The sequence below is a fragment of the Lygodium microphyllum genome, chromosome 11 (genome assembly GCF_053477565.2).
Source record: "Lygodium microphyllum isolate KBCC chromosome 11, Lygodium_microphyllum_v1.1.10, whole genome shotgun sequence".
In the NCBI taxonomy this organism is placed as follows: domain Eukaryota; kingdom Viridiplantae; phylum Streptophyta; class Polypodiopsida; order Schizaeales; family Lygodiaceae; genus Lygodium; species Lygodium microphyllum.
This window is the reverse complement of record NC_141145.1, coordinates 117,794,678-117,866,766: the sequence shown is the minus strand read 5'-3', so window position 1 is coordinate 117,866,766 and position 72,089 is coordinate 117,794,678. Positions and strand designations below refer to the sequence as shown.

General features: G+C 41.4%; 1 protein-coding gene, 1 long non-coding RNA gene and 1 pseudogene across 2 annotated transcripts; 2 read left to right on the top strand and 1 right to left on the bottom strand.

The window, feature by feature from the left end:
- The first annotated feature begins 12,127 nt into the window (after positions 1-12,127).
- On the top strand, positions 12,128-54,166 carry LOC148029281 (uncharacterized). The gene is made up of 3 exons (XR_015692401.1): positions 12,128-13,097; positions 52,128-52,222; positions 54,054-54,166. It is a non-coding gene; the product is annotated as an uncharacterized LOC148029281 (long non-coding RNA).
- Positions 42,893-44,824, top strand: LOC148029282 (uncharacterized; annotated as a pseudogene).
- Positions 53,172-56,967, bottom strand: LOC148029280 (2-oxoisovalerate dehydrogenase subunit alpha 2, mitochondrial-like). Its single transcript, XM_087688043.1, has 10 exons — positions 56,618-56,967; positions 56,200-56,533; positions 55,558-55,695; positions 55,250-55,432; positions 54,992-55,149; positions 54,796-54,895; positions 54,582-54,693; positions 54,371-54,510; positions 54,096-54,281; positions 53,172-53,589 (listed from the first exon to the last, which is right to left on the bottom strand). Exons 2-10 carry the CDS (start codon positions 56,458-56,460, stop codon positions 53,419-53,421), a joined length of 1,449 nt encoding a protein of 482 aa, XP_087544169.1. The 5' UTR covers positions 56,461-56,533; positions 56,618-56,967; the 3' UTR covers positions 53,172-53,418.
- Between the last annotated feature and the right edge of the window lie 15,122 nt (positions 56,968-72,089).

The following is a 72,089-nucleotide window of genomic DNA, read 5'->3' as shown; positions in this document are numbered from 1 at the left end:
TCCCAAGCATCTCCACCTGCAATGTCCAAACCACCACAAGGGTTTTCTTTAGGGACAAATACAAAGTTATTGCTCATGTCCTCTCCCTTGCCTCCTTCAATGCTCTCTTCAGCCCATGTGCACCTACAAATGTGCCTCATAAGGAAGTCATCAAATCAATAACCACCATGGCTATCCATTGCCTAAGTAATAGTTTCAACATTTGTTCTATGTAGCGAGGAGCCAATACATGTTTCCACTCTCATGGATACCTTCCCTTCTTTTTGATACCTATGGGATGTTTTATTTTATCACTTGCAAGAAGGAGGTGAAGCAAGGAGAGAGGACTAAGATAGAAATGAAGTTTTTAATATTAGATATAATATTGTCATCCTTACACAAGTTGTGTACCACGTTGTCGGAGCATTTGGGGTTGAAAATCTACCATGGGGATAAGATTTAAGGAGAGTAGTAGATGAAAGAGAAGGGGTTTGAGGAAATAGAAGATGTAGAAGAAAACTGATAGAGGTGAAACCTGTCAATTTATTTCATCATCCTATCATACATGGAAGACATCAACTCATAACCAAATACATCCAAATAAGGGTGGTGGGCCGAAGCCCAAGACACATTGAGACAATAGCTCAGCACATACACAAATACATAACATAATCCATGATCATAATCCATGTTCCATGTTGTTGCCATCCATGGACTATTAGAGGTATTCACTTCAAAATTACATGTAAACTTCAATCTAGTAGTGGTAGAAGCCTTTACAATTAAGACGTATATCAAATACTCCTGTCAAAGCTAAAGAAGCACTTCAGCCTTGTCAATAACAGTGTATTCCATCCCTCAATCAAAGCTCCAAAATGGATACAAATCCAAGCATAAACCTCTTTAATGAATGCCCAAGGTTGCCCTGCTGTTTAGGGACCGTATTCAATACATACATTCACTTAGATCACTTGGGCAAGCTCTCCCAAATTGAGTGGACTATGGGCTGCCCTGTTTATGACAATTTCTAACAGTCCAAAATAGCCCATAGACCAATAAAAATCATAACTTTGGATGTCCCAAGTGGTACACTAGATCCCAGGAGCAAGAATCAAGCTCTTAGCATCTAGAAAAGCTCTGAGAATGAAGATGAAGCAAGAAGAGACCTTGTTGGTCATGGATTCCATGTTCTTCCTTGTTTAGGACAACACCATAGCTCTCTTCCTCTCTCCCAAAAGTTCATGGCAAAGACATACTTTACCTTCTTCTCATTAATCTTTACCATTCCCTTGAGTTTAGCTTCAATTGCATGCCCTTGGAAGCTCCTCCTATGGTCCACCAGCACTCTCCCTATGGCCCACACTCATGATTTGCAACACATTTCACACTGAAGGCCCTGTTCTCTCCCACTTAACTCCTAAGTTTCATAAGGCATACTCAAGTTTCCTAAGTCACTAACAAAGGCATATACCATGTCTCATGCTCAAACCAAGTGGACTTGTTGAACTTAGTGACATCCAAGAAAAAATTAACTTAAAGTGTCACTGCATTATGTCTTGTAACCTATCATGAAGCTCCTGTTGACCACGTATGTAGATCTACATGATCCACAACATCTCCATTTTCCACACTGTAAACATAAAATCCCATGATATCCACCCCCTCCTAACCTGCACATCCTCTGGCATGTGCCAAAGTCTTATGGATTTGTAGTGTCAGAAGAAGTATCCTATGCCATGTCAATGTCTTCATCTTCTACCTCTTCTTCTTTCATATTCTCATGTTCATGGTTAGTATCCAACTCTTAAAACCCATATGTTGAAGACTCCCTACATTTAAAGAGCTTAATACATTGTCCATCCACTTGAATCCTTGGAGTTGTCCTATCCATCTCATTTAATGCATAGGTAGCATTGTCAAAAACAAACCTTACCACATATGGACCAATAAACCATTGCTTTGCCATCTTCCAACTGGCACTATGTTGATTCTCCAAGCTATTGTCATAAACTAGCACCCAATCCTCTTCTTGTATAGCTCGTGGTCGAAGTATGTGTCATTTGTCAAATATCTTCTTATTCTTGATCCTTGCAATCTTCAGCTTTTTCATGGCTATCTCAATATCTTCAGGCCTTCTTTCTAACTATCTAATGCATAGGACCAACAACTCCTCTCTATTCAAACCCTCTTCCCATGGTAGAACACTTCAAGTAGAAATAGTCTCCTAGGCATGATTCATTGTTGTCCATACATTAATTTGGCAGGCACATACCATGTAACTGCACACTGAGTGGTCCTATCAGCCCATAAAGCAAAGGGTAACATTCTTGGCCACTCTTTCATCCTGCCCTTGCATGACTTTGCTAATGCCTTAATGATAGACTGATGACCTCTTTCACTTTTGCCATTTGCTTCAGGATTGTAGGCGGAAGTTAAAGCTAGCTTGATACCCAATGGTGAAAAGAAGTCATGAGCCTCATATGCATCCAATTCTCCTCTATCTGCAACCACTTTACCAACACAATCATACCTGCAAAAGTCTTCTTCTAATAAGAACTTGCAAACTGCTTGAGTAGTCTTTGTACTAAGAGCTCAACCTTCCACTTGATTTGTCAAGTCTTCTCATGCAAGCACAAGATATCTCATATTCCATAAACCTGTAGGCATGGTAACCAAATCAATTACCCATTTGTAATGCATAGACAATGGATGCTTTACCATGGAATACTTGTGATAGACACTGCATGATTCCACATAATGCTCCACATCTTTGTCCATGTTTTACCACCAATACTTCTCTTTGATCTTGGCAAATGTGCCCCAAACTCCTTTATGTCTAGCCCATAAACTCTCATGAAACTCTTGCATTACCTATTTGTTGAGAAGCCGTATCTCCCAATACACGTACTGGAGCTCCTCTCTTTTTCTTTGCATGCTTCCATAAATATTTGTCTTTCAAGAAAAACCCATAAGCTTTCCTTTTAATCCTTTTGAAATCAGCTTCAGACCACTTAGCCGTCTTTGTCATGAGACTAAGATATTGGTCTATTTTTAGCCAATCATCCTCATACAACTCTTCCAAAAATAGTGTTCTCACTGAAGCATAACATTGATGGTGCTTTCTCTTTGTTACCCATCTCTTCTCCATGGTTGTAAGCTCTTTTCTTATTGTTGAAATCCCTGTTACAACAATTGTACCTGTTGTATTTGTTGTTATGACAGTTGTGCTTGCATTAATGACTATTGTATTTGCATTTTTGATAGCTATACTTGATGTTTTCAGATTTGTACTTGAAATAACAGCAGCTGCATACTCATTCCCTATTGTCATAAAGTCATTTTTAGCACCTATCATGTCATCCTCTTCATCTTCCATCAGCTTCTCTTCATCTTCAAACCTTGCTCGTGAAAGCATGTCAGCCAATAAGGGATAGTCCTTAACGAGGTTTTCTCTACTTGCAATATGCTGGAAATAAGGGTTAAGTGACTTTATATATGCAATCCAATGTAACATGGCAATATTAGGAGTTGAGCAATTTACTATCATGCCAAATAGAGGTAGAGAATCAGTCTCTACCACTACATGAGCTCCCATAAAATACTCCCTATCACACTTAAGGACTATCACTATACCCCAAAGCTCTCTTTTGACTTGAGAATACAACCATTGCCATTCATTGAGGACCTTTGCTCCAAATCAAATGGCATACCTATTCCCATCAGCATCATCTTGACCTACTGCCTAACCAATTGCAATTGGACTTGTATCCACGGTGAGAATAATAGGCTATCCATTCTCATAATTTGCCCTCTTTAGTGTTGGGGCTGAAATCAATAAGCTCTTTAACTTCTGAACTGCCTTCATATGTTGTTTACTCCACCAAAATTTTTGCCCTTTTCTCAAGATCTGATATAAACTCTTAGCCACATGAGCAAAATGCGGAATCCATATCAAGTAAAAACACATCCATCCAAAAATCTTCTCAACTCGAATACATTCGAATATGTCTCCCGCGTCCTGCTTATGGCATCAATCTTCACTACCGAGGGCTTTCTTCCATATGGTCCACACATGTGCCCAACAATCAATACGTCCTCCACTCCAAAAACTGACTTTTCTCCTGACAAAGTCAAATGCACTTCTTTAAGACAGCTCAAAATCCTATCACAATCAACAATACGATCAACCACAAATCTTCTACGTCCATGATCATTCAACTCTTCATTCTTCTCATGGATATCACACCCTTTGGTCAACACATCATCAAGAAAGGGTAAGGTCAATTGAGGAATATACTCCCTCAAAACTTTATGCATAGCATTCATCATATTCACCACTAAATTGGTTGCTCCCTGTGGAAGTATACACATCCTAACCAATCCAAGCGGTGCCTTCATGGTAGTGATATCTTGGCTTTCCAATGCAATCTTGAACCGATCATATACTGAATATAAATCACTCTTGAATGACTTCATACATCTCTAACATATCAAATAAATAACATCTTTGTTAGCCCTATTTTCAACATTAAACTTTGTAGAAATTTCAACCATTGTATCAACATCAAGTAGCCTTGAAAACAACCATGAAATACCTTCATTTGTAGCCATCAAACCATATCTCTTTAGCTCTTTTTCAGCCCAACCTATATATTTCTTTTCAGCCATGCACATGATTGAAATATTCTTAAAACTGCCAAGACTACATGCAGTCCATTCGTGTAATCCAGACACAAACACAACTTCTCCCTTTCTTGGAGGCATAATTATCTTCCTAGAGGCATTGCCATAGCCTCCACTTATATCAGTGCTATCTAAAAACCCTTAAACTCTCGTGCATTAGGTGGCATGAGATTATCCCACAGCCTAACCCGATTGCGGGGATGATTCACACAAACAATGAGAAACTATACGACCTTTGTATTGTCTTTACTTCGTACCCGAGCATATGAAGAATTATCATCCAAGGCTTTTGTTTCCAGTCTTGATTCTGAAATATAGGGTTACCCCAAAATCACAAGATAACTATATGAATCCTGCACAAAAAAATGACATTAATCCCTAACATCTCCAATAGTCATGGGTACATTCGGGCAAGCTGCATAAAGATCCTTTGATGAATTATTTGATGCCTGCATGTGCCATCTGAGTGGATCTACATCAATAGGCTAACCTCCATTCTTATACAAGCTACGTGCCATAACATTGATTTCAGAACCATGATCCAAGAGAGCTATGCAAGGTGTCTCTCTTTCTCCCACTTTAACAATTGTCTCTGCTGTAGCATGAGCGCAATGCGTTCATAAATAATGACTTGGAATAAAATGAGCATCTTCTTCTTCATGTACTTGTTGATGAACATCCCCATTGTACATAGCCTTCTCTCTATGCTTACTACTACCTGCAATACCATTTTCAACCACAAGCTTGCTATTTACACTATCATTCAGTCCATTTTCAACATCAGCCTGTTCCAAAAGAACATTGCATGCATCATCATACTCCCTCTAAAGTTGTTTCTCTATGTCTTTGTCAACCTGTAGCAATGCTTGCAAAACTTCACCATCAAACTGCCTTCTTCATTTCAGCATATCAATGATTGCATTATGAAATTCACACTTCACGATTCCAATAACTTCACCAAGTGTGAATTTCACTCTACTGCCAAGTATGCGTTCTTCCAAGACTTTTTTAAGGTTTGTAGCAGACTCAAGATCCAATTGTAGCTTGTAACCAGGCTGCTTGCCCCTTTTCTTCCCTTCTTGTTTCTTCTCTTGAGATGCATCCTCCATAACATGTTTTGGTATGACTTTTTCAGCCTCTTTCTATTGCTCCATTTTACTTCATGCTATGCATTTAGATGGACCTGAAGAGGAAGGACTAGCAATGTCCTCTTCTCTTCTTCTCTTTTATTCCATGAGAGCTTCTTGATTATGAATTTTAGCCAAATAAGCATAGGCTAAAAATGAATCCATTGGTGCACTCCATCATGTTCTCCATCGTATACTTTGACTTGCATCAACCAATTCAGCCTTTGCTATTTTGCCCTTTTCCATGCAATCCAATGCTTGCATCCAAATGCTAGATTTTGCTTTAGCCATGCATCCGTTACGAGCTTCATCAACCCTTTCAATTCTCAAACCATATGTGGCTACATCTATGGCTACAAATGTTGTCATTGCATCTATCTCTTCCAACCTCTTCTGCATACCACAATTTCCAAAATTTGGCTCTATTGAAAGGCCAGTTTATGTTGCATGTATTTTGCCATCTTTCCAAAAGACTAACATTTTAGTTGCCGCTTCACGGTAGGATGTACAATCTCGCTTTTCATGCTGTAAACTGTCGCACAAAATGCATCCCCTCTTGTATCCCTCTCTATATGGCCTTTGGGCTATTGCTCGACCCTTCTCTTCTACCTTGACATCCAAAATTTTGACCTTTGCATTGATTTCAGTCAAATTCAGCCTCAGATCATGCATGCCCTTGATTAATTCATCCACAACATCACCTTTAAGAGCTACGCCAACAAAAATAGCCAGCTGTTCCACCATAGCTATAGGTGCTTTGGCTACAATTTTATCCCCCTTCTGAGCACTGGCAGGTGTGGTGCTTGTACCCATCTTAATTTCATGCGCTCTCTCTTTACACACATATGCACTACCTTAATTACATTGGCCCACCAATCTGATTTCAGCCTTGTTAGGCATCTTCTAAATGATCAGTCAGCTTCTCTTGCAATATAGGATCTACAACCTTCAAGAACAAATCAATTTTTTGGCTCTCCAATGATTGTTGCTCATTGGCATCCAACTGTGCATATCGACTTTCAAATTCATGGAGCAAAGTTGTAGCAACCAACCCTTTATTGGGCTTTTCAATCCAGTCTATACATGTCTTTTTTGTTACCAATCATGAATCTTCCAAGAAAAACTCTTCTCTCAAAGCTTTTTTAAAAGCTACCCAATCAACATCTCTTCTATATAACTCATTAATTCGATCATGCAATGCATGCATGGCCAAATGGGAGAAATATCGACTCCATGCATACTGCGGTATCCCATGAAACAACATCTTTTCTCATACAACCAGATGAAGGCTAAAACATTTTGACCCTTAAACTACTTTAATTCTTGTCCAACTGGCTACAATGCATTCAAACTAAGGAATCAATTCTTTCCGCTTCTTGTTGAGTTTGCATCTACTATTGAAACAACAGCTGTTGTTATTGTTGCTACTGCAACAAAGCAATCATCTATTGTAAATCATCACCACCACTTGAACCTACATAATCCCCCATCTTTACACACCTGCTGTCGACTTTCATGTCGGGTTCACCACTGTCATAGCATTTGGGGTCGAAAGTCTACCATGTGGATAAGAGACAATAGGGTGAAGGGAGATTCAGGAGAGTAGTAGATGAAAGAGAAGGGGTTTGAGGGAATAGAAGATGTAGAAGAAAACAGACAGAGGTGAAACCTGTCAATTTATTTCATCATCCTATCATACATGGAAGACATCAACTCATAACCAAATACATCCAAATAAGCCAAGACACACTAAGACAATAGCTTAGCTCATACACAAATACATAACATAATCCATGTTCCACGTTGCTGCCATCCATTGACTACTAGAGGTATTCACCTCAAAATTATATATAAACTTTATTCTAGTAGTGGTAGAAGCCTTTACAATTAAGACATATATCAAATACTCCTGTCAAAACTAAATAAGCACTTTAGCCTTGTCAATAACAGTGTATTCCAGCCCTTAATCAAAGCTCCAAAATGCATAAAAATCCAAGAATAAACCTCTCTAATGAATGCCCAAGGTTGCTCTGCTGTTTAGGGACCATATTCAATACATACATTCACTTAGTCACGTGGGCAAGCTCTCCCAAATTGACTGGACTGTGGGCTGCCCTGTTTATGACAATTTTTAACAGTCCAAAATATTCCATAAACAAAGAAAAACCATAGCTTTGGCTGTCCCAAGTGGTACACTAGATCCCGAGAGCAAGAATCAAGCTCTTAGCATCCAAAAAAGCTCTGAGAATGAAGATGAAGCAAGAAGATGTAAAAATTACATGGCACAGCAAACAGAATCTGAGAAAGAGATAGAGAGTACACAACAGATAAGAGGAGAATCAGTAAATTCTTTAGCTCCAAACAACTGATACAAAGATGGCTCTGTCCACCCGTGTGCTTCCACTGTGTGAAGCTTAGATGGCGATCTAGACAGAAGATAGGTGAAGAGCTTAAGGCTACCTGGAACAACAACTCTGACTGGGTGAGAGATGAATGATCAATGGCTGTGAAGGGGTTTAGCTTTTATAGCCCGCGAAGGTCGTTAGATCGGCCTGACCGACCTACCATATGAGCCTCCACTAGTCGGCCAAGGAATATTCCCTTTACCATCAAGCCGAGGGCACTGCCCCCAGACCCCCGCCAAGGGGGCCGCTGGCCCCCCTGGGACCCCCTAGCCAGGGGCCGCTTTCACAGCCCCCAGACCCCAAAATAGGGGCCCCTTTTAACTCCCTTATCCCGAAACTCGATGAAATGTGCCTCGAGTTGCTACCAGCTTAACCACTCCATCTAACCCAAAGATTAGACCCACAACGGTCACCTTTTTGCCATCCGATCACATAGACCTCATCTGATATACAAGTCAGGACTCAACCAATGTCCGGGCTCACATTTGGCTTCTCCTCATAATGGGGGCCTTACAACTTTGAGCACCATGGATCATTGGTGGCACCTAATGAGGGTGGGGCATTGATCATATCTAACAGAAGAGACCTTGATGGTCATGGATTCCCTGTTCTTCCTTGTTCATGACAACACCATAGCTCTCTTCCTCTCTCCCAAAAGTGCACAACAAAGACACACTTTACCTTCTTCTCATTAATCTTGATCGTTCCCCTTGAGTTTAGCTTCAATTGCATGCCCTCGAAAGCTCCCCCCCTATGGTCCATCACTCTCCTTGTAGCTCACGCCCGTGATTCGCGGCACATTTCACGCGAAAGGCCCTGTTCTCTCTCACCTAACTCCTAAGTTTCATAAGGCATACTCAAGTTGCCTAAGTCACTAACAAAGGCATATACCATGTATTGGGCTCAAACCAAGTGGACTTATTGAACTTAGTGACACCCAAGCAAAAATGAACTTAAAGAGTCACTGCGTTATGTCCTATAACCTATCATGAAGCTCCTGTAGATCAAGTATGTAGATCTACATGATTCACAACATCTCCATTTTTCACACTGTAAACATAAAATCCCATGATAACGTGGATATGTGAAGTGTAGGACTGCAATTGCGAGCATTTTACACATGTGCTAAGCCTAATTGTGTTAAACCTTTTGTAACACTTCTATCCAAAGAAATGGGTTGCAAGAGTCATTAGTCAATGAAATAAGGATTTGTTGGGGCATGTTGAATAAAGATGGAAGATTGATATTTATATTGAGTTTATAACAAACATAAGCATAGAGAAGTAATTATTCGCAATGGTTGTCTTATGATGAGAATCTTCAATAGATGATTGATCTAGGAATATCATGGTAAGGTTGTTGATCAGTTATCCAGTGATGTAGCTTGAGTGTTGATTGTTACTTGAAATTGCTTAGGTCATCCTTAATAATTGAGTTAAAAAATTCATGACCTTATTTTTATATTCAAAGATCTTTCCAAACATGGATTCATGGCTTGGATACAATTTAACGCTAGGGTTTGAGATTATGATGCATCTTTTTCTTGAGTGAGTGTCAACGTGTGCACATGGATGCATTTGTGCATGCATCTTTGTGTATATGCATCCATGTATGCACGTGTGTGTGAATAAGTGAGGAATATTTGTATGTGAGGAAAAATAAGAAAACAAAACTTTAGATGAATTCGTTTACAACCAAGAATTTTTTTGTAGAAAGGTAGGGTTGTAATGTCGAGTGTAATTCTCTCTCTCTCTTTCTCTCTCTCTCTCATTGTGCAAGGCTTTTTTGAATACCTTTGTCTAGGCTCAAAGAATCTAATTTGTGTGTGCACGCGTATGTGTGTGCACTATGCTTTGTTGTTGAATACATTTGTCTAGGCTATGAGAATCTAACACAGGCTTGAGCCTCACCATTTTCCAAGTCCTTTGTAATGATGTATTTATTTGTTACAGTTTCTTCTACCCATCTTTGATGACTTGGTTAGATTGTGTTTGTTGGCACTCAAGAGATTTTTTGATGACCCATCATGGTGCACATGGTTTCATCACAAAATTGTGATATTTCTTAAATGGTTTCTACCTTTATTTTGTAAGTTGATGACAAACAAGTTTGTTAAATATCAAAACATTTTGAAGCTTAAAAGTCAATTTAAAGTGTTAATTTGTATTATAGAAAATGTTAAGATTTTTAGTTCATATACTTAAGTATTTTAGTAAATACTCTCTTTAAATAGAGCGATACTTTGGGAAGTTATACTAAAAGATTCAATTTGAAGTTACTAGAGGAAGGCATGTTATAACCTAGATTTAAAAAACATTAAATTTTGACTAAAGTTATAGGCCTAATATACTTTTAATGTGTCAATGCATGTTTCTCTAGAAAAGATGGAAGTATGGAAAGGTACATCCCATGATCTAGCTATATATGAGTGTATATAATTAGTAAACATGTTTTTTTAGCTAGGTACATGAGATTATGATTAGATTATAGTTGCACAAGACTTTATGTGTCACATCTACGGAGACACTCTTAGTTGACTAGAGACACAATACCTCTTCCAAGATATGGCAAAGCCATGGTGAAAGAAACATTTTTTGAGCAAATATTTGGAAAATATTTATCAATATTGGGCACGTGTGCATTAGAATTAGTAGATGTTTATGATAAATACTTTAGGCAAAACAAGGAATGTGTTCATTGCAAGCCTTTATTTTGGCAGTGTTTTTAAAAAGTCCTGTTTACAAGAGTAGAACATAAAGGGAATGAAATCCTTATTTGCTATAAGACTTATGAAGAACAATAGTGACGATATTTTCCAAAAATGGTAGATAAAGAATTTCAATGGCAAACAATGAGAAGAGATTGCCCTAATTTGACAAGAGAGTCACTAATTAGTACTCCATTGCTCACTCAAATATTTGCTCAACAATATCGAATAATTTATAAGGATTAGGAAGGCATATAGTGTGATTTTGTATGTGAGGCATAGAATCAAAATACAAAACCTTTGTTTGAACCCTCTTGCAACAAAGCGTGCCTTAGGATGTGAAGTATTCTAACTATTACTAAAGACCAAAGCGAAGCACTAGTTGAACAATAGTGCGAAGTGCCAAACCTAGGCGTTTGAAAAAACCCTTGTTCCCTTAAAAGAGGGGTCTCACTCCACGTAATGGGAAGAAGGACTCCTTTGCCACTTTTCCTTAAAAGAAAAGTGGGTTTTTGTTGTAAAATGGCTTTATCTAGAAAACCGGTAGACTTAGTTCTCGTGAAGATTTCTCCCTCAAACCTACACCTATATTAAGAGAAAGCTTTTTGCTTCAAACATTGGGTTGATTGGAAAAAATTGGGGGGTTTTTTGTTGAAATCCCAAAACTAATCCACTCGATGGTTTTCACAAAAAGCTCCTTGAAAAACTCCTTAGGGATATTTTATTTTGAAAAAACTAAAAACTTCATGTGACATGGATTGGTTTCCAATTTTCAAAGAAAACCATTAGAAAACCCCTTGGAGCAGTCCGTTTCCAATTGGAAACAATTTTCTAGAAGGTTTTTGGTTTTTCAAATCGTATTATTATTATTTTCCGACATTGTTAACACTTTTATTATGTGGAAGGTGGTCTTAGGGAGCATCATGAGGACATTATTACTCAAAAGTAAGGCTAAGGATAAAGTGCAATAGATATGAAGCTATGTTTAGTCAAAGGTTTTGCTTTGGAAAACAAGAGTAAGGGGTTTTCAAAGTGGCCCATGTGGGGTTTCTTGCTTTCTTGGAAACCTCCCCACGAGAACAGTCCCTTGAATAAACCATGGAAAACCCCTTAATAAACCAAACAACAGGTATTTTCTTAAAAAAAAACCATTTTTTTAATGTTTTAAAATCAAGGGTTTGCAAATTGTCACCGGGGACAAAGGTTGCCCCGCAGACAAAGGTGGCGTTATCTCTCCACTGTCTGGGGCGAGGGGAACACAATGGAGGGGCGCTGTATATCTATGGAAGATCTGCCATCAATACGCCATCATTCAGACGTGCAGGTTTTTGCGAGGAGCTACGAATGGATTTGCAAGAGCTTGAAAGGGGCACCACTTCATGCCTTGCTCAATCACTCTGCAGACTACGCCAGTGACCCTGGCACTTTCTCTGTACCAAAGAGAGCACATATTTCGGAGACATTGGTTTCTAAGGCATTTCCTCTGATCCGAATAGAGCATTGGTAAGGCAATTTCATAAGAAACCAATTTCTTGACGACAATGAAATCGCATTAGGAAGGCAGTATGAAGCCTTGGTGAAGCAAGAGTCACAAAAGACAGACAAGTCGCGAGCATGCGGAAGTAAGTCATCACAAGAGAGGACATTCAATCAAGGAAACAGGTTTCTCCTGAGAAGATTGTTCCGTGCATTCTATCAGAGTTGAAGTTTATGGGAAAGAAGGCAAGAGAGATGTAATGCAGGAAGTGCTGAAGGACAATCGTGTTTATAGTGCACACAAGATAAATTCTATGATAAGGCCCTTTGTATCACTACCTCTCTAGAGGCGCCAAAAGAATCCGAAATCTAAGGATGAGGTTTGTTTTGAAAGGCACAATGGTTTAATGGAAGTAGCGGCCACTGGAAATAGAGGTATTGGTCTTCTTGAAGTATCTGAACCTACTTGATATCTATTCAAGGAATCTGTCTGCGGCAATGCATAGACTGATACTGATGCTAGAGCTTCAGGCATTCTACCATTGGACTTGTGTAAGAGATGATCTGTAAATGGCAAATTATCTCAGGAAGTCGAGGAGATAGTTTTTAAGTTTTGGACAGATCCAACCAGGGTGTCCCCAAACAAGAAAGATGTATGTTGAAGGCATTGGCTGTAAGGAATACCAAGAGCATGCAGTGCACTTGCTAGATGAATCTGAGGTAATAAGTTTCTCATTTTGTAATTTCAGCATTATGCCACTGATGAGCAGTTATTGATGGCAAGCACATTTTCTTGGCCAATGCTTTATATTTGAGAATGGCTATCCTGCACACATATTAGGGAATTCATATATACATCTCGTTTTCGAGTTCTATAACAGACAGAGCTGGCTATGTAGGTTTCTTTTCCATTATTTCTGTACAATACCATAGTATATAGCATCTTTTCTAAGTGTCTCAATCAATAGAGATGTACAGGCATGCAAACATGGGTTATATAGCTTTAATAGTCTGCCAACATGGGCTATATAGTTTCTCTAGTCTTCTATATGCATTTTAAATTCTGCAATCATGGGCGATATAGCTTTCAGTCTGCTATATACATTTTTTAAGTCTGCAAACATGGGCTATATAACTTTTATAAACTGTTATGTACTTCATATAGTCTGCAAACATGCACTGTATGGGCATGTACTCTTAACGGTATCAAGCTATATAGCTGAAAAGGCCTGCAAACATGGGCTATGTATTTTTTATAGCCTGATATGTATCAGTTTACAGTCTGCTGTATAGCTCTTGCAGTCTGCAACTATGGGCTATATAAATTTTCTAGTCTGCCATATGGCTGCACATACGTGCAGGCTTTGTCCTAGGTCTTAGGTATATAGTTATTTGTGTGAGCTATATAGCTAAACTGGTTGCTGGTGAGAGCTATATAGTGGCATATATCTGCAAAGGTCATGCTTTTTGCTTGTTGCTTGTGAGAGCTATGTAGTGGCACATAACTGCAAAGGTCATGCTTTTTGCTTTAGTTATCTTTGTGAATTATATAGCTACACATATCTGCAAGCTTTGTATTAAGCAATATAGCTGCTCATGCCTGCAAACTTTGTGCTTACAGAGTATTTTTCTCTGTGAGCTATATAGCTGCACAACTATGCAAGCTTGGTCAGAGGTATGTAGTTAGTTGTCTGAGATATATAGCTGCAAATACCTGCAAGCATTGTCTGGGGTACATAGTTGTACAACCTGCAAGATTGGTGGTGTATAGCATATATTCTTAGGGCCTATTGAGATACACACGTCTTCCTAAATCCTTGTGCAATGTTTATTAGTTTCTGCTATATAGCTATGACAGTCTTCTTCTGTAAGGACACTAAGCTATGTAGTGCTCTATTTTGTGTGGTGTTTAGACACATTATTTTTTGATGTTCCGAGAGATGTACTCAACACTGCAAATTGGGCAGAGAACCTTTGAGAGACTGAAACCCTGGTTTGTAAGAAAGTTGAAAAATTGAACCTTGTGTTGTTGCATGTAGAAAATTTTGGCTGGCAAATGTTTGAGATGTAGACAGGTCCAAAGCTTGGGGGTGTGTGACAATACAGGGGTCTTGATCCCTGCATAGCATTTGTGGGTTTTCTTGTCAAGGTGTAATGCAACTGAAGACCAGGGTGCTGTCATGTTTTTGCAACGCGTGCATCTAAAGGCATTGGAGGTCTTGCCATAATAAGGTGTTTGTTAAACATTGGGAACGTGTCACAATTAAACCAAAGTCCCTTTATGATACATAGAAGATGAGGTTCAAGCCAATTTTGCTGTGTGATGGTGCTGAAATGTGCCGAGTAAACTAGTTGTTGAGGGTGTCAATTATGCCATAAAATGTGGAGGAATGCAATGAAAAGGCTGTTTACTTCTACCTGTTGAAATGCGCCAAGCCAATGTATGTGACTGAGAACATACTTACAGATATAAGGGGAAACATGGCTGTGGTGCACACTATATGACAATCCCCAACACTACTACCTTGCTTGTTAACATGGGTGTAAGCTGCATGTACTCTTATCTACTTAGGGCAATCAAATTTGAAATGCCCCTGGTCGAGGATCTCTCCAAAACCTATTAGTATTTGTTGGTGCTGAGTAAAACCTTTAGCAACAAGGCAAGCCTTGTGCTTGTCCAAAGAGCCATCCCTATGGTACTTGGTCTTGAAGACCCATTTGACACCAATCACCTTCTTATGAGAGGGACAAGGCACAAGGTACCAAGTGCCATTCCACTCAATAGCCTCCAACTCGGCCTCCATTGCTTTCCACCAATGATCAGACTGGAAAGCCTCCTTCATGGAGGTAGGCTCTCTATCGTGCATAACACGGGACATCAAACAGTAGTTAGAGCAAACAAGCTCCATAGAATGTGCTTGGTGCCTTTGTGACCTCTGCGCTCCATCCTGTGGTTGCCACTCCTTAGGAAATCCCCTCGATCTTTGAATCTCGGAGCGTGTCATGGGCCCAACAAGGAGGATGCCGGATCTCGCCTCGGTGCTCTCCATCTGCTGAAGTTTCTAGAAGGTCCACAGACAATGTAGGAGCAATCAGTGAATCTAGTGGCTAGGAACTAGGCTCCTCATCCGAAGAAGAGTCCTCAAGAGACACAATCTTGAGAGGAACAATCATTGGGGTGGCCCAGCTATCATCAAGATCTCCAAGAACAGGGTGGTCCTCACCCTGCCTCTGGAGTTGGAATCTCCACGAACTGAACATCATGGCTTGTGTAGACATTTCGCTTAACAGGATCATATTTGTGTAGACATTCTGCTTAAAAGGATCATACAATCGATAGCCTTGAGATTGCGAGCTATAGCCCACATATACTTGCCTTTTGGAAGCTGCTTCAAATTTGTCACGCTATGTCTTTAGGATATGAACATAGGCATCACACCCAAAGACCCTGAAATAAGAAACATTTGGATTTGACCCAAAGTACGCCTCATAAGGAGTCATGCCAACAATAGCGGAAGTAGGGGAACGATTAAGGATGTGAACTGCAGTAGCCACAATCTCATAGACACCGAGGTGTTTGATGATGCTCTATCATAGTACGGGCCATCTCGATCACACTGTGATTCTTATGCTTCAAGATGCTATTTTTTTGAGGGGTGTTTGTATTGGCATTGGTTCTTTTCAGTTGCTTCTCTTGGTCCAAGACCATAGGAACCAACTCTTCCCACCGAAGAGTCTCAAATCGCCCTGAAGCAATCAAGGTGGAATAAAAACCACTGAAGTGAGGCGGTAATTGGGAAAGGAGAGTTATCGCCATGTCTTCAGAAGTGGCCACATTGTGTTTTGAACTTACATTTGAAGCCGCCTTAACTTGTTGATATGCTCCCGCATGGATGATGACTTGTTGACACTCATGGTTTGCATCTGCGCTTCCAAAGAGACTCGCTTCATGACGGTCATCCAATTATACATCTGATCCAACTCCAACCATATCTCCCGAGCCACCGTCAAATGCTCGATATGAGAGTTAATATCTTTAGTACATGAGAGAAATAAAAACGAACGAATGCGAGCATTGAGTTTATCTCAATGTGCCTGAGCCTTTGCCAACTCCACCTTCTCACTAGAAGAGAGTTTGGACTCGTCACGCGAAGAAGGATGATGGATAGCCTGTGTAACAAGCTATGCCAAATCATAGGACTCCAATATGGCAAGCATCATGACCTGCCAAATGCGGTAGTTCCCGCCATTGAGCTTTTGATCTGATGGAAGAGCTGGTAGGATAGGCACTTTCCAGTCCAAGATCGCCTAAAACTGTCTCGGTCTCAGAAGACATCTTCACCTACAATGCCTGCTCAAAACACAAAAACAGCCCCCTCTGACTGTGAAAATACAGCCTGCTAGGACTATGGTTCACTCCTCCCACTCCTTCACCCGCCGGAGGCAATGAAAAGGTAAAATCTGCACTTGAAGGCCAAAAACTCAGCCTTCCTCCTCTTGGAACAGCAGTAACTTCACCAACTTTGATCCTTTCCTGCACGCCCACACTCGCTTCAGCCTTGTTCCGATGCTCGCCCTCCCACTCGCCCTCGAATGCTGGAAACACAACCTTGTGTCGCATTGAAATCTCCTCTTCAAATGGGTTCTACACTTAGTCAGTCTGTCTTCGTTGCTTTGATACCATGTCAGAGTGCAGCGGTGTGGAAGCGTGGGACCAAGACTCAGAGAGTAGAGTGAACACGGAGAGGGGAGAGAGAGAGAGAGAGACAAAAGAACATGAAGATCTGCTGTATAAAGTATGCTGAATACCAAGGAATGCAGATATGTACACGGGTGCAGTCCGTATGTCAGCGTATCTCGACCTCGACAATGCCTCCCTACTGGACACCTCAAAGTTTGCTGCAATCTGCCTGATCTCAGCCCTGAAATCTGCAACTACAAGAATGAAAGAGTGCGCTGGTGGTAGGCTATTTATAGCCTGAATAAAATGCCAAGAAATAATCAGGTCGACTGAATAAAATGCAGTCGACTGTGCAGAAAAAACTGGCTGACTGTACAGCAGTCCGACTGGATTGCCATGTGGCAGTCCGACTGCATCCTATGTGGCTTGTGCTGACATGGCACTGCCGATGTGGCAAACCTGCCTCACACACCGTAACTCTCTCAGATGACTGCCCGGCTGGAAAACTGCATATGTACACACCTTAACTGAGAAAAATGCCTGTCTAGGGGATGACAATCTATAACAGTTCTCACCACCATGATCCATCCTTTCACCCACCTCATCATCGACACCCTTGAGTGGGGTTAGCTTGTTTGTTTTGTGATGTGTTGGATCTAACCATCCCTTTTCATTCTCCCCACAAGGCACATTTGCTTGAAAGGCCACATACCATATCTACTTGAAAAACCCTAATTTGGAAGGATCCTTTCATGTCTATAAGTAGACAAGTTGCCTACTATGCAACCCAAGATTGTTTTTGTAGGTTTCAGGTGCTAGAACTTCCTTATCCATATCCCATTTGCGAAGGACATCTTAGCCAAAGCCTCGCCACACTTTCTTCATCCATTTGGTGTCTGTTTCTAGCCTTTACCTCATAGTATGTGCCACTTCTTGCTGTTTTACTATGGTATTTTATTATGGTATTTTAGTGCTCCGTTTGTCACAGATCCAACATCTACTACTGTGTTTGCTATTGCCAGACATCTTTGGAGGCTTCCTTGCTACATTTTGGGATTTGTCTTCGGTGGACGTCATACTCCAACACTCATTGCTTTGCCCTTGAGCATTTTGTACACTCTTACATTCACTTATTGCATTGATCCATTCACTTCGGAGTTCTCTTCTTTCTCTGTCTGTGTTCCCTCAATACAAATCCTAGCATATCTTCACAACCTTCTCCTTGAAATCCTCGCAATCGTCCTAGATTGCATTGTAATGTGCCAAAGCAAAACATACCACACTGGAATTTTCCAAAAAGCATCATAGTTTAAACAACATTGGTTATTGTTGCTTACCTATGCTAATGCTTAACACTTATTGAAAATTTCTGGGTAGTATAAATATAATGTAAGACTCATATAGAATCCAAAATTGTTGCAAAAAATTCATAGAATGCATTTCCCATGAGTATATCTCAAATTTTCTAGCCAAACAACCATAACAACAAAGCATAAACCATGCTGAACTATCAATGGCATTCATAAAACATGTTGCTGTCCACAATATCAGCCGAGTACCATTGAGAACTGATGATTATCCACCCATTGAAAACTAGCAATTAATAATCAATCTTTGATAATTATACATTGATGGAAACCGAGGCAAATGTATAGTTTTAGAGGTACAGGCGGAAAATCATAACATAAGCATACTAATTGTAGTGAACTATACATCATAATATCGAATGCAAATACCACCAAAGGCAAATATTACTCCCATTGTGACTTATGCTTAGGCACATTGCATCTCCCTTAATCAAGCATTGTAGAATTTGCTTCTTCTGAGTAACCATTTGTTTGCAAATGGAAGGATGAAGAAAATTTCAAGGTGTTACACATATTTTCAAATAGTCCCTTCCAAAGCAAACCGGTCATCTGAGGGTCTCAATCATTGATGATCGATCGTGGCAATGCCATGATGCTTGAACACGATAAAAATTTCAGACGTTTGTAGATGTTTGAAAAATAGATGTCTGAAAAACACATTTCAAACTTGATGTTTTTTTTTTCCACTCACTCACTCACTCTCTTTCAATCTTCAAAGATTGCTATGTGCAATGTAATCATTCTGCACAATTAAACCTGGACTCTCTCTCTCTCTCTCTCTCTCTCTCAAGAAGTTTTGCATTTGGAAATTGGGGCTTTGCTATAATCAAAAGGTAGCAAGCTTTTATTGACACAACTTAGTTTGAGTGAAGAAATAGCGCAATGTTTGATAGTCCGTGTGCACTCTGAAATCAACCCCTAAAAGATAGTGTTCCATGTCGGAAGTGCATGAATTAGAGCAAGCAAAAATTTTCAGACTTGCGAATTCCTTTTTGCACCATAGAGAACACGACTCTGATATGCCACGACTTGGCCATCTTGCATTAAAACAACCCCTATACTGTTTCCACATGCATCACATTGAATGACAAATGACTTCCTTAGATCAAGCAAAGTCATATTTTCCTTCTCAAATGTGGAAATTCCCATAGTTGTCCACTTAAAAGATACACCCTTCTTCTGCAAAGCATGCAATGGGGATGCGATTTCAACAAAACTACACATATACTTCCTATAATAGGAACATAGACCCAAGATATTGTGAATTCTTCAAAAGTGGCCATGTGCGTATTGCCTTAACCTTTGTAGGGTTGATATGAATGCCATTAGTTGATACAATATGCTCCAAAAAGTGGATCTCATGCACATTCTCCAAAGATGGCCGTGTGCATATTGCCTCAACCTTTGTAGGGTCCATATGAATGCCATTAGCTGATATAGCGTGCCCCAAAATGTGGATCTCATGCAAGAAAAACTCATTCTTTTTGTCATTTACAACCAACCCATGCATATGCAACTCATTGAATACAATGTCCAAAAAATTTCTATACTTTGTCTCATTCTTTGAGTAGACAATCATGTTATCAAAGAATGTGTCCATAAATCCCCTATGTGGCCTAAAGATGCGATCCATCATCCAATTAAATGTAGAAGGAGCATTCATAAGCCCAAAAGGCATAACAAGAACTCATACGACCCAAAAGATGTTTTGAAAGCTATCTTAGGCACATCCTTTGGTCTAATGCGAATTTGATAATACTTACTTTTCAAATCAATATGGCTGAATATGGTTGCCCCTTGAAATCTATCCATAACATTTTTAATCCAAGGGATTGGGAATTGAATCGTTTTCATGATTTTACTTAGAGTATGATAGTGAATGCACATATGCTATCAACCATCGTTTTTTTGCATTAAGAGCATTGGAGAACAAAAGGGAAATCGGTTGGGCTGAATCAGCCCTTTTCTCAACAGCTCATTTGCTTGCCTCGTTATCTTCTATTGGGCTACACTTACCTTGCAAGGTGGCTTATTAAGAGGGCTACTCCTAGGGATAAGAGCTATGCCATGATCTTCCAGCCTTTCAATGGTAGTTACCTCAGAAGTGACTGAGAGAAGCAATCAGCATACACTTTCAAAACTGAAATGCGATCCTTCTCTAACTTAGACATATTTTTGACGTTTTCATTATCAACCTTATCCTTAGTGAAAACCAAGTATGTTGAAAGGTGACTTTTCATTACTTTAGAAATGGTAGTAACCAATACAATAGGGATAATTCCCCTTTCAACATTACATCCAAAGTATGGGCCTTGCTCTTATATTGAATAGTGATCACTTAAGCATGCGAATCAATTACTGCGTGCATACGATGGCACCAAGGCATACCAAGCAAAGCATCATAACCTCACTACATATCCCTAAATGTGCAAGCAAGGCTTCCTAATGAGCGGTGTGATAGGCTCTACATGGCCCTTGTATAACATATCAACTTCTCCCATGGGTCCCATCTCATTCTCTTTGATGCCTAGACGGGCTGCCATGTTTGTGGAGATAAAGTTGGCTTGTGCCCCATTATCAAAGAAGATTAATTCATGCTGATCTCTGATTTTGCCCCATGCTTTGTGAAGAAAACTGTAGAGTAGCTGCTAGGTTTTGCACTGAGGAAACATAGAGTATACGACCACGACATAGATAGAACGATATAGACACAGACGTACAAAACTCAAATCCTAAAAGTAAAACTCAAAACACAAATATAGAAACAAACACAACAAGAGGAAGAAAGAAGGCAACTCTTAAGTGAATGAAAATTGTAAATGAATGAAGAGTGTACAGAGTACCCAAGGGTAGAGTGGTAGAGCGTTGGAGAGTGATGTCCACTGGGGACAGATTTGAAGTACTATGACCACCAATCGGAGTGTTGAAGTGAAGAAACTGTCAAATGCAAATTCTAGTGGAGGTTGGAGAATCTGGCGATAGTAGAGAAGATGCTGGAGAACAAGCAATAGAAGGGGTGATGATGTCAAGCGGCAGCCAGAAGCTGCAAACGCAGCAGTGGAGTAGTCGCTTGATGATATACACTTGTTACCTGGGCAGGTGGAGTGCAAATGCATGTAGCAACAGGTTGTCGGACATCTAGTGATGGCAGTGGAGGTCCAAACATAGTAGTGGATGGTCACTAGGCAGTAGGTGGTAGAATTGAAGAAGTTGCTAGCTAGCTGGAGGGGTGGACGGAGTAATGGTAGGAGTTGCAAAGACTAGACACCACGCGGTAGAAGATTGAAGGCCGAAATCTGCACGCAAGGGTGAGAGACTTGCACAAAAGGGATAAGACTTGAACAAGGACAGCATGTCTATTTATAGATATGGATGGTGTTGAGCTAAAAATGTATTAGCTTGACTTAAGCAACCCCAAAACACACTTAATCAATGAATAAACCTTATTATTTTAAAAAGAAATGCAATCCTAGAGAGTTACTATGTCCCGCATGTAAAACCCTAATTTGGGTGCCCCAAACTTTTTATAAGTAGGCATGCAGCCCACCACTCTCCCTAATCTTACTTTTGCAGGTTTCAAGCCCTCTAGCTTCTTTGCCCACACGTCGTCCGTGGAGGACATCTCATCTGAAGTTGCCCATTGCTGTCTACATCAGTTTGGTGCCTGTTTCTAGCCTCCATCGCGTAGTCTATGTTGATTTATGCTGCATTTATTGATTAACCTCATTGTCTATAACCAGTGAACTCTTAAACTACTACATTTATGACCTACAGCTGCTGTACAGACTACCTCGTAATCATACTTGCGTTTTTGCTACCATCAGCTTGCCACATCCTCATGCCTGCGTTTTTGCTGCGGTCAACTTGCCATGTCATCATTAGCTTGCTGTAGTTTTTCTCTTTTCTCAATTACCTACGTTTTTATTCTCTCTCCTCATTGCCTGTTTGCATTAGATCTAGCCTCTCTAGCTGCGTTTGCTACTTGCTGTTTGACACACGGAGGTTGCCTTGCTACGTTTCGGAATCCATTCAGAGTACAACACACTCTCCAACTCATAACCTCCGCCTTGATCCCAGAGATACGAGAGTTTAAGGTTTAATATTCACTGCATAGTGTGTTTACTGTACAAGCATTGTATATTCAATAGTCATTCAATTCATTATTCATTGGGTTCATTATCTTTGAGTTACCCTAACCCTAATTGTGTTCTGTGTTTATCATTTTGTCTCTGTCGTATAATTTTATTCACATGCTATCAAAGCCAAGTTCTCTTTGAGATACCTAGGACTTCGATTGGAAAGCTCATCTGCAAAAGCAAGAACAACAGAAGGGTCAAATGACTTTGAACACTTTCACACCGCTTTAGTCTCCACAACCAAACATGTCGAGAAACAATTAGTCGTGGATCTCCCAGCTTGCCTCTGATAGATTTGGCATGGTTGGAGAAACTTCAGACTATTGCAGAGTCCACCAGCCATACCAGATTTCAGCTATGGAGTACGACCTTATTCTTATGCGTAGGGCTCAATAAAAGATTGAAGGTAAGACTGATTTTTCTCCTTCAAATTCGATGGATAGGACTTATGACCATGTAGGAAAGACGGAATCTCCACTACGCACTAGCCATCCACAAGTGGAAATTGGCATGAACTATATACCACTTCCATCATCAATCTTTGCTCCACTGTCAGGAATGAACACATCTATTCATACTAATTCCTCTTTTCTCAAATGTTGGAAGATCCTCTTAATGAAGAGACTATCCATAATAATTTTTGGTTTATGAGCAATGAAGAAGTCATATATTTCTTTTTGAAGTCAAAAGAAGGTATCCAATTGAAAGTAGAAGCTATAAGTATCCCTTCACCTCTTTTTTCTTCAAATGATTTTGTTTCTCATGGTCAAACTGAAGTAGATGCATCCACATCCTCATCACAACCATCTTTTCAATTTCATGCATTTAATGGACAAAAGGAACCCACTTTATTTCCCATTTCCACGCCCATCACAAATCTTTTTGGGCTCCCACCCATCCCACCCTCGCATTCCTTTGCATCTTCCTTTTAGCCTCCATTTAGTGCACCACATGTTCCACTTGTTAGCAGTCCTGTTTGTCATGCCTTGTCATATCTTGCCTATGAGTCTCAGTTTGAGTTAGACGAGGACTTTTGGAGCTCTGACAGGTCTATCGTGTGTTTTGATGGGGGAGGCTACTCATTTCAGAGTGGCCTTTTGTGTGCATTTCTATGCATTTCCTTCAGTTGTCGAGTTCAAGTGTGCTTTTGTTGTGTAGTTTTTGCATTTCTTGGGCTGTCCTTGCTGGTCATACATTGTCCATGCCTTCTGGGATTTTTTGTGTGCCACTTGCATTTTTCTAGCATTTTTTATGAGTCCTATCACAAATCTTTTTGGGCTCCCACCCTCGCATTCCGTTGCATCTTCCTTTTTAGCCTCCATTTAGTGCACCACATGTTCCACTTGTTAGCAGTCCTGTTTGTCATGCCTTGTCATATCTTGCCTATGAGTCTCAGTTTGAGTTAGACGAGGACTTCTGGAGCTCTGACAGGTCTATTGTGTGTTTTGATGGGGGAGGCTACTCATTTTAGAGTGGCCTTTTGTGTGCATTTCGATGCATTTCCTTTAGTTGTCGAGTTCAAGTGTGCTTTTGTTGTGAAGTTTTTGCATTTCTTGGGCTGTCCTTGCTGGTCAGACATTGTCCATGCCTTCTGGGATTTTTTGTGTGCCACTTGTATTTTTCTAGCATTTTTACCAGCACGACCAGCATTAAATGCTGGTTGGCCAGCTTTTTGGCATCCTTTTGGGGCAGATCAGCCAGATTTGGGGATTATTGGCTATTTATAGCCTGCCCCTCTCCACACTTCATGATCATCAAGTCATCTTGCTTCCTTCTGGCAGGTGCACACTCTGACTTTGACATCTTCCTCCTCCGATGCTGCTGTCATCATCAGCCTGATCTGGTGCCCTCAATGACGTTGTGGAGTGCGTGCAAGGAGTGATCAGTCCTCCTTCTGCATTCAGCATTTGTTTCTTGTTCAATGCAGGTTTTTTTTCTTCTCTTGTAGATTTTCTTTCTCTTTCTCTGTGTTCGAGTTCCTTCTTCCGTTTCGCACTCTCACATGGTATAAGAGCCTAAGTGAGAACATAGAGTGCAGATTTTTTGCAGAGAAGCACACCCAGCCATCAAATGCAGCCAACATCCCTTGTGTTTGCTGCAAATGCAGCCATTTGAGGAGGAGTTGGCAGCATTTGGGTGGTCAACAACTGTGTTTTCAGTTAGGCGACCCTTTTCCTACCTAATCGGCAGCATTTATTGCTGCTACGTTAGCTTCTATTGCTGATTGTCATCTTTTGGAGGCGGCGGCACTTCTATGGTTGTAGGGGACAGTTATTTTCCTCTAGGCGGACCATCTACATCGAATCTTTCGAGATCCTATAGTTGCTTTCCACTATTCGAGGGCTTGTCTCGTCCAAATGCAATTTCTGTGGGTGTTTCTTTTGTAGGATATCGAAGATGTCTCATCACCAGTTCTTTGTGACTCAAAGGATGAGGTCTCTACTCCTTCCTTTGAGAGATGGAGAGATTTTTGTGCTAGTTTAAGTGATGAATGGAGGTCTCCTAGCCCGTTTGTACGGGATTCCTCTCCTCCTTGCTCTCTCCATGTTTCATAGAAGGCTCGTTTTGTTGGCCTTCATATGCCTTTCACGGCACCCTTTGTAGAGGTGGCCGTACTCCCTTCTTTGCCCAAAGAGAACCCCGGCTTGATGGTTCCAACTACTCGCTTTGGTCATGTAAAGTTGAGTGTATCCTTAATACCTTTGATCTTTGGGAGTTTGTTACCCACCCTATTCCCCATCTAGTGGAGGATCTCACCATTGGATTATTGATGGATCGTGCGGCCTTATGGGATCGGCTCAACTCTAGAGCTTGATCTTTCCTTTTTACGAGCTTATAGGATTCTGTTCTAGTGTATGTGTGTAGGTTGCGGAAAGCAATGGAAGTGTGGACAAAGCTTGCTTTTTTGTACCACTAGAAGACATTTGCTCTCCAGATTACTCTCAAGAAGAAATAACGGATGCTCGCTATTGATGATTCTTCTTCCATGAAGGATCATATCAACAGGATAGAGGATATGAGGGATGAGCTTGCGTCCCTTGGTAGGATGATCTCTTTACAAGATATGGCTATGATTCTTTTGACTCAGTTGCCATCTCTCCGATTTGATGTCTTTTACACCAACCTTCTTACATCGAGGATATGTGAGAAGCTTCTATGGGAGAAGCTTGCCTTGCTTGTTTTGGAGCATAACGAGTGCGCCATAGAGGTAGCAAGTGGATCCACCTCCATCAAAGCTTTTGTTGCAGGTTCGGAAGGGGGGCATATTTTCCAGGCTGTCCTTGCCTGTCAGACATTGTTCATGTCTTTCGGGGTTTTTTCTGTTCCACTTGTATTTTTGTGGCATTTTTACCAGCATGACCAGCATTAAATGCTGGTCGGCCAGCTTTTTGGCATCCTTCTAGGGCAGGTTGGTCAGATTTGGGGATTATTGGCTATTTATAGCTTGCTCCTCTCCACAGTTCATGATCATCAGGTCATCTTCCTTCCTTTGGCAGGTACACACTTCAACTCTGTCATCTTCCTCCGTCTCTAGTGTTGCTGTCATCATCAGCCTGATCTAGTGCCCTCATTGATGCTGTGGGCTGCGTGTAGGGAGTGATCAATCCTTCTTTTGTATTTAGCATTTGTTCCTTGTTCGGTGCAAGTTTTTTTTTCTTTTTCTCTTGTAGATTGTCTCTCTCTCTTCCTCTGTGTTCAAGTTTCTTTTTTCGTTGGGCACTCTCATACCACCACCCACCGCTTTGGGGGGTCCCACCCACCTAGGCATTGCCTTTAGGACCTCTCCCTTCCCCTACCCGAGTAGCGCACCTGTGATGGAGGTTAGAGCTCCCCCCACACAATTTTAGGTTCTCCCTTTGGGAGTGCATCCCAAACATATTCGAGTATGCCCTAGTTGATGGCTTACGTGTCTCGGTGCCTCCACCTCTCCCATTGGCACCTTATGGAAACATTCATATTCCGGTGCCTTCGCCTCAATTAGCACCCGTTGGTCACTCATAGCCTATTTTTGCCTATCTGTCTCATCGTCCACCAAATCCACCTTATCCACCTCTAACTTTCCATTCATCCTCATCAATAAAGCATACTTTTTCAGACAAGACTTATTTTAACGCGTCAAATTTAATGACTTGGTTCAATTGGATAAGGCGTGTATTGGATTGCCAAGGTTTGTGGGAACTTGTCCTTGGATAAGAACCTCAGCCTTCTGACCCCCACTGGTATCCATATGAGGTTTGTCACTCTTGGAAAAGCGTAAATGCCATAGCCATCGTCAGTTGGTGCAAGGTCTCCTTCTTGAATTTCACTCATAGCTCCAACACTTTGACCTTGCCTCTTGAGTGTTGAGCCTATCTCATTGACCACTATGCGGTGTGGGATTGGACTCATCGCATTTACTTAGATCATGAGCTTCTAAACTTCACCATTGTTGATAACGATGACTTGAAAGTCAAGTTGGTTGAGTATCATCGTTTACTTCATGAGTTCTCAATCATTGGGGTCCCTAAATATCCAGACGATTAGTTTACATGGTTCCTTAGTAAGCTGTTGCAAAAACATTTCCATTTTGTGCAGTAGATGCCCATGTTCTATGAATTTGAGTGTTAGCTATTGCGTTACGCTTGATTGTTTGATTGGTTTCATGGTATATCCTCCACGGAGGAGGCCTTTGTTGCATCTTCTTCAAAGGGGCAACAAGGGAAGGATAAGCAAACTTCACCATTGTTGATAAGGATGACTTGAAAGTCAAGTTGGTTGAGTATCAACGTTTACTTCATGCGTTCTCAACCATTGGGGTCCCTAAATCTCCAGACGATTAGTTTACATGCTTCCTTAGTAAGCTGTTGCAAAAACATTTCCATTTTGTGCAGCAGGTGATCTCATAGCCTTAGATGCCTATGCTCTATGAATTTGAGTGCTAGCTATTGCAGTTCGCTTGATTGTTTGATTGGTTTCATGGGATATCCTCCACGGAGGAGGCCTTTGTTGCATCTTCTTCAAAGGGGCAACAAGGGAAGGATAAGCAAACTTAACCTTCCAATTAAAATCCACATCCAAACCAAGAATCCACATCCAAACCAAGCTAGTGAGTCATCAAACATTTCCTAGTCAAAACTCAAAGGTGGCAGAATGTACCAAAGGATAATTGGTATTGTCAACATTGTTAAAAGGCTGGTCATTTTGACGACGAGTGTCGTTCAAAGGCTAAGAGTAGTCCGCCCAAGACTTGTCTTCTTGAGCCTATCTAGTGAGGGTAATCATGTCCTCCTCTCCATAGCTGAGATATTAGGGGTTGACCCACCACTCACATGGCAGTTGGTTCTGCTCCCTCTTCACATGAGGAGTTGTCATAATTGTTTGCCCATTCTACTGTTGTGGACTTTAGTTATCCTCGGGCATGTGCTGTCTTTCTTAATGATTTGATGAGTCCCGCTTCGAGTTGTGAGGGTACTCTCGTCCCCCCTCCACAGTTGAGGCAACATGGGTAGATCTACCGCTCATATGGCAGCTGATTCTTCTGCTCCCTCTTCACCCGAGGAGTTGTTAGAAATGTTTTCCCATCCTGTTGTTGTGGACTTTAGTTATCCTCGGGCGTATGCTGCCTCTCTTAAGGACTTGATAAGTCCCGCTTCGAGTTGCCCTCTTCTTCAAGTTCGTAGCTAGAAGCACTTGAGCCCACTTTCTCTAGAGACCATTTGTCTTCAGTAGATTGTGGAGCCTTCCTCTGGTTCAGATCTTTGTGATACCACCTGTGATTTCTTTCCCCTCCCCATCGACACATCACTTGACCTTGTAGGGCACACTGTAGTTTGTCTTCTCTTTTCTGCTACACATTTCTCCTTTTACTTTCTTATATTCTTAGCTTGTTTACCTTTTGGTAGTGGGAGTTCCATTCACCTTTATCCATAGCACTGGATTGCACTTAACATTGAAGTCAAGATTTGCATGTTTTATGATCTTATATAGTTGTTTTTTATTCCTTTTGTAGGTCGACGTGTGCTTCTATAGGATTTACCGCCTAGCTTGGAGCGAAGCCTTGGATCATGCCACTTTTTTCCATTGTGTATTTGCCTCTTTGGAGGCCACCTTGGAGGCTATTCATTTCTCAGGTTTTTTGGTGGTCATGTCTCTTACTCTCTTTACGTGCTATTCCTTTTCCCTAGTGACATCGATATTTTAGGGACAGAGGAAGTGCTTACTTCTCCTTCCACCATTCGATGATGAGAGAGGGTGATCTACAGTTTTCCCTTCCACTTTGAGAAGGGGTGATAGTGACAATACAATTTCTCGCTCTTAAACATTTATTTACTTTGTATGTATATTATGGATATTGATAACTTCATCCGCACTGTTAGGATGACATGATTGTAAAAGGGCTCTTAGACAAGTGATTGATTTCCCTACGAGGGCACTGTCTAAGTGGAACGGTTGTCTTGCATTTTGTATGAGCATGCAATCTTGCATCTTCCTTTGCATTACCCTATGCATTGGCATTTTGTTCATGTAAACATGTATCTATGCGCATTTATCTCTTTTCAGTCACCCTTGAAGTGGTCATGGCTTCACTATATTCGTAACATTCCCTTGGTAGTCTCTGAAAAGGCAATTCCCCATACTTGTATGCTTTCTTTGCTCGTCTTGCTTTTTCGCAGCTGTATTTCTTGCCTCTCCGCATATTCTTTATATGATTGGCACGTGTGCGCATGCACGCGCGTGCACACACACACATACACACACATCATTAGGAATCCCTAGGCACTTATTCTAGTAGTGTATGGGATTGTTTTGCTAGTTTTATGAAGGTAATGGGGTTGTCTCACCTTATTTCTTGTACTTTGGGACACAGTGACTCAGTAGTTCAAACACTAATTTGAAATCCTCATTTTACACTAAATCGTGTGATACACTAAAATAAAGTCCTAAAAAAAAAGTCCATTGTTGATTCCATCTGCCTTTGTAGAACTTGGTAGGCCCATGGGTAGTCGACGAGCATCCTTGGTCCGATGCCGTGGCCTCTTTGGGGTGATCACTTGGTCTCCCTTGGTAAGATAACCATCGCCTCTATAGTCTTGGTAGGTCACTGGGCAGTCGACATGCACCCTTTGCTCGATACCCTAGTTGCATTGGGGTGGAACGCCTTGGGATAAAAGAAAAATAAATACAAGGGCTTATATCTCATGGCCCAGTTTTGGGTGTGAGAGGGGGTATTGAGCTAAAAATGCATTAGCCTGACTTCAACAATTTCAAAACACGCTGAATTAATGAATAAATCTTATTAATTTAAAAGTAACATGATCCTAGAGAGTTACTGTGTCCCATATACAAAACCCTAATTTGGGTGCCCCTTACTTTTTATAAATAGGCATGCAGCCCACCACTCTCCCTCAATCTCATTTTTGTAGGTTTCAGGTTCTCTACTTCGGTGCCTACACTCCTCTTGTAGAGGACATCTAATCCGAAGTTGCCCATTGCTGTCCACATTAGTATGGCATCTGTTTCTAGTCTCCATTGCATAGTTTACGTCGATCTTTGCTACATTTACTGATCAGCCACATCATCTACAGCTAGGAACTATTGAATTACTGTGTTACCTTGCGAAGTAGATGCCACCAGTCCTCTGTTTGATTGAGTATGTGTGGAGTTCATGTGGACTTGGCCATGCAGCCTTGCATAATGCAAAAACGGACGCTAAAAACTCGTAGAAGGTTGGCAATCTAGATTGGAAGATAATGTGCTAGATAAAATGCAAGTATTTGTTGGGCAACTTGTTCAAGAAGAACATGACCTGATTCAAGATTGTCTATTTGACTTCGAGGAGCTAGTAGTGGCAAGCTTTGCGAGTAACCGACGATGTTCGGCCAACTTGACTTTTAGATCATCCCCTTAATGAAAAACTCTTGAAGCTTAAAATTGAGATTGATACGTCGAGTGCAATCTTTTGCTACATAGCGGTCAATGAAATGTGATCTCTTCCTACATTGCAATCTCTCCATTGATGGATGTGATCAGGGTGAGCTAATCAAGGCCGACATAGGCTTTGGACCAACAACAAGGTCCCAAAGCCCTTGAGATTCAAGCACTTGTTGGATGATGTTCAACCAAGTGGTGAAATTCGACCTGTTAAAATGCGTCTTACTCATCAAGGCATTCTTGGCTACTGCAATAGTAGTAGTGCTCAAAGAAGATGGATAGGGTGGGGGAATAGAGTACACTTGGGATTGGGTCCTACTATGCCCACCATGCATACAAGAAGTGCATCGTGGATCAAAAGGTGGGCATGGGCTGACTAGGCATGGGAATGGTAATCGCATGAGGAGCCCATGATGGAGGGATAGGGACACGTGGAGAAGAGGATAGGAATCCCCGCATAGGAGTGACCCATGGAAAGTGTGATGACGCACCATAAGCAAAGGATGGGAATCCTTGTGTTTAAGAGGTCAAAGGATGTGTGTGACTGGGGGTAATGAGGGGGATGTCCATCATAGCTATCCTAGTGGAAAATGATGTGCTCACTTATGGAAAGCTAGAGGAAATTGTAATAACATTTGGCACTAATCCAATTGATGTTTTGGTTTTTCTTTTCCTTAGGATCTCCTAAATTTTTCAATTTTCCACCTTGTTGCCTACTGGGACAGTTCTTAGCCATATGATCCTCTTGTTCATAAACAAAGTATTTATTTGTAGCCCTTAATTCTCTACGTTGTGCAATAGATTTCCAACCCTTCTCCTTGCTGTTTTGACCTCTTTTCAGCTTGATTTTCAGATTTGCACATTTTCTCAGCCTTTGACGACTTCTAATTCGGCTTCTCTTCATTGTCTTGAAAGCTTGAATCTTTTCCATGCAGCAATGCATCAGTTGTAGTAGCAGTTTCTATGAGTTGAGACATTCTAGACACTAGATTTAATGCAAAGATCCCTTATTCCTTTTGGCAGCCCACGCATATACTTTTCCACTTGCTCAAAGAGGAATCGGACAATAAGAAGTCATAACTAGCAAGGCATCCCAAAACTTCTTCTTATACCGTTCCAAGTTCTTGCATTGCATTGCATCAAACTTGTTCATAGTTGTCATAGTGTCCATCTCAAATGTACTAGTCAATCAAATCGATGCAAACATTTACATGAATTGTACCCATGTTGATGGTGCTCAACCTTGCATTAAAGAGTGTGGACCACCGCTACATTGTTATATACTGGCTGTTGCAAACAGGATGCATTTGCTATATTTGTATCATGACTAATACCAAAAGAAGCATTTACATGATCAATTCCACTCATTACTTGAGCCCCATAAGTACTTGGGGATGCATATGCATTTTCAAACATGCCTTTTGAATCTCTTTGAAATTCTTCAATTTTAGTTGTTAAAATTCAAGTCCTAAGCTGTCTTTCACCTATTCTGGGTGAAATTGGACAGCATAACAGTACAATTACTGACCCAAAACAAGCCAACCAGGAGGGGAAACTCTATCCAAGTCTGAATCTTCTGGTTGGAGTGCAGAATTGACCATTTCAGCCTGCTGTATTTACTGGTTCAAACCTGTTCTGACACTTGTTTACAACTCATACTGTTCCCTGGACTGTTCAGCCCACTGTAATTACTGGTTCAGACACCTGTTTTCAACTCTTACTGTTCCCTACACTGTCTTGCATCATCTGGGCCAAATGCCCCTTGATTCTGGCATCAATTGGGCTCTGAAATAACCTCTGAACAGTCCAAAAACAGTACTGATTCAGTGCTGTTTCAGACACTTACTTGGTGAGGTTACCACCCTCACCTGTCCCTGCTTGGAACTGCAAACAACTGCTCCTGTTCCTGAAGAAAGGAGGCTCTTGCTTCATGCAAAAACAGCATATTCCACATAGCTGTACCTGAATTAGAAGAAAGGCCCTTGATTCTGTAGCATAACCATACTGTCAGGGAGAGAGAGAGAAAGTAGGAAGCAAGCTCAGCCGTTTGTGCATCATAGACAAGGTAGACCAGCTCTCAAGAGCTCTCCATCTGCAGCAATCCATCTCCCTTTCACAAAAATGAGTCCCCCCATGCATTGAAACTCGTTTTTGTGCTGCCCTCTCTCTCTCTTTTGGGAATTTATGCCCAAATTGTGACACATGGCATACATGTAACAATTTTCCTGTTTAAACCTTTCGGTCTAAAATTCTCCATCCTCGGTTCAAAATTTGACCTCAGCACAGACCAGAGGATTAATCCTCGTACAAAAATGAAGATAATGACGCGAACAGATTCTGGGTCCAAAAATAGTAACTCCCTAAATTTTAGGAGTTGCTTCCATTGCATCCCACTAGTCTTCTGACCATATTTGCAGACTATGGCTACATCCAAATCTGTAATGTAGCTCAACTGAAAGTGAATTTCCACTGATGATCCCACATGGACTAATCTCTTGAAGATTTGTCCATCTTCACTTTGAACTAGTCTCTTCCAGGCTAGTTCTTCAACACACTTGTCCATATACACTTTCACAAGTCTCTTCCAGACTTATACTGGACCTTAACTGTCCAGTCTTGACTCACTAGACATTCCTGTCCGTTTCACAAACTGGCCATGCAACTCAGGCGTTTAGATTTCAAGAGGGATCCTTCCAATAAGAAAAACCAAATAAAATATGTAATAAAGAAATCAACAAAAAGGTAATAGTTGTCACAGTCTTGTGACATACCTCCCTCTCGAAATCGCAAACGTCCTCGTTTGCATGAATGTCATACATGCTTCCAACTAACCTAGTGAACTTACACTTGATAGCACATGTACAACACATACATGCTATCAGTCAACATTGTGAACTAAACACATTGCTAACGCATGTATGTTCTAAGTGTGAAACATGGCAGATTATCATCATGTGTCTCCACATCATTGTTTCTAGATATAGTGGCCGGTACACCACAATGAAATCCCCATAGTGGCAGATTCTCATTTGATGACTCCACATCACCCTGACTAGAGATCTAGTGGCCGGTACATCAAAATGATATCCCCATTGAGTCAATTCACAAAATACATGCCTGATCGAGTAACCATTGTTACAACATGTATTCAATTCAATATAAGTAAAAACTGTATGCTTGCAAGCAATACTTACTTCTTTAGCACTGAGAAAACCATATGGACACAATAAGTGTTAACCTGTACAAAATCTGTTTCTGTACATATTTTCTTTCTTAAGCAATTGTCACTTTGACAATCTATTTCAGCTTAGAGATACAAGGGGTCAAGGTAGGTTGCAAGCGAAATGCTTCAAGGTAAAGTTCCAATACATTAGGTGATTCTGCAAGTTCACCTTCGTCCATCCACTTAGCATCTATAGCTGGATAGTTCTTGAACTTAACTAAATACCTTCTAGCAACTTTGCCTTTCACTTTCCTTTCCTTGTGTGCCAATACCTGTTCTGGAACAAGAATTTCATCAAGTTCCTCAACTTCGGGCTGTTCCTTAGCTGACATATCTTTTGGCACATCACCCACATAAGGTCTAAGAAGACTTACATGGAAAGCATTATGAATCTTCCAATTGTCAAGCAATTTCAGCCTATAGCTGACATCACTAATCTTCTCTGTTACTTGAAAAGGCCCATAGTATCGCATACTAAGCTTAGTGAAAAGACTTTCCTTGCCTTTCCGCTTCTTTAAGCGTGCCTTTTCAAACCGCAACAATACCCAATCACCAAGTGAAAATATCAATTCACGATGGTGATGATCAACAGCTTTCTTTTGCTTTGCCTGAGTCCTTTCAAGGGCATGCTTAACTTTCTGATACATTTCACCCATACTCTACACTTACTGATCTGCCTGAAAGATCTTATCCTTTGTATGCAAAATGGGAGGAACTTTTTTACCACCTTCAACAATTTCAAAAGGGGCTTTGCCTGTTGACGAATGCACAGTATTATTGTATGCATACTCGACCAAAGGCAAATATTGCTCCCACTTTGACTTGTGTTCTGACACATAGCACTTGAGTAAATCCAAGACAGTAGAATTTGCCTCTTCTGACTGTCCATCAGTCTGTGGATGAAATGACGATGAGAACTTAAGCGTTGTGCCCATGTTCTCAAATATGCCTCTCCAGAATAGACTTGTCATCCGTGGATCACGGTCACTGACAATAGAGTGTGGCATACCATGATACTTGAAGACATTGCACATAAACAAACGTGCCATCTGATCTAGTTTTATCTTCTTTCTGACAGGAATGAAATGAGCCTGTTTGCTAAACCTGCAAATAATAGTCCATATCCCATCATTTCCTGTCTGTGTCCTTGGAAGATCAAAGATAAAATCCATAGCTATGTTTTCCCATGGTTTATTTGGAATAGGCAATGGCTGTAAAAGCCCTGGTGCTTTTTGCCTGTCAAACTTGACCTTTTGGCAAATCAAGCACTGCTGCACAAAAGCATCCACGTCTCTTCTCAAAGTAGGCCAATAAAAGAATGTCTCTACTGCTTTGACTGTTGCATCAATACCACGATGCCCTGCATACGGTGGAGAATGACTCTCTGTCATAACTTTCCGTCTCAAAGGCATAGTCACACATAGTCTACCATGCATCAACATGAAACCATCCTTGAGAAGATAATGCTCATGATGTTGTCCATTGACAAGCTGATCAAAGATCCTTGCAAAATCTTCATCATCAGCATACTGTTCCTTCATATCATCAAGCTCATGATGATAAGGAATTGACACAGCTGAAATTTGTGGCTTCCTTGACAAAGCATCAGCCACAACATTCTTTTTGCCTTTCACATGCATAATTTGAAAATGGAACTTTGACAAAAAGTTTGCCCAACGCATATGCTTTTCTGACAACTTAGTCTGAGTTAAGAAATAACGCAATGTCTGATGATCTGTCTGGACAACGAAATCTGCCCCAAGTAGGTAGTGTTTTCAACAAGAAAGCGCATGAATCACAGCCAACAATTCTTTCTCATAGACCTGCATAGTCTTCTCTGGCCCTCGCAAGATTCTGCTTTCATAAGCCACTACCCGGCCATCTTGCATTAGCACTGCACCAATGCTATTGCCACAAGCATCACAGTGGACAACAAATGACTTCCTAAGATCTGGCAGAATGATCACTGGACTAGAAGTCATCTTTCCTTTAAGAAGATTAAAAGCTGAAATCTCTTTCTGTGTCCACTGGAAAGAGATTCCTTTCTTCTGTAAAACATGTAAAGGTGAAGCAATCTTTGCAAAATTGCGGATGAACCTCCTGTAGTAAGAACACAAACCCAAAAAGCTTCTAACATCATGGACAGTCTTCAAATCTGGCCATGTTCTAATTGCTCCAACCTTAGCAGGATCCATTCGGACACCATCCTTTGACACTATGTGCCCCAAGAACTGGATTTCTTCCAAGAAGAACTCACTCTTCTTGCCATTGATAGGCAACCTATTACTGCAAAGCTCATCAAAGACTGCTTTCAAGTGTTCTCTATGCTCCTGTTCATTCTTTGAAAAGACAATCATGTCATCAAAAAATGTACCAACAAACTGCCTGTATGGACGAAAAATCCTGTCCATCATCCTCTTGCTTAATCTAGATCTGATGGTATCCATTCTTCAAATCTATCCTGCTGAAAATTGACGCTCCTTAGCACTGGTGAGCAAAAGGGAGATGAACTTGGTTGAATCAGCCCTTTTTCTAGCGGCTCATTCACCTGGCTCAATATCTCTTTCTGTTGGGCTGCACTAACCCTATACGGAGGTCTATTTGGTGGGCTACTGCTTGGCACCAAATCTATTGCATGATCCTCAGACCTCTCTGGTGGCAACTGTGATGGTAATGAGTCAGAAAAACAATCACTGAACTAAGACAAGAAAGCAGACTTGTCTCTATCTAACATAGAAAAATTTGACTCATCATTATCCTTGACATCACGTGCAAAAATCAAGTACGTAGAAAGATGATTCTTTATTACAGATGTAATGGCAGAAGCCGATACAACAGGTACAGACTCTCCTTTAAGCTTCACATCAAGCACATGAGTCTTTCCCCTATGTTCCAAAGTCAGTGTCTTGTTAAAGGCATCCAACACACCATGCTTTCTGTACATCCATGGCATTCCCAACAAGACATCACAACCTTCAAGTGGCATGATATAAAATTCTTCTGCATCAACATAAGACTGTACATGAAGATGCAGCTTTCTAAGAATGGGTGTCACAGACTCTGAGTGACTAGGACATGCCAACCCTGCCTCTGCTGTGTAGCCCATCTCAACTGCTCTGATGCCCAAAGTAGAAGCCAACTTTGGTGAGATAAAGTTTGCCTTAGCTCCAGGATCAAAGAAAATAAGTACATGTTGATCCCTAACTTTACCCCAAGCTCTGCAAAGCTCATTAGCATCCGAGTGTGGCTTGTCTCCCAGCATATCTGGCACTAAACCTGCTGAAGGTTTGGGCTTCTTTCCTTTCTTGTCCTCTTTATCATCATCAGCTGATCTCTTATTCTTGTCCGGGCAGTTAGACGCAATATGACCAGTCTGCTCACAGATAAAGCATTTCCTCTCAGCCATTAAAGCCTTTCTCTCTTCAAGAGACTTGCGCACAAAAGGTTTCTTCTGGTCCTTTGACTGTCCCCAAAACCAGCCAAGTCCTTTGGGGCAACCTTCTAAGGTCCGGAAAGTGGTAGCTTTCCGGACCTTAGAAGGCTCTGTAAAGTTCCCTCTGCAAATGCGGCATCAAACTGCTGTAAGAAAGAGAGAGCCTTAGTCCTATCTTCAAACCCTCGAAAGATATCAAACTGTACGGTTGCACCCCCTTCCTTGTATGGCTTTGGCTTTTCATGAGCCATCAAGGGATCCATAGGATATGCCTGTAACATAGGAACACTAACAGATGGCATGGAAGTTGCTGGACCACTGACTATAGGGCTTGTAGACACAATACTTGCTTGCTGATTTTGATAACCAGCCATACCAAAAGTGCCCTGTGGCATGCCAAAACTGCCCTGTTTAATGCTGCCCCCAAAACCACTTGATTGTCCCAACAATAATGCATTTCCTGTGGTGGCATTCTCAATTAACTGAGTCAAAGTGGTGACCTTTGTCTTTGTACAATAATTCCGAAGTTCCTTGGGCTGCCCACCGCAATATTTCTCTATCTGCTGGGTTAATGGCACAACCCTGTAAGAAGTGACTGGAAGCAAAGCCTTCCAAAACTTCTTGTTATAATCTTCCAGATCCTTGCATTTAGATGCATCCAAATTGTGCCGAGCTGACATAACATCGATCTCAAATTCATTGGTCAACCAAGCAGAAGCAAATACTTGCTTAAAGCAAGTCCAAGTGGTAGGAGCTTGTCCTTGCATCAACAATGTACTCCACCACTGACTAGCATTATCCTTAAGAAAAGTGGCAGCTTTCCGGACCTTAGAAGGCTCTGTAAAGTTCCCTCCTGCAAATGCGGCATCAAACTGTTGTAAGAAAGAGAGAGCCTTAGTCCTATCTTCAAACCCTCGAAAGATATCAAACTGTACGGCTGCACCCCCTTCCTTCTATGGCTTTGGCTTTTCATGAGCCATCAAGGGATCCATAGGATATGCCTGTAACATAGGAACACTAACAGATGGCATGGAAGTTGCTGGACCACTGACTACAGGGCTTGTAGACACAATACTTGCTTGCTGATTTTGATAACCAGCCATACCAAAAGTGCCCTGTGGCATGCCAAAACTGCCCTGAACACCTTGAAATCCAGGCTGCATGCCTATATTGCCATACATGGGGTTTGGCATAAAACCCTATGTACCCCCAAACATTGTTCCTGGTACATAAATCTGGTTTCCAGGTGCATAACCAGCCATACTCTGAAATACAGATCCACCTCCAAAGTACCCAGGATGTACAAGGTCGGTGGGAAAACTTGTGGTAAAGCCTGAAAACTGCTTCCCTGTCCATTTAAACCAACATTTGGCTGCTGTAAAGTGGCAAGCTGAACTGGCAATGCCCTGTGTAACTAGCGTTTCCGCCACCTGTTCCTGGACAGTCGGAACCAATCTTGGAGTCTCCATTGACTCCGCAAGCTGCCTTGGTGTTTCCATTGAATTTGCAGCATGCTTACCCTTATCCTGGACCTCTACTGGATCCGAACTCTTTGCAAATTGCCCAACTTGCTGTGAAGGAAGGGAGGGCTGCAAAAATGCCAAAAACCTCGGATTCTGCATCACTTGAGTAAACATACTCACAGCAGCAACTAACGGAGTCGTGAAAGTGTCTTCATCCATAGAAGAAGCCATAGGAACTTGTGGCTCAACCATAACAGGAGGAGTAACAAACTGTGGAGGTCTAGAAGACTCTCCCACCTCATGAACAACAGGGATCTCCTGTGCTGAAGACGCTTCCTCTCTGGTGTCTTCCTTTCTATCAGCCATAATGCACAATTCTGTGTCTTACACCCAAACAAACCCTGGCTCACTCTTTAGGGAAAAAGTGATTCGGTCCCGGCAACGGAACCATGTAACCGGCCTGTTCACTGGGAAGGGTGGTAGTGTACAACCAAAATAAATAAATGCTTTCACCCAATTTAACAGTCGTCCACTTTACCTGAACTTAAAGACACAGAATCAAGAAGAAACACAGGAAGCTAGAATGCTCCTGTTGCCACACAGACACCCTGTTGGCCCCTAAGTTAGGTGCCCCTTGCGGTATTTCTTTATCTTTAGAAAGAGAGAAAGTACAATGGGCTGTCTTTCACCTATTCTGGGTGAAATTGGACAGTATAACAGTACAATTACTGACCCAAAACAAGCCAACCAGGAGGGGAAACTCTATCCAAGTCTGAATCTTCTGGTTGGAGTGCAGAATTGACCATTTCAGCCTGCTGTATTTACTGGTTCAGACCTGTTCTGACACCTGTTTACAACTCATACTGTTCCCTGGACTGTTCAGTCCACTGTAATTACTGGTTCAGACACCTGTTTTCAACTCTTACTGTTCCCTGCACTGTCCTGCATCATTTGGGCCAAATGCCCCTTGATTCTGGCATCAATTGGGCTCTGAAATAACCTCTGAACAGTCCAAAAACAGTACTGATTCAGTGCTGTTTCAGACACTTACTTGGTGAGGTTACCACCCTCACCTGTCCTTGCTGGGAACTGCAAACAACTGCTCCTGTTCCTGAAGAAAGGAGGCTCTTGCTTCATGCAAAAACAACATATTCCACACAGCTGTACCTGAATTAGAAGAAAGGCCCTTGATTCTGCAGCATAACCATACTGTCAGGGAGAGAGAGAGCGAGTAGGAAGCAAGTTCAGCCGTTTGTGCATCATAGACAAGGTAGACCAGCTCTCAAGAGCTCTCCATCTGCAGCAATCCATCTCCCTTTCACAAAAATGATCCCCCCATGCATTGAAACTCGTTTTTGTGCTGCCCTCTCTCTCTCTTTTGGGAATTTATGCCCAAATTGTGACACATGGCATACATGTAACAATTTTCCTGTTTAAACCTTTCGGTCTAAAATTCTCCATCCTCGGTTCAAAATTTGACCTCAGCACAGACTAGAGGATTAATCCTCGTACAAAAACGAAGATAATGACGCGAACAGATTCTGGGGTCCAAAAATAGTAACTCCCTAAATTTTAGGAGTTGCTTCCATTGTATCCCACTAGTCTTCTGACCATATTTGCAGACTATGGCTACATCCAAATCTGTAATGTAGCTCAACTGAAAGTGAATTTCCACTGATGACCCCACATGGACTAATCTCTTGAAGATTTGTCCATCTTCACTTTGAAATAGTCTCTTCCAGGCTAGTTCTTCAACACACTTGTCCATATACACTTTTACAAGTCTCTTCCAGACTTATACTGGACCTTAACTGTCCAGTCTTGACTCACTAGACATTCTTGTCCGTTTCACAAACTGGCCATGCAACTCAGGCGTTTAGATTTCAAGAGAGCTCCTTCCAAAAAGAAAAACCAAATAAAATATGTAATAAAGAAATCAACAAAAAGGTAATAGTTGCCACAGTCTTGCGACATAGGCCCTTAATTTTGAGCACGTATCTCGAGGTAGTTGTGCCAAATCCTAATTTTTGTTGTAAGTTGGGTTTTACAGTAAAGATTAATCAAAATTTTCACCTGTAATGATTCAAATGGTTGGATTTTACTGAGATAACTTGAGAGATGGCTTGAGGGTAAGAGAGAATGTTGAAGAGAGACAATTCAGACTTCCATCACGAGAAAATTGAAGAAATCAGCTGTTGTTGAGTCTAGACAGTTATGAAAGTTGCCTCCAGTGATGGAACACTCCAAATATGATGTTGTGTAGTTCAAATAACCCTCAAACAACTGTCATGTGGTGTTGTAGTCTCTTTTGGGCATGCCACTAGCTCATGGAGGGTCTCCTATTGGTTGGAAATGGCTTGCCATGTCACCAGGTGGTGATACTTTTTACAGTTGCTTTTCTTATTTACTTATATAAATATTTTATTTTTCTTTTCTTTTGTTGTTGTTGCTTTTTACCCCCAGAGTTCTCTTGGAATAAGCGGGATCTTTGCATGGCCAGAAGAGGCAGCCATTGGGACAAATTGGACTAATGGTTTGTCTGAGCCTTAGGACCAGTTCCATATTGAATGGGCACTGAAGAATAGAATGCCAGCGGTTTGGGACTGTGTGCTTAGGCACTGGGGATGGTGCAAGACAATGAGCCTGGCCAAGATAGAAGATGCATATGTGAGAATGCTCATGGAATAAAAGTCACTGTAACTGAGCCACATTACACTTTTGATGTGGTCGCAATGATAAAAGTTGCACAGAACAACTTGAGGAATGCAGGGGTCACCATCCCTAAAATTTAGGGAGTTACTATTTTTGGACCTCAGAATCTGTTTGCGTCATTGTCTTCGTTTTTACACGAGGATTAATTCTCTATTTGTGCCGAGGTCAAAATTTGCATCGAACATGGAGAATTTTAGACCGGAAGGTTTAAACGGGAAAATTGTTACATGTATACCATGTGGCACAAATTCCCAAAAGAGAGAGAGGGAGCATTAAAAAAAACGTAATAGGCATAAGGGGCAGATGGGAGAATGAAGTTTGGAGGAGCTGAGGGCAGATTGCTGCAAGAAAACCAGCCATGGAGAGTACTTCTACGTCTCTGACTCAAGCACGGAGGTGGAGCTTGCTCCCTCTGATCACCTCTCTTTCTATTCTCAGAAGAAATGCTTTGCATGATGGATTGATTCCATCGAAGAACAGTGAACTCTGCACACGCTGAATTGTAAGAACAATGAACTCTGCTCATGCTGAATAAGAACAGTGAACTCTGTTCATGCTGAATTAGAACAGTGAACTCTGCACATGCTGAATCGTAAGGACAGTGAACTCTGCTCATGCTGAATAAGAGCAGTGAACTCTGCACATGCTGAATCATAAGAAATAGTGAACTCTGTTCATGCTGAATAAGAACAATGAACTCTGCACATGCTGAATCGTAAGAACAGTGAACTCCGCTCGCGCTGAATAAGAATAGTGAACTTTGCTCATGCTGAATAAGAACAGTGAACTCTGCACATGCTGAATCGTAAGAACAGTGAACTCTGCTCAGTGAACTCTGCACATGCTGAACAGTAAGAATAGTGTGCTGGACAGTAAGAACAGTGAATTCTGCACATGCTGGACAGTAAGGGATATTGATCTGGATATGCTGTACTGTTCCTATGCAGCTGGGATTTACTTAGAAGAGATGAAAACCAACTGTTCACAGGTTATGTATTTTGGAACATTACCATTTTTGTAATTTTCTATCTTTTAATTGATAAAGAAATACTGAGAGGGGTGCCGGTCTTCGAGGCCAATTTGGTGTTGAGCGAGGGAGAGAGGTCTCTGTTTATGTGTGTGTATGCAAAGTCCAGGTATTAATTGAAGGAACTACTGCTTTATGTGAGTCATAGACCGGTTGCATGGTTCCATCCCTGGGATTTGAATTCTTTTCTGTAAGAATTTAAGCTCGGATAGTTTTGGGTGAAAAGGCCATACACACAGGTTTTACAGAGATTACAGGACTAGAGAGATTACAGACATGGATAAAGGCAAAGGAAAACTCCCCCATGAAGAAGAGAGTTCTTCTTCTGCTCATAGACATCGAAGAGAGAGTATTGGTGCACAGGTGTTAGCACTTTCTAGAACCGAGATTAAACCACATGATGAGGAGCAAGAACAGGAGGACTTGTTTATGGCACAACTCCTCAGTACGGTTGGCTCTTTCCAACAGTCGGTAAAGAATCCTTGGATGCAAAAATTTTTGAAGTCACATAATGAGGATTCTCAGGCTGAGTCATCACATCATACCAACCTCTAATGTGGGTGAGCATGTGGAAAAGACACCAAACATGGAGACAGGTCTAGTGCAACAAGAAGCACAAGCACAGGATTAGGGAGTGAATGGTCAAGGCAGTTATGCACAAGTGGCACAGTAGACTATTCCTCCTCAGTTTGCTACTTATCCTGGTTACTTTGGTGGTGGGTCAGTTTTTCAAGCAATGGCTAGATTACCCACGGGTTATCAGGGATACTTGCCTAGAGGGCCACTAGGAATGATGCCTATTGAGGCAGTGAACCCACTTTATGCTAATATTGGTCTACAGCCCGGTTATTAGACTCTGCAGAGTCCTTATTTGATGCCTGGAGTACAAAATGCAGCCGCTAGTTCTTCTCAGCCTAGTGGGTATATGGCAGCTAAGACATGTGAAATGAATGTTGATAATGCACCTAAGGAACTCCCCTTTTTACAGTCACCTGTCTATGACAACTTGACACCAAAAAGTGCAAAGCCTAAAGACTATAAAGAGGGTGGTCAGGCAATAAAGTTTGAAACCTTCAGTGGTATACAAGATAAGCTGAAAGGTTTGACATTTATACAGCAGTTTGATGTAGCTTACACAGGAGGGAATTTTACTGAGACTTCTAAGGTGCGGAAGGCTGCAACTTTTTTGAAAGGTAATGCTTTGCAGTGGTGGAACATATTGTTGATGCAAGGATATGCACCTGTCACTTGGGTTCATTTCAAATAGTTGTTTGCAGCCTCATGGTTAACTAACACGTTTGAAGTAGATGTCATGACTGCATGGCATAAATTGGACGCGGCAAATTGTACGGATTTAGAAGAGTATAATAAGAAATTTTGGGAAGCACTTTTTCCCGTGAGTTCTTACAGGACAATGCCCATGTCAGAACAAATTGAAAAGTACTGTTGCGGTTTGCCAGAAGCCATCAGGGATTATTGTACCAAGACTAGGGTTACAAATATGGTACAGTTAATTGAAAATACTGGTGTGGCAAATGCATTGTTGAAAGGAAAAGCTGACAGCTTTAAAGGCATTGAAAAGAAGGATTCTCAGTTTAAGCGGGATCCTGGCAAGAAGAAGTAGCAAGTTCTAGAAAGGACCAATTTTACAAAGAAGTCTTTTTGGAAGAAAAGATTCCAGCAGCAACCTCAGACTTCTTTTAAACAGGGTAAAGGACAAAAGAGGCCACTTTTTGGCAAATCATTTGAAGAAAGAAAGGCTTTAATGATGACTGGAAAATGCTTTATTTGTGAACAGAAAGGCCATATTGCTTCTAAGTGCCCACAACAATTTTCTAAAGATGCGGAGGATAAAGATGCGCCAAGTAAAAAGAAGCCCAGCATTGGCTTAGTGCCTGATATGGTGGGAGATTAATCAGTTGATGATGCTACAGAACTGTGCAGAGCTTGGGGAAAGATCAGAGATTCCACAGTGCCTATTTTCTTTGATCCTAGAGCTCGTGTAAACTTCATCTCACCAGCATTGGCAGCTAAATTGGGTATACGTCCCGAGGAAATGGGACCAATTGGACAGGTTGATTTGGCATGCCCAGGACATACTAAACTTGTCACTCCCATTCTTGGCAAACTTCATATGCATATTCAGAGCTATGTGGACACAGAGGAGTTCCATATTATGCCTCTAGAGGGTTGTGATGTTCTGTTGGGTATCCCATGGTGCCACAGGAAGTATGGTATCTTGGATACTTACAATAGAACGATTACTCTTGTACATAGGAGCAAGACTCATGTGTTAGATGTGAAGCTTAAAGGAGAGTCTATCCCAGTTGTTTCTGCTTCTACAATTACTTTTGTAATGAAAAATCATATTTCTGCGTACTTGGTTTTGGCAAAGCAAGTTAATGAAGTTGACAGTAATGTGTCTGTACTAGATGAAAGTAGAAGGGCTTTCTTGGATAAATTCAGTGAGACTGTTTCTCAGATTCGTTACTAGGAGAGTTACCCCCTGAGAGGCCTGAAGATCATACCATAGATCTTATTCCAAGGACTAGTCCGCCCAATAGGCCACCATACAGGGTCAGTGCAGCGCAACAGAAAGAGATTATGGCACAGGTTAATGAGCTTTTAGAGAAAGGACTAATTCAGCCCAGTAGTTCTCTGTTTTGTTCACCTGTGTTGTTAGTTCAGAAAAAGGACGGCTCTTGGCGAATGTGTATTGACTACAGAGCCTTGAATAAGAACACGATCAAGAATAGGTTTCTGATTTTGAGGATAGATGACATTCTTGATTGATTACAGGGAGTAGGAATGTTTAGCAAGATAGATTTAAAAAGTGGATACCATTAGATCAGAATCAGGCCAGAGGATATCCATAAGACTACTTTTAGAACGACATTTGGTCTCTATGAATTTTTAGTCATGCCGTTTGGATTGACCAATGCTCCTGCTATGTTTAACAAGATGATGGATAGAATTTTCCATCCTTATTGAAGTTTCGTTGGCACATTCTTTGATGATATGATTATCTTTTCAAAGAATAAAGAGGAGCATAGAAAATACTTAGTTGCAGTCTTTAATGAGCTTAAGGGTAACAGTTTGCTCATTAATGGTAAGAAGAGTGAATTCTTTTTGGAAGAGATTCACTTCCTTGGGCACATCGTTTCTAAAGATGGTATGAAGATGGATCTTGCAAAGATAGAAGCAATTGTCTCTTGGCCAGACTTGAAAACTGTTCATGATGTCCGCAGTTTTCTTGGCCTATGCTCTTACTACAGAAGATTTGTAAGACACTTTGCAGAGATTGCTTCTCCTTTACATACGCTTGAAAAGAAGGATATCAAATGGCAATGGACTGACAAAGAGAAATCAACATTTAGATGTTTGAAGGGAAAAATGACTACAGAACCAATACTTATTTTGCCAGATCTGTCTAAGCCATTTGTAGTGCAGTGTGATGCATGTGGAAACAACATTGGTATTGTATTAATGCAGAATGGCTGAGTTGTGGCATACGAGAGTAGATTGCTTTCTATCGCTGAAAGGACTTACCAAATTTATGAGAAAGAATTATTGGCTGTGATCCATGCACTCTCTAGTTGGAAGCACTATTTGCTTGGTGCTGATTTTGTAGTGCAAACGGATCATCAAACACTTAGATACTTTCTCACACAGGCTAAATTGTCAGAGAAACCATGCGTTGGGAAAATTTACTATCTATGTTTCATTTTCGGATAGTGCATGTGGAAGGCAAGAAGAATGTAATTGCAGATGCTTTATCTCGCAAACCACGTGTCAGTTGTTTCAATTCCTTATCACCATGAATTGGATGATATGAAAGAGCAGTATGTTGATGATGAAGATTTCTCTGAAATCTATGAACAGTTGATCAATGGCCAACATCATGACCATTATGTGTTCAAAGAAGGCTTTATCATGATGCATGGAAGACTATGCGTTACAAAACAGCTAAGGCCAAAAGTTTTATTAGAAAGTCATGCTCCACCATATGCAGGACATTGTGGTATTGATGCTATAGTCAAAGCAGTAGACACTTTCTTCTATTGGCCAGCCTTGAGATCTAATATTGATGCATATGTCAGATCTTGCCTTGTATGTCAAAATGTCAAATTTGATAGACAGAAGGCACCAGGGTTATTGCAACCATTGCCTATTCCAAAAAGGCCATGGGAAAGTATTGCCATGGATTTCATTTTTGATCTTCCAAGAACTTCTTTAGGGAATGATGGAATTTGGACTATCATTTGCAGATTCAGCAAATAGGCACATTTCATTCTTGTAAGGAAAAAGATTAAGTCAGAACACATGGTAAAGATATTTATGCAAAATATCTTCAAGTACCATGGAATGCCACGGTCAATTGTCAGTGATAGAGACCCAAGAATGACTAGCTTGTTTTGGAAAGTATTGTTTGAAAACATGGACACTACGCTGAAATTTTCATCTTCTTTCCATCCACAAACTGATGGACAGTCTAAAGAAGCAAATTTGACTGTTTTAGATTTATTGAAGTGTTATGTTTCAGATCATAAGACTTCTTGGGAACACTACTTGCCATTGGTTGAGTATGCATACAATAATACAGTGCACTCATCTACTGGCAAAGCACATTTTGAGATTGTGGAAGGTGGAAAGAAATTGCCTCCCATTTTGCAGACAAAAGATAACATCTTTGAAGAAGATCGTTATGTAAAAGATTGGGAAAAAGCATATAAAAAGGTCAAGTATACCCTAGAAAAGTCACAAGCTAAACAAAAAAGAGCTGTTGATAGTCATCGTCGGGAGCTCTTGTTCAAAAAGGATGATTGGGTCTTATTGCATTTTGAAAAGGTACGTTTGAGAAAACAGAAGGCTAAGGAACGTTTGTTTTCAAAGTTGAGTATGCGTTATTGACCCTTTTCAAGTCTCAGAGAAGATCAATGACGTAGCATATAGGCTGAAATTGCCAGAGAATTGGAAAATTCATAATGCATTCCATGTGAGCCTATTGAGGCCTTTTATTGGTGAAGTGCTAGAAGATTTGGTTCAAGAGGAACAGCCTGAAGTAGAGGAATTAGATGAGATTCTAGTTCTTGAGCAGATCCTGGCACATAAGGATAGGAAAGTGAAAGGTAGAGTTATTAGAAAAGTTTTGGTGAAGTTCAAGAACTATTCACCAATGGATGCTAAATGGATGGAAGAGGCTGAATTGGCAAATTCGCCTTAGTTATTGCAACTTTACCGAGAAGCTTTCTTACTGGAATCTACAGTGACTTAGAATGCTTTTTGAAGCAAAATGTACATTTTCTATTGTACAGTTGAATATTGTATCTCATTGAATAATGCATAATGTATGGCTTACATTTAGCATTAACATGTGTATCATTGAATGAAATCTCAATGCTTTGAAGTTGTATTTGTTACACTTTAGTTGAATGAATATGCATGTTGTGACACTAATAGTTCGCGCATACATGCTATGGCCTTGTGTTGCATCCAGAAACATGTATATTAGAAAGGCTCCTAATAATCATAGTTGGATACAGGATGTAATCCTTCATCTATGTGAGATTTGAACTTGCGGTGACACAAATGGTAGTGGGGAAACTCCTACCATCGCCCCGTGTCATCTGTTAGCAAGTGATACATGCGATGAGGGGGGTATGTCACCAGGTGATGATACTTTTTACAGCTATTTTTTTTATTTACTTATATAAATATTTTATTTTTCTTTTCTTTTGTTGATGTTGCTTTTTACCCCCAGAGTTCTCTTAGAATAAGCGGGATCTTTGGATGGCCAGAAGAGGTAGCCATTGGGACAAATTGGACTAATGGTTTGTCTGAGCCTTAAGACCAATTCCATATTGAATGGGCACTAAAGAATAGAATGCCAGTGGTTTGGGCCTGTGTGCTTAACCATTGGAGATGGTGCAGGACAATGAACCTGGCCAAGATAGAAGATGCACATGTGAGAATGCTGACGGAATAAAAGTCACTGTAACTGAGTCACATTACACTTTTGATGTGGTTGCAATGATAAAAGTTGCACAAAACAACTTGAGGAATGCAAGGGTCACCATCCATAAAATTTAGGCAGTTACTATTTTTGGACCCCAGAATCTGTTCGTGTCATTGTCTTTTTTTTTACACGAAGATTAATTCTCTGATCTGTGCCGAGGTCAAATTTTGCATCGAACATGGAGAATGTTAGACCGGAAGGTTTAGACGGGAAAATTGTTACATGCCATGTGGCACAAATTCCCAAAAGAGAGAGAGAGCATTAAAAAAAACGTAATAGGCATAAGGGGCAGATGGGAGAATGACATTTGGAGGAGCTGAGGGCAGATTGCTACAAGAAAACTAGCCATAGAGAGTACTTCTACGTCTCTGACTTAAGCACTGAGGTAGAGCTTGCTCCCTTTGATCACCTCTCTCTCTATTCTCAAAAGAAATGCTTTGCATGATGGATTGATTCCATCGAAGAAAAGTGAACTCTGCACATGCTGAATCATAAGAACAGTGAACTCTATTCATGCTGAATCAGAACAGTGAACTCTGTACATGCTGAATCGTAAGGACAGTGAACTCTGCTCATACTGAATAAGAGCAGTGAACTCTGCACATGCTGAATCATAAGAATAGTGAACTCTGTTCATATTGAATAAGAGCAGTGAACTCTGCACATGCTGAATCATAAGAATAGTGAACTCTGTTCATACTGAATAAGAACAGTGAACTCTGCTCATGCTGAATAAGAACAATGAACTCTGCACATGCTGAATCGTAAGAACAGTGTGCTGGACAGTAAGAACAGTGAATTTTGCACATGCTGGACAGTAAGGGATGTTGATCTAGACATGCTGTACTGTTCCTATGCAACTGGGATTTACTTAGAAGAGATGAAAACCAACTGTTCACAGGTTATGTATTTTGGAACATTACCATTTTTGTAAATTTCTATCTTTTAATTGATAAAGAAATATCGAGAGGAGCGCCGGTCTTCGGGGCCAATCTGGTGTTGAGTGAGGGAGAGAGGTCTCTATTTATGTGTGTGTATGTAAAGTCCAGGTGTTAACTGAAGGAACTACCGCTTTATGTGAGTCATAGACCGGTTGCATGCCAACTGTTCTAGTAGCAATTGCAACCCCCTCTCTCTCTCTCTCTCTCTCTCTCTCTCTCTCTCTCTCTCGGCCTAAAAAACGTTTTTTCCACTTGCATGGATAAGTTTTGCCAATTGGCAGCCTTCTTATCCTATTTTCCAATATTATCTAGCTTATTAAATTAGTTTTCAGAATATTAAATTAGTTTTTAGAATGTTAAATCTGAAAATTAATTTAATAATTATTTTAGTGCCTAGAAAATAAATTTCACGAGCCAATACTTAAATTGGCTAGGCCAAATTGTCTTACAAGTATCCTTGAGCAATTATTAACTCTTGGATCGGCATTAATTCTAGTCTCTAAGGTCACCACCATTGACATTTAGTGGCCAGTAAATTGGTTTAGACCCAAGTCTGACAACATGTACCACCTAGAAGTTTAGAACATGACAAGCATAGCTTATTACAACTTTTTCTTTGGCACCAATTGATATCTCGGGGTCCTAGGTCCCACGTGATGAAATAATTGACTTGGACCTCACGTGCAAGTTACCTTTTCACATTTGATTGACTTTTAATCAAATGCTAAGCAAAGCATTACAATTTCACGCCCTTGCAACACATACAAAAAAGGTATAGGTGTTTGAATGTGGAAAACAATAATAAACAAAATGCACAAGAATGGAAGACAAAATAGTACTAAAGTTTGTCCTCACAATTTGGAGATTGGGCCACAAAGTAGAAATTCATGTGATCTTGCATCACTTGACCTATAGAAAAGACAAAAATGCGCTCATGCCTTAATCGAGAAGCACACCAACATGCCCAAGCTATGCACATTGGCAGACAAAGCTTCTGCTTGACAGATTGTTATTCTTTTCTTTACAAAACTGCTAAGGGGCATATATAACTTATTCCCACTTGGGATTGTAGGCACTGTTTTGGTGCGCTTCAGCATTTGCCTCTCGACAATGGAATCTTTCTACTGTGGCAATGATGATGGCATCTTCCTCTTTGGCAATCCTGACCTGGTGATCATGTTTCAGACATATTGTCTGTCTCTGCACATATCTTAGCTAGGGTTGCTTGCAAATCAGCTCCAATGGTTAACCCTGCCTCACCTTCCCTACCACATTGCACTAGCGATGGTGTCAAGCCATCTTAGACTTTAGAGTATTCCAACTTTGTTACGCTAGCATGCTGGAGTTTTTCTACATAAAAGCATGTGAAAGCAAGATAAAAAGTTGAATTCATGACTTAAAAGAGAAGTTTAAGTGTGACATATTTCAGTCACCTATTGCCTGTGTGAAGCTAGTGAGGTTCTTGCAGGCTTTTCATGTACAGATACATATGTTTCTTTTTTTGTACCTGAAATAAACATGGCAGATATTAAATGCAAAGCATCATTGCAAAATAACGAACATAATCACATGTGCATCTCCTTATCATCACTCTGTTCTTCATTATGACCTTTGAAAAGTAGGCCACTGTGATTTGCATAGCCCTTGTAGCGATGTCATGCTTGCACTGGGGTGCCACAAGCACTCCATATTGCCTGCAAGCACAAGCAAAGTAGAGCATGTGGTATATGTGGCAACAGGGCAAGGAAATTTCTCATATTTGGCACCAAGAAAAGCAAAATATGTGACAATTCATTCTTGCTATGTAGCATAAATAGCCTATGGACAAAAGAGACAGACTCTTACAGCCATATAGAGCAAACAGGTAGCTATTCATCTTTGCCAACCAGCTATATATCTCTATTTTAGCTATTTAGCAGTTAAACCCAAATGTAACATAAGCGACAATCCCCTCTAGCTATACAGCACAGTAGTGTACTGTGACAAAACAGACATGGAGTTTTAGCTACATAGCACAACTGGCCCACTCTAAGATAAAACGTGCACTCTCAGTTACATAGAACAACAGCTAGCTATGCAACACAAATACTCAGATTTATATCTCTCTCTCTTAGCTACATAGCACATTCAGATCAGATATAAATATAACATATGACACATTTCATCTATTATATAGCATTTGAAATCATTCACATAAACATCATATGCACAAATATACTTGGCATATACCAGAGAAGGTATGCAATCAAGTTATATACACAAATCAGCGAATACACTAAGACATATACCAATAGGGGAATAGGGTAATACATAGTCATGATAATGTAGGCACAATTACATGCCATATCTTAGCAATTGTAACCATGTCCTGTAATTCAATGATCTCCTCTGCAGCTGATGCACGCTTCTTTTCCATCGAGCCCAAAAGCTGTTGCTGATCAGATTCTGAGCTCAACTGCATTACTTCCTGATTTTGGCAGGCTAAAGTGCCCTAGTCCATGACTTCTGACCCTTGACCCTATGCATATTCCTCACACAAATCTTGAACCAAGCAGCTTGCACTTGACAAAGAGATCTTGAATTCTGTCAGACTCTCCTGAGCTCTATCCTTCATCTTCGGCAGCAACTTCATTTCAGCAGCATCAAATTGTGCTGGCGTATCCTTAGACTGGCACACTTAACCTCAACTGCCCATTGGATTGGATTACTATCTCTCACATATGTTCCTCCCACCTCTTTCTTTTGTTTTCAAATAATGCCATTCCTCCAAAATTTTCATTGCCCTCTCTGCAAAATGGCTACATGATATAATATAGTCTTTATGGTTTCCCCTTTGCCAGCTGCAGTACAAATTTCCACGGCAAAAACCTTAGCAAAATGTTGCCCAATCTCATACATGAAGGGCACTTCCTACCAAGGGTTTCTAAAATGGGAGGTAAGAAATGGGTTCCATAGGTTCTATGTGACTTTTGTAACATGTTAAAAATGGGTTTAATTCACGATTGGGAAAAACTATAAAACATAATACATAGATAAAATGTGGCTCATGCAATGCAGCAAACACAGATTCATTATCATTCATGATTCTATGCAATGCAAACTAACTTGCAAGATAGCATAAATATCTACTTGCATCATAGTCCATTATCTATGACCAACATTAAACTTAACTAGAGAAGCAGCCATAGAAGTGACGTGTATCATGGACAACAACTTGAACGAATTCCTGCAATCAATGTCAATATCCGTGTTAGTTTTTATATGAATCCATGGTAGATGTTGATTACAAAAGTTCAAACACATTATTAGGGTAGGGCTTCTAAAGTTTAAAATGTGTGTGTCATACGTCTATGAAATGTCCAGGTATGGATTAAGTTTCCTGAACTTATGAAATACATTTCTTGGCAACTATGGCAGCAATGCCTCTGTAAATTCATGCATGACATAGTCGGCCTTCACCTTCTTAGTGCTCCTAGGAGCTGCCATTAGGCAAGGAAACACTCGAGCCCATTATCATTACTTACATGCAATGATCTTGGATCAACCCCTCCAATGACAGTCCATGATCCTCATGAAATTCATTTGCATATTGACAAAATTGTGTTTGCTAGTCTATTTATAATCTAAACACACTCCCACAAATTAGGCGTTGCTAAACTCATACCATTCAACCATAAAAATAAACTCTGTTTCTTGTAACTGCGTACCTAACATAATCCACCATTCAATCACCACTGTGGTTGCTTGTTTGATTTCTTTTTCAATTCTAAGAAAAAGAATTTAAATTGTCTACTTTGTCTCTAGCCAAACACTTGGAATGATTGCATCAGTTCAACAAGTTTCTGATAAATCATACAACACAGACAACCATAATCACTTCAAACCGAATTTAATATTACTAATTGGATGAACTTTGATATTGCATTGCATCGACCTTAGTCCCCAGACTTTCCTTGCTGGAGATAATAATGAAACATCAACTTCTCATGCTTCTGACTTTTTTGGAAGCCATAATGTATATACACATATATATACAGTTTGTGAGAGGCTTTACAATAGTTAATGTATATACAGGAACAAATGCCACTGTTACAATTTTTACACAGCATGCTGTACAACACGTTCCATAATCTAATTCAGAGGAACATCTCTTGGATAGTCTGCAGGATACTTTTCAGCTACAGACTGGACATTTCTCTGTTGCTCTCTCAGGTTTGAAGGCATGGAGTCATATACATCTTCAAAGAGTTGAGTTAAGCTAGGTTTGTTCCTTAGCTCAGCAGTCCTCAGAGCTGTCAGCATCTACACTCAACAAAAAAATTCAAAAAGTCATAACAGCAATAATCAATGAACTGCACGAAAAGTACTTCACCAGAAGTTTAAATACAAGTAAAAACAATGCAATGATCGTGATATGTACAGCCCCAAAGTTAATAGCTCTTAAGATGAAAAGATTGGGTTTGAGAACAGTGCAAGCCACTATGATTCCTTACTGGTCTAAGGTTTATTCCTTTTACTGTATTTGCCAGTAGTTTCAGATTCCTAGGAATTACAGATTGATTTAGACTAGGTTGGATGAAAGATATTGACAGTGCACTCCATTGGCAGGATTAGGGGGCTTGGCTCTCTAGTTGGACTAAGCTTTTCTTTTGTTGCATTGTGAGGACCTTTTGACATGTTCTACTAATGTGTATCATAAATTGGTACATGATAAGATGGCCAACTGAAAAGCAAACAATGTTCGATCATGCAGGGAGATCATGCAGGGAGATTGCTATAACAGCAAACCAGCATATCAGGCATCATACTTGGCTTCTGATTTCTTCTCGAAAATCCTTTTCTTGCTCATCAGTCCACCAACCCTTGCTGTCAATCCATGCTTTCAGCCTTGTAACAGGGTTGCACCTGGTCCGCCAGTACTCTATCTCATCCTTCACACGATACTTTGAGGAATCATCTGAAGTTGAGTGATGGCCAACACGGTATGTGAGTGCCTACAAAACATACAATGGTAAAATTGATCACTAGGAACAGACTTGTGTAATATGTATTACCCCTCAAATAAATAATGCTACTCAATTACCTCTATCAGAATGGGTCTACATTCCTGCACTGCCATTTCTCGAGCCGTCTTGACAGCAAGATAGACAGCGAGAGCATCATTTCCATCCACACAAATACTGCGAACCCCATAGCCTTGACCCTTGACAGCCACTCCATTACCTGCACAATGTATCAATGATTCACTACCCCACAATTAAAAACTAACCAAAAGGGCTAAGTGTGAAAATTACTTCTGAATTGCTCTGAACTTGGAGTGCTGATTGCCCATCCATTATTTCGACAAATAAACAAGGTTGGTGTCTCTAACACTGCAGCAAAGTTCAGAGCAGCATGGAAGTCACCCTGCAGCATTTGCAAAAACGACCGTTAGTTTTACTAGCATAATCAACCAAACCATTATCCAACAACAAAGCACGCATTAGCAGCAAGCTAATAGTTGCATACCTCACTAGTTCCTCCATCACCAAAGTAAGTGACCGCACAAGCTGCTTCTTTGTTCATTTTCAAAGAATAAGCAGCTCCTACAGCCTGGGGGACTTGAGTCCTATAATAGTAATCTTCCTTATGGTATACTGAACTGATCTACTAGAACTGACAAAAAAAGTTCAAACAAACATAATTTCAAAAAAGTTTATCTTACGCTATGGGTGATGAAATTGTGAAGTAGTTAAGTTGTTTGCTTCCATAATGCACAGGCATCTGCCGTCCCTTTCCTAGATCACAATCATTTCCATAGCACTGGTGTGCAAATTGCTGAAGTGTAAATCCACGCCACATAAGTACACCTGGCTCACGGTACTAAAGTTCCATAAAACATTGAACAATCAGATACAATAATCATCCATACATAATTGAAATTTGAGATAAAAACATAATAAAAGGTGGCACTTCGTAATACCTGAGAAAATACAACATCTTTGCCACTAAGGGCAGCAGCTGAAGCTATATTGATAGCCTCTTCTCCAATTGTTGTCACATAAAAAGATATTCTACCTTGCCTCTGCGCCTCGTAGAAAATGGTGTCCATTACCTGCAGGGTAACCATTTTGTGGTACATCTCCAAACACAGCTGCTGATCAAACTACAACCAGCATAAACAATCAAAGGACCAATTAACTGTCAGAAAAAAAACGCATTAAATTGTTCAAGTTCAGTTTATGAAGTTTCAATTGAAACCTTCCCATGATGTACACTACCATACCTCACCTCAGTAACATGTGAATGGTGGCAAGCTCGGCCATCTTCTGTAAGGAGTCTAAAGCATGCAATACTCTCATCCACGTTCTCAGGGATGAAGTTCAGCTGAGGAGAATAGTGTACTTTTGAAGTTGTAAAGCTAGAGATCTGCAATATAACGTGAAAAAAGGTAAGAAACAATTAATAAGTCAGACCATGAATTCAGAAATCAGAGAATCACGTAAGTACAGTGACATCCCCTGTTCTACGACACTAGGACCTAAAAAGCATCTGTGATCTGTGGAGGGAAATAATGTGCCGATTAGCAATGAAATGAAGATACCAGTGTCCATATAATGCGTCGCACATTTCAGGATACTTGGCTAGCTAACTTATCAACTAGAACCTGTCTCGAGCAAAAAATTTCTGATTTTTTAAACCAATAGAGGACTTGTCTATATGAATATGAATGTATCGGGAAGGCACCATGACACTCTTTGATTAGTAGGGGCACTTGTCTTTAGATTTGTTTCCACAATCCCGCCAAAATTATCATTCGAAGGGCCAACTGTTTTAATTGAGGCGTTATACTAAACGAAACGTATACTTGATTTACAACCTAGAGAATAGGCAATACAAGGTCTTAAACTCAAAGGTGTTTATAGAACTCACCTCAGGTTCATCAGCTGTAACTCTCTCTGGGTTTGAGCTCAAGTGTTTACAAAGCTGAGGCCAAACTAGTTGCTGTGCGGCACAGGCCGACATCCTGTAATTGGGGCTACCCAAAAATCTTCTGTGTACTCCATGGGCAATCTCCTTTGATTTGATGTAACTCTTGGGACAAGCACCCAAATTAGATTTAGATTGCTTATAAGCACCTGTCAGCAACGTACTGCTAAGCATCCGGGCTCCCTTAAAGCGCCTGTAATCCATCAATCACGTAAGAGTACACAGTCCTGAAGTCTGATTGAAGGCTGGAATGAATGGTCGCTTGAACGATCGGTCCCTGCTTGAAATGATAAAAAAAATGTTCAGAATCACTGGTAATCTACCCCTGATTGAAGAAAAATCACAGCAGAGTGATCCTCACTGATCAATTCTCAATGACAGAACAAGAGTTGAGTCTGTTTTTTGATGACCCAAGAAGGAGTGAGCCTCTGCAAAGAAATTTGAGTCTGGTTTGGGATGATCCAAGAAGCAAGCAGCCTATGCAGAAGCTGAATTTTGAAGCATTCAAGGGGGAGGCTGCAGGACCTATGATACAGATGATGAGAGAGGCAATTAGTTACAGATAAGCCACTTAAAGAAAGAGGGCCGATGAATCTTTGCGATTGCGTTTGCAATAGAGAAGCGCTCCAATACGAACGATATCGATTAACGACTGGAATCTGAAATATTTTTGGTGAGAAACAGGAGATCCATCTATTTTGATTCTACATATGTGGGGTGCCAGAGTTTGATAGATATCGCCGTCGGCCACGTAAGGGTGCAAATCAACAAATAATCAATGACAATTCATGTGTCTGATTGCGTCATGAATGAAAGCTCCTACTCGCTTCAACGATTTAGGGTGGGTTCACACTTGCACGGTGGACAAAAGGGTAAAAAATCCCCTTTTCCACCCATCTACAAGGATTTCCCAAGAGTTGTCCGCCATCTCATTCACATTAGTGGTGGACAAGGAAAGGAGCCAAAGAGAAGACATGGCATGAAGCAGAAGTATCCGTGCTGGGCAGGCCGGAAGAGAGGAGCAAAAACTTGGTCATGACGTGTCAAAAAAGGCCCCAAATTTTTTTGGCCTTCCACCATGTGTGTGAACATACAGTTTTCCATGTTGAAATTTGATTGGCCATCTGTATTTGGGATGCTTGTTTGTGTGCCGGGTCTGAACCCACCCTTAATCATCCCACTTGCATTTTGATTGAGCCCCCCTCGGCCTATTTAGGAAGCGGTCACGCGCGCACACTTTTATGTGGTTGATGTGGCACCTATCCCTTTGGCGTCATCAATGGTGACACAGTTGGCAGCATAGCCCATCTCGACACCTAAATAATGAATGGTTGCCCCTCTTGACACCTAAAGAACAAATGGTTGCAATCTTCTTGCCATCTCATCATGTTATGCCACTTTTTCTCTCCCCTTGCCCATCATGATATATTTATCTTTTACATGCTGCACAACAAACAATGGGCTATATGTTGTGTAAAAGCCCACCAATCTTAAGGCTTTTATAGTGGATTATCTTTCTTGTTTGCAATTTGGCCTACATTATCAAAAGCTATTGCTAGGTGCACTTCATGTAGCTTGCATCATTGTAGAACTCACAAGGTTGGCACTTCACTCTTCAAGACAATGTTCACCTTAGCATATACATACACTCAATGCGGTTAAACATTGAGAAATGTTTTAGGGGGATAAGGATGAGCATGTTTTAAGAGATTTAGGGGGGAGTGTGTGAGGCAGTTTGAGAAGGAAAGAATTTATGCTTGTACCAAGGTTGGCTATGCATGCTTTCAATGCAACTAAAGGGAAACTAATGGCATAGTTCGCACACCATCATGTTGCACTTTGTGGAATGTATGTTTAACATTTACATAATATACCCACAAATTATTCACATTTATTAGACCTTGTTGTGGGTATATATTTGTGTGTACATTACAACTCCACACACACACACACACACACACACACACACACACACTCTCTCTCTCTCTCTCTCTCTCTCTCTCTCTCTCTCTCTCTCTCTCTCTCTCTTAAAATATCTAACTATTTAGTTCAGGTTGCCAATCTTGCGTTAGTGTTATTTTTGTTAGTAGTTACTCCTATTTAAAAGAAAGATGAACATACTATATACTTGAGATAAGCAGCTCTAATTCATGGCCATGATGTGTCCATATATCTTCCTTTGTCAAATCCTCACGCAAGATGCCAAATTTGTGCTATAGTAATCCTTGTCAATAACTACTATCCTACTACCATTTCCTTCTAGATGGTAAGAAGCATGGCCATCCTATATGCTCAAAGGATTTAACAATCTAAAGCCATGCCTATGTTATGTTTATATTTGATATTATTCAAAGTCACACACTTCCATAGGCAATCATGCTATGTTAAACACATCATAGTCACAAGCTTCCATAAGCAATCATACTATGTTCAAAACATATGCTATCATAGTCTTTTCTATTAAACAAAAGTGACTTGCATAATTCCAAAAATGTGGCTTTGGATTCAAAGTTCTCTAAAAGTTACATTCTTAGTAAAACTTTAGGGTTAGTTTATTGCCATGAATGTTTGTAGCCAATCTAGCATGTAATCAATGTGTATTATGATATCAATATTGTCCATGACTTTGATTGGCATAAGAATATTGTACTTCTACATGTGAATTGGGGACACACACACACACACACACACACACACACACACACACACACTCTCTCTCTCTCTCTCTCTCTCTCTCTCTCTCTCTCTCTCTCTCTGTGATGCCTCCAATGTGTATAGGACAAAGAAGATATATGTAATTGACTATATATCACATTGAAAATACTCAGTAAAAGACATCACATTTGGGAATGAACTTGCACACTTGAAACCTTGAATTCTTGATAAACAATGTCCTCTCTCACTTTATTATAGAAAAATACTCAGTAAAAGACATCACATCTAGGAATAAACTTGTGTTAGACTTCAAGCTCGACTTCTCTATCTTTGGTATAATTGTACCGACACTTAGCATGTCCAACTGTACACATGCTAACATTGAATAAGTCGGTATTTAGCTTAGATATCTTTGGTGTGAATGGTCCTGTTGTGACCTTAGGTTGTAAGCACTCTCTTTAGTTATGTGTTAATGGATAATGAAGAAATGTGTGTGAGCTCTCTGCTCTTTACTGTTGGCTCCAACCCTTCTCTCACTTTCATCATGGTATCAGAGCCATGAATGGGCTCTTTGGAGGATGGCATTGGTGGATCAGACCCTGAAGCTTGAAGACAAAGTATGTCTCTTGAAGAAGTAGGTTGCCATTGATCTCATGTGAAAGGTATGCATTTCAGTTTGAGTCTCTAGAACTGTTAGAGCTTGTTGGGGGTTGCTCAAGGGATCAAGAACATGTATTAGAGCCTATGTATTGTTGGGGGTAAAGGCGCCTCCGCTGTGCCGCCTCGTGTATTACTACACTGACAGTACCCGTCACTGCACACTGCAGGTGGCGGGCGCCTGTCACGTCACTTTATTCTTTATTCTTTTAGTGACAGTTTGAATAAAGGAAGGCCCGGTCACACATTGTGACTGTTGGAGTTCCCATTTCTTGTCTCTCTCTTTTCTTGCTCTTGCTCTCCCGCCATAGCTCGCGTGCAAGCTTCGATCCTTCTCACCTTTCAACTGGTATCAGAGCTTGGCATTCCCTTGCTCGAGCTCGACTCGGTGCTTCCCGACCTTCGCATCGACTCGCTTCACACATTGGATCTCCATCCCGGCAACCATATCCGATCTCCCCGAGCTCCCGTCACTCCTCGGCTTCCCGAGCGCCTTCCCAGCCTATTGAGGCACCTTCAAGGCATTGATACTGAGGTATTTGATCATTCTTTCAGGGTTTTATTTCAGTCTACAGGTTGAAACAGCAAGGGCAGCCATGGCTTCAAACCATTGAAGCTTATTCCCCTCATATTGTGCCTTACACCTATCAAGGCTCAAAGAGGCTTGTCATAGGCCTTTGATAGGCCCTTCTTGAGCTCCCCATTACCCCCTTTTCAGCCCATGTGGAGCAGCAGCAAGTTCAGCACCAACAGGGCAGATTGCATCATTTTTTTCCAGGCTGTGAGCACTCATCTACTTCAGCTCCACACTTGGCCATTGCTTCTTGCTCTCTACCTTGATCAAGAGGGCTATAGACTTCATGTTTGATGTCATTCAAGCTTTGGGCATTGGTCTTGATCATTCGGGGCTGATTTCTTCAGATTTGGGACTGTCATAAACTGTCATAACAGGCTGAAAACAGGGCAGCACCATTGGCATTAGCATTTGTTGCTTATACTCCATTCCGGTTGTGCTATTTGATGCTCGTATGCGGTCTACATGATGCCTAGTGCCTTGGGAATGTATGCACATGATTATGCCATGATTTTGGCTTGAAATATTGGCTGATTTGGGACTGTTATTTACTGTTATACAGTGCTAGAAATAGGGCAGCCACACTTGGCATTGGCATTTGATGCTTATACTCTACTCCGGTTACCTTATTTGATGCCCGTATGCGGTCTACTTCCTACCCGGATGTATTGGGGATGTATGCATTTGGTTTGACCATGATTTTGGCTTGAATTCGGGGCTGAAATCTACTGTTTAGAATAGTAAATACATGCTGGAATAACAGTGGGCTGAAGGTACTTTACATGCTTTGGCACTTACCTACCGATACCGGATGTATGCTTTGAGCTTTGGCATGATGTCTCTGACATTTGGGGACGACTTGGAGCATATGTATGAGATTATGGGATGCTTTTGAGCTTTGCATTAGCTCCGTCTTCACTGGCATTTGGACCGACTTGGCATGCTCGTGGACCGCCTATGCCTCATGTCTCTGCTTGACAGTTAGGCTTTTGCATTACATGCTTTGGTTCGTGACATATGCTATTTGGTTCGTGTATGCCATACCGACATTTGGAGCTTGGATTTGGATGTATTTGAGCATTCCCGGCTTACTTGATCACTGATCTTGGTTGCTATTTGGATGTCATTGAGTTGACCGAGAGCTTATTTGGGCTTATGTATTGCTTCATGGTTAATACGACCGGTGCTTCATGTATGTCATGCTCTCTTGGATGCGCTTGATGCATTGACAGGGTCACTTATCACTGGTGCTTTCTCTTGGGTTGTTTGAGCTTTTGAGCTTGCTTTGTACGCCTTTTGTGCCAGTGGGAGCATTTTACATGCTTGCTTGACCTTTGACAGTTGCATGCTATTGGAGCACTTACATGTATTTGGAGCAGTTTATGTCTTGAGCAGCTACATACACATTGAGACTTTGGGATCATACTCCGATCTTTATGGATATGCATTGATGTACTCTTGGTTCACAGGATGCTTATGAGCTAAGTCTCATATTTGGATCTTTCTCTTTGAGCAGACACCTATTTGTGTCAGGTTTTGGCAGTTACAGGAACACTTTGCCTAGAGTGTCTGGGGGTGTGCCTTTCACTGGCAGATGTTATTTTGACATGCTTTGGTGTTGAGCTCATGTTCTTTTCACTGTCATTGGCCTTGCTTATGTCTGTTTCATGCCGGCTTTGGACCTAGCATTGTTTGCTTGACATTGGATCCTATTTTGGGACAGTTTGCTCTTTAGATTGCATACATGCAATTTATTAGAGCAAGCAGTTATTGGTGGACTGAGGTATACTTTTCATGCTGAAATATCCTGATTTGGTGTACCGCACCTAGTACTAAGTGGGCAACAACTTTTGGCACACTTTGCTCGCCCTTTGGACCCCGTTTTGGTCATTTTTGGGCAGTTTCTGCAGTAAAACAGCAAGCAGTTTTGGACTGTTTGGGCATTTCCAGCCTGCATAATGGCGTCATCTTCGCATGATAGTGCCATCTTTAACATTACAAAGTTGGATGGTACCAACTACTCTTATTGGAAGAGTCAAATTTGGCAGGTCTTGGTGCAGAAATCTCAGATTAAGCCACTTTGGTTGAGTGGGGAGCAGCCTGAAACTATGGATAATGACGACTGGCTTGAACTTGATGAGCTATGCAAGTCCACGATTGTATTGTCTCTCACTGAACAGGTACATTATAATGTATTTGAGGAAGCACAGAGTGCATGGGATCTATGGAATAAGATAAAAAATCTTTATGATAAGAAAAGTCCGGCAAGTCAGATGTACTGGTTGAAGCAGCTTATGGATCTACGCATGAAGGATAATGCGACTATGTCTGCTCACTTGAGCCAGTTCCATGCTATACTGAAGAACCTGACTTCGCAGGATATCACCTTTGGAGAGGAAGTAACTCCTCTTTTCTTGCTTGTGACTCTAAATGAGTCATGGGATGTATTCCGCACTGCCCTATGTGCCTCTAGTGCTACTCTAAAATTGGCAAATGTTGAGAGTGCTCTTCTTCAGGAAGAGGTGAATCGCAAAAACTTGGATGCCTATCGTGGTAGTCATGCTTTGACAGTTAGAGGCAGGAATGACAGGTATGACCGTGGTAATGGCCGAGGCCATGACTCGCAGAAGGGTCGGTCTAAATCTCGTGGCAAGTCGCGTAGTAAGTCGCGTGGGCGCAATGCAAATGTCACTTGTCATCATTGTGGGAAAAAGGGCCATATTAGACCACAGTGTCATGAGTTGCACAATGAGAAGCGCAAGGATAAGGGGAAAGATAAAGTGCAGGAGAAGTCCTCTGATCGCAGCATAGTACCTGCGAAGTCCAGTGTCAAGATTGAGGAAATTAATGTCACGCAGACTGAGGAGTCCGATGGTGGTGATGAGTTTATACTTGCAGCTAGTTCTTCTGATGCTTCACACTTGACTGAGACATCTAGTATGTATGCACAGTGCTGGTTATTGGATTCCGGAGCATCCTTCCATGTGACGCCTTACCGTGAGTGGTTCCACTCTTACCGCACTATATTTGGTTCAGTCAGACTTGGAGACGACAGGTCTCTTAACATTGTGGGCATGGGTGATATTCAGTTGCAGTTTTCCACTGGCAGTTTATTTTTGCTTAGGGATGTACGTCATGTACCTGCGCTTACGCGCAGTCTTATGTCTGCAGGACAGCTGGATGATGCAGGATTTCATGTATGTTTTGGGGATTCTGCCTGGAAGATTACTCGTGGCAGACTTGTGCTTGCTAGAGGCGCCAAGTCTAGTAGCCTCTATCCTCTTGTTGTATCTAGGTCCTCAGTTGACCATGTTTTGGCAGTGGGTTCTATCCCACATGTATCACTTTGGCATGCTCGTTTAGGGCACATGTCTTTGAAGGGAATGAAAATGTTATCTGGTTTGCAGTATCTTCCGCCTTTGGATTATGCATGTTTTGACTCGTGTGATCATTGTCTTTATGGTAAGTAGAATAGGTCTACGCATAAGAAATCGGGTAGGCCATGCATGAGTGAGCCCTTGGCTTTGGTGTATTCCGATGTTTGTGGGCCTATGCCTTGCATGTCTATGGGTGGCGCGAAGTACTTCGTTACCTTCATTGATGATTTTTCTAGGAAAGTGTGGGCTTATCCCATAAAGCAGAAGTCCGATGTCTTGGCAGTTTTTCAGAGATGGCTTGCTCTTGTTGAGAACCAGACTGGGTATAGGCTGAAATGCCTTAGGACTGACAATGGGGGAGAATATGTCTCACGTGCTTTTGAGCAGTTTTGTGATGACAGGGGTATTAAGCATCAGTTGACCGCCCCTTACACCCCACCCCAGAATGGTTTGGCTGAGCGTATGAACAGGACTATTCAGGAGCGTGTGCGCTCTATACTTAGCCATGCAGGCCTACCCCAGAGTTTTTGGGCTGAGGCAGTTAGTACGGCAGTGCATGTCATAAACCGATCGCCTTCCAGTGGATTGGATTTCCAGGTTGCAGAGGAAGTTTGGGCTGGTAAGCCACCCTCTTATGCGCATCTCCGTGTCTTTGGATGTGAGGCATTCTGCCATGTGCCCAAGGACAAGAGGAGCAAATTGGATCCAAAGAGCATTAAATGCATATTCCTTGGCTATGGTGAGTTAGGAGAGATGGGCTATCGCCTATGGGATCCGCAGGCGCGGAAAATAGTACACAGCCATGATGTCGTCTTCCATGAAGACAAGTTGCACAGGCAGCCTGAGAAGGTGGTTGAGATCCGCAGAGTGATCTTTCAAGAGGAGCCTAGAGCTCCAGCACAGCCAGGAGTACAGCCTGCAGCAGTTCCTCCACAGGGCCAGTGTGTTGGACAGGCAGCAGAGGCTGCGGTGAGACGGTCTACTAGAGACAGACGTCCACCTGACAGATTTCAGCCCTCTATACATTATGTTTTGGTTACAGATGCAAGAGAGCCTTTCACTTATGATGAGGCTATGCGCAGGGGTGACAGTCACTCCTGGGAGAGGGCTATGCAGTCTGAGATAGACTCCCTGCATAAGAATGAGACTTGGGATTTGGTTGCCTTGCCTAAGGGCAAGAAGGCTTTGCCATGCAAGTGGGTGTACAAGCTGAAAAGTACCCCTGGACACCCCAAGCCGGCATACAAGGCTAGATTGGTAGCAAAGGGTTTTAAGCAGGAACATGGTGTGGACTTTGATGAGGTCTTCTCTCCTGTGGTTACGATAACCACCCTACGCTTAGTCTTGGCTTTGGTTGCATAGCTTGACTTAGATCTATATCAGATGGATGTCAAGACGGCTTTTCTACATGGGGACTTACATGATGAGATCTATATGGATTAGCCTAAGGGCTTTGCAGAACCTGGCAGGGAGCAACTAGTGTGCAAGTTGAAGAAGAGCTTGTATGGCTTGAAGCAGGCACCTAGGGAATGGTATCATAAGTTTGATACCTTTATGCAGTCACAGGGCTATAGCAGGAGTGCTATGGATCCGTGTCTTTACACGAAGAAAGCCCGTGATGGCAGTTTGCTTATCTTGGTACTCTATGTTGATGATATGCTGATAGCAGGGAAAGCTCATGATGAGCTAGATGCTCTTAAATCTCAGCTGAAGAAGAGCTTTGAGATGAAGGATTTGGGACAGGCCTCACATATACTTGGGATGCGCATTAAGCGCGATAGGCATCAGGGGCTTTTGTATCTCTCACAGCGGGAGTACATTCATAAAGTCCTTGAGCGCTTCCGCATGCAGGACGTAAAGCCTATTGGCTGTCCATTACCTTCTTATGTGAAGGTATCACAGGCCGATTGTCCGCAGACAGATGAGCAGAGGGCCGAGATGGCCAAGATCCCTTATGCTTCAGCCGTGGGCAGTTTGATGTATGCCATGATAGCCACTCGTCTAGATATTGCGCATGCAGTTGGTGTTGTGGCACGCTATATGGCTACACCTGGCAGCAGATATTGGGATGCCGTGAAGGGTATCATGAGGTACCTGAAGGGCACAGCAGATATGTGTATTTGCTATGGCAGCCAGGATACAGGGGTCATGGGGTACACTGACTCCGATTATGCAGGCCATGTAGATAGTAGGAAGTCCACTTCTGGCTATTTATTCACCTATGCTGGAGGGGCTGTCTCTTGGATGTCCAGGGTTCAGAAGTGTACGACTTTGTCTACCACTGAGGCCGAGTATGTTGCAGCCACTGAGGCTTGCAAGGAGGCCATATGGTTAGGCCATCTAGTTGCTGACCTTGGGATTGATGCTACACCTACACTGCATTCGGATTCTATGAGTGCCATTCAGTTGGCTAAGAATCCGGTCTTCCATGCAAAGACGAAACACATTGAGGTGAGGTATCACTTCATACGTGGTGTCGTGGAGGACAAGTCTGTTGACCTTGTCAAGATCTCCACTGACGAGAATCCTGCAGATCTACTCACGAAGAGCCTCACTACTGAGCGCTTTGCCTTCCTCAGGAGGTTGATGGGCGTTGGATGAGATGTCGCCTTTCCTCATCCCTTGTACCTATGTACATTTGTACTGTCTTTTCTTTTTTCTTTTCTCTCTCACTAGGGCAGATTCGCCTTTAAGTGGGAGGTTGTTGGGGGTAAAGGCACCTCCGCTGTGCCGCCCCGTGTATTACTACACTGACAGTACCCGCCACTACACACTGCAGGTGGCAGGCGCCCGTCACGTCACTTTATTCTTTATTCTTTTAGTGACAGTTTAAATAAAGGAAGGCCCAGTCACACATTGTGACTGTTGGAGTTCCCATTTCTTGTCTCTCTCTTTTCTTGCTCTTGCTCTCCCGCCATAGCTCGCGTGCAAGCTTCGATCCTTCTCACCTTTCATGTATGATGTCATCCATGCTTAGCATGAGTAGCTGAATACAGATGTGGAGTTGGAATTTTTGCACCTTTTTTTTTTGGGAAGGATTGGATAGCTTACGTCATCTAATGGTGCACTCTATTGCTCATAAAGGAGGAGCAATGCTATCTAAAGCTTGGAGAAGCTTGTTTGAGCATGGTAAAGTGGATGCTAATCTTCACAATGAGCGGGTCTGAGGTAAAAATATCTTCAGACAGATCACGTATTTGAGCCTGGTTGCTACCTACACTCTGTTGGTCTATAACCCAAGGCATAGGAAGGGTGGATAGTGCTCTACTACTTGATGAATCACTTGTCAAGAGGTATGCAAGAACCCATGGTATTGATGCTTTGTCTTGAGCTCATTTTTGAGCTACATGGTTATGTACATATATGAAAACAGGGACAAACCTGTTGCTAAACTTTTAGGGAAACATACTCTTGAAGTTTGGAAGCTATCTGACATGTACAATGGCTCTTTTGAAGCATAGGCATACTTGGCAAGGTACAAGTGTTATTTCTCATGCTTTTGAGCTTGGGTTTGGAGTGTCAAATGCTCAGATTTTGAAGGGAACAATAGGTTGAAATTTGTCCAGAAGTTTCCAACACTACTATAGGGCACCGTTTGGTCCACAAATGCCTTTGGAATGATGCATATATGATCATCAAGAATGCTTGGTAAATGTTTGTACAACAGCCATATACACCTGGACATGACCAAAAGGAATTAAAACTTCAGTTTTGGAATGCATTTACATATCTGAAAATTATAGGCTAAAATTCGTAATTGAATTTATGACAGTTATCACTTGAAGGTTAAAGCATTTTGACATTCACTTGTACCTGCAAGGCTTGAATCATGCCATTGGAGCTATAGGTGTGTTGTGGGATACTGTGAGCATTAAATGCCCAAAGTTTGGACTGATGTACTATTGGTTATAGTAGGGTATCGACTGTTTTTATTAGTTGGAAGGATATTTAGCTTCCATACATGATGTACATGCACTATAGTGTGCCCAATTGGACATGTATGGATACCTGCATGTAATAGCAACTGTCTGAGATGACTTGGGGCTGTTTGAGGCACATACACTCTATTGTTTGACTGGAAGAGAAGCTTCTGGTCACTTTCATTCGATGCTTACAGACTACTTGTTTGTACATGAACAATCTACTTGATTACATGCTGGTTATGCAGTGAATGCAATCTATATATGCAGGCTTCAATACCTAAGTGATTCCCAACTGACAGGAGGTGAATATACCATTGTTTTTGGACTGAAACATTGCTTGTCTGAGCAGAGGGTGTGCTGAAAATTGTCATAAATAGTTCAGGCTAAAACTGAAATGCCAAAAAAGATTTAGTTTGCAGGTAGCCAGCCAAGGTCTACACTATGGCAAATACTGAGAGGACAGACAATATTATCCAGATTGTGGGGGAAAAGCTCGACAACAACAATTATGCCATATGGAAGTTCCGCATGGAGAACTTCTTGATAGGGAAAGGCTATTGGGAGCTAGTGACTGGAGTTGAGGTTGAGCCCAAGCTGCCTATAGGAGGTGACAGGCATTCGACACAAGACCAGCTACGAGCTCATTGAGCATGGACGGAGAGAGCATGCACGGTTTTGCACTAGCTATCCCTATGTATATCAGATGTTGGGGTAAAAGGCCTCTGGGCATGCTCGTGTACATTGTGGCCGCCCATTCTTTATTCATATATAATATGATAGTGCAATAAGGCTATTAGTTCAGTTGGACATCACCTACATTTTCCGTGCTCTTCTCTCCTACATATTCCTCTTCTCCTTCTCCATTGCCATTGCATCCCCTTCAACTGGTATCAGAGTTTTGGATCAAAGCTTGATCGTGGAGCTTGGCCCGACATTACTTCAGGCCAAATTGAAGACCTAGAGCTTGGAGCTTCAATGCCATCCATGGCTTCTTCCCCCCGATGTAAGATTTCATCTCCTGCCTCTCCCTGGCCCTCATAGGCTCTTTGCAGGTGTTCCTTGGCTTCATTGGGCACCTTGTATGCCCCCATTTGCCCCCATTTGCCCCTATTTGCACTTGTTTCAAAATCTGCTAAAAAATCCCATTTTTTCTCATATCTCGGGCATTCGGAACCCAATTTAGGCAAGATCTAAGTTAATTTATAGTAAGAAAATATCATGCTCTTAGCTTATGTGATGCTCCCGAGGCTTGGTATTTGATGCCCAAATGCTTCGGGGATGTTTACCCAATGTTTTGAGATGCTTTGGGACTTGATTTGAGCTTCCATAGCTTGATTTATGTAGGGATTTACTGATGTACATTGTTTAGGCAGCAAGGTTTTATCAGGGAGGACTTATGCATAATGCTCTTTGTTGAGATTCGGGTGTCCTGTTGGATGTATTGATGCTTGGTCATCATGGTTTATGCCCAGATATGCTATTTGAGAGCTATTGAGCCTTGATTTGGATGTGGACACTTCGTTGTTGGTTGGGATTTATGCTACCTTGGTTGACAGGTTATTTTACCTCCAGTTTCGTTATGGCTATGGTCTACGGGTGCTCCCGACTACTCGGGATGATATACTGATGTATTTGGATGATGCCGCTTTGATGTTTACGGTCCTGGATGCTTCTTGAGCAAAGAGCAGAGCTCAATTCTTGGTTCACTATCATTTTCTTTGTAGCTGGCATTTCACTTGACAAGGTTTATGCCCCATGCTACCCATTATGGGTCTGATGTCTGATGTGGATGCTTTTGGGTTCGATTGCAGTATAGCAAATGTTTGGGCTTGAATCAAATTGCATTTGAGAAATTTTTAGAGCAATTTGCATTTGGTCGGCTTATCACTTATGCAGCTTGGATGCTATTTGGCCCTTAATGCCCTGATTATGGATCTTGGATTTACTTGGATGCAGATACATGTTTGAGCAGTGCTTGCTCCATTGTCTTGGCAGTTAGTTATTGAACTTTCATTGCTCATTGATGCTTGGTTCTTTGCAGGTTACTCCTTGATTAGTGGACTTCTTGACAATGCTCGGGTTTAGCAGTTATGGCTTTGTTGCTTCTATATTGCCTAGCTTCTATGCTAGTTGGGTTGCTTTTGCCCATACAGGTCAGAGAGCAGTTGGTCTTGATGCTTACCCAGCTATGCACTTTGTCTACTGTCATGTACTTTACAGAGCCACTTATTTGGATGTTGTTGTATAGATACTTGGGCTTCTCCTGGAGCTTGACCATTTCAGGATCTTATGCCACTTACCGGTCTTGCACTGACTTGGATGCTACTATGTGGTCTGATGTACTACAGAGTCATGTTTGCCATTATGGTTATGGGCTGATTTCATGGCTAAATACCGTATGCTCTTTTGGCAGATGTCTTGGCTTTTACACTATTGTAGTTGGTTATGTCATGCACTTAGCTACGAGTCTTTTTCATGTGGGAGCTTATGCATCCCTAGTTGATGCTTCTGTGCTTCCCTCTCCAGTGAGAATGGAAGAGTACTTGCAATAGCATGCTTCTACCACGTGTGCTTCTACTAACAGTTGTCTTGATGAGCAGGTTCCCTACGTTGGGATAGCCCTCAACTCCTTGAGCTTTGTGGATGCTATGGATAGCCCTATTCATGATGACTTGGATTCCTTGTCGTCTTCTACAGATTCTTCTTCTACATATGTATGCTTCCATTGTGGGAATCTTGGGCATGTTAAAAGAAAATGCTTTAGATGGATTAGAGAGAAACAGAGACAGAGACGGACTCGACATGAGCAGAGAGTTAGAGATACAACAGATGCAGTAGGTGTTACCACTCTTACCAGTGGTGAGGTATATGTTGTTACCCATAATGATGCAGTTGAGCATGTACTCTTGTCATCTAGTTTCCCTACAACATTCTTGCTCAATGATACGGCCTACGCCTCAGATTGGCTATTGGATTCTATGGCATCTTGTCATGTTACTCCACATAGAGCATGGTTCTCTACTTACGGGGAGTTTGATGGATGCATTTCTTTGCCTTCCCAGTCACTTGGTGGAGTGTCGTACTTTGTGACCTTTGTTGATTATGCTACCCATCGTGTTTGGGCTTTTCCCTTGGTGCAAATTGAGGATGCTGCAGATATGCTTGACAGGTTCATGGATTTTGCTAGTAGCAGGCTTAGGTGCTTGCAAATGGATTATGAGAGTCCTGCCTCTCTCCCAGCTTTCGGACCTATTGTCAGTAGTATGGCATTGATTTCTTGTGCCCACAGTATTAGGGGATTGCTCATAGCATGTGCCTGACCTTATAGGCAAAGGTTGCTTCTATGCTTACCACAATTGGGTTGTCTTATGGCTTTTGGGTTGGGGCCCTTATGACGGTAGTCTATTTGGTTAACAAGACGCCATGCTTGACCTTGGATCGTATTACACCGTGCTTGACCTTGCATCGTATTACACCCCATGAGGCATGGAGTGGCATGCAGCCCTCCTATGATTACTTGATGATGTTTGGCTGCCACACATCTGTACGTATGCCACATGAGCCTATGTCACATAGATGTATCCTCCTTGGTTATGGAGATGGTGACTTTAAGGCCTACAGATTATGGGATTTGGATGCCTAGCAGGTCATACACAGTCGTCATGCTGTCTTCTATGAGACACAGACACCTCTCAGGCCTCTTGATGAGTGCTCAATACGCTTTATGTCTGATTTTACAACAGCTACAATGCCATTACAACAAGCTATTTATGCTAAAAATGAGGCACTTATTGGCCTAGATGAGATAGCTATGCATAGCAGTCAGGGTCAGGATGTAGGTGGTCAGGTTGCTAGACCCCTTGCAGGTTCATGAGAGCCGTTTTCTTGTAGTTTTGCCAGCCATATGTTAGTCTTCCTCTTTGCTAAGGCCACATGTAGTCTTGAGACCCCATTGGACAACTGTCCGGGATGTTGGCTCTCTTTCAGTGATTGACTTCGGAGAGTCTGACTGCTCTCCACTGTCTTGCATGCGCCACACTGATGCTATGCATGACTCTGATGCTTTACAGCCGTGCACGGATGAGTTGTGCTTGCTTCATGAGAAGCATTCTTGGATTGCTCCATTGTATGGAGTTGCGGGATCACTTATCTCTTGGATGTCATGGACTCAAGGATGCTTGACTCTTCTTTTGTAGAGGTTCTTGACACTTCTTGCACAACTCTATTTTCAATTGAGTGTTGGGTGAGATGTCATGATTCCTCACCTTGTCTTTTTTTTTTCTTTTCTTTGTTTTCACTCCCCAGCCACATTGGCCTTTTAGTGGGAGGTTGTTGGGGTAAAAGGCCTCTGGGCCTAATGCCAGGAGACATATTTCACGGTGGATTCTGTGCCACGGTGGATTCCGTGAGGTTTTACGGTGGATTTCGTAAACTTTGTTGACCGGGGCTCATACACAAAGTGGATTCTTTGTGCGAGAAGTTGATGGGGACGCCTATCCTTTTTGGGTGTTTCATTAATTTAGTGTGTACATGGGTAATTCCATAGCGGGTGATTCCGCAAAATACATATTAAATTAATAAACATTTATGAGTTTAGAGTGCGCACTCGTGATAAATTAAGGTTAGGATTGATTTCTAACCAGTTGA

Bases quoted from the DNA above. Each gene is read 5' to 3' on its own strand.
- LOC148029280 (XM_087688043.1), bottom strand. From the start codon at position 56,460: ATGGATTACAGGCGCTTTAAGGGAGCCCGGATGCTTAGCAGTACGTTG. The intron at 55,150-55,249 runs GTATTACGAAGT...ATGGAACTTTAG, and splicing joins AAGATGTTGTATTTTCTCAG to TACCGTGAGCCAGGTGTACT. The intron at 54,282-54,370 runs GTAATTGAGTAG...TATGTTTTGTAG, and splicing joins GTAGACCCATTCTGATAGAG to GCACTCACATACCGTGTTGG.